General features: G+C 39.0%; 3 protein-coding genes across 3 annotated transcripts; all 3 read right to left on the reverse strand.

Annotated features, from left to right (window-relative positions):
- Positions 1 to 15,256: 15,256 nt before the first annotated feature.
- Positions 15,257 to 23,535, reverse strand: LOC131256110 (putative serine/threonine-protein kinase). The gene is made up of 2 exons (XM_058257158.1): positions 23,423 to 23,535; positions 15,257 to 16,636 (listed from the first exon to the last, which is right to left on the reverse strand). Exons 1-2 carry the CDS (start codon positions 23,523 to 23,525, stop codon positions 15,489 to 15,491), a joined length of 1,251 nt encoding a protein of 416 aa, XP_058113141.1. The 5' UTR covers positions 23,526 to 23,535; the 3' UTR covers positions 15,257 to 15,488.
- An 11,575-nt stretch (positions 23,536 to 35,110) lies between these two features.
- LOC131256317 (rust resistance kinase Lr10-like) lies at positions 35,111 to 43,002 on the reverse strand. The gene is made up of 4 exons (XM_058257275.1): positions 42,900 to 43,002; positions 39,829 to 40,940; positions 38,975 to 39,043; positions 35,111 to 35,164 (listed from the first exon to the last, which is right to left on the reverse strand). Exons 1-4 carry the CDS (start codon positions 43,000 to 43,002, stop codon positions 35,111 to 35,113), a joined length of 1,338 nt encoding a protein of 445 aa, XP_058113258.1.
- Positions 43,003 to 48,405: 5,403 nt separating this feature from the next.
- On the reverse strand, positions 48,406 to 54,632 carry LOC131256727 (ACT domain-containing protein ACR11-like). The gene is made up of 10 exons (XM_058257743.1): positions 54,386 to 54,632; positions 53,005 to 53,059; positions 52,809 to 52,928; positions 52,221 to 52,315; positions 51,378 to 51,462; positions 51,214 to 51,273; positions 50,444 to 50,499; positions 49,756 to 49,861; positions 48,935 to 49,003; positions 48,406 to 48,662 (listed from the first exon to the last, which is right to left on the reverse strand). Exons 1-10 carry the CDS (start codon positions 54,511 to 54,513, stop codon positions 48,600 to 48,602), a joined length of 837 nt encoding a protein of 278 aa, XP_058113726.1. The 5' UTR covers positions 54,514 to 54,632; the 3' UTR covers positions 48,406 to 48,599.
- Positions 54,633 to 72,089: the final 17,457 nt, after the last annotated feature.

Consider the following 72,089-nt stretch of genomic DNA (forward strand, 5'->3'; position numbering starts at 1 on the left):
TGGCACTACGTGAAAAAAGAAAAAAAAGATGAATTTTGAGACAGTTGTGGACCGTCTGCAAAATTTCTTGGTTTAAAGACGGCCGTAAATCGTCTCTAAAATTTCAGACGACTCTTAACCGTCCTTAATATGAAACAAAATTATCTTATAAATGTTGAACGTCCATAAATCATTTAAGATAGTCAGAATCCATCATTAACTGTGGAGAAAAGACGGCTATCGACCGTCTGGAATAAAAGATGGTCTTTAACTATCTTATATGCAGTCATCTGAGACGGTCAAAGACCGTCCCCATTAGAGACGGTCATTAACTGTCTTATAGTAGTCATCTGAGACTGTTAAAGATCGTCTGCATTAGAGATGGTCCTTAGCTGTCTTATAGGTAGTCATCCGAGACAGTCAAAGACCGTCTGCATTAGAGACGGTCATTGGTTGTCTTTTATTGGTAATCTGAGACTATCAAAGACCGTCTGCATTAAAGACGGTCCTTAGCTGTCTTATAGCGGCCATTTAAGACTGTCAAAGATCGTCTGCATTAGAGACGGTCCTTAGCTGTCTTATAGTGGTCATATGAGACTGTCAAAGACCGTCTGCATTAGAAATAGTCCTAAACCGTCTTACCCTTCCATTACCATCACACAGTGGAGCATGCTTTAATGTGGGGTTACTATGGAGGCCACCTTCATATATGTATTATGCATCCAGGTCAAAAATTAAGAAGTTCAAAAAAATTATGAATTTCGAAAAAAAAAATAGTTGAGAAGCTTAGAAAAATAATTAACAATGTTTAAGAAAAATTTAGATTTTGAAAAAAAAAAAAAAACTGTGATTTTATAAAAATCCAGATTTTGAAATAAAAAATTAACAACTTTGAATAATGTTGATAATTTTGAAAAAAAAAATCGATTAAAAAAAATGATATTTTGAAAAAGAAAATTTAGAACATTAAATAAAATTGTGAAAAAATTGACGAATTTGAAAAAATATATATATTTTAAAAAAGAAAACTAAATTTTGTATTTTGACAAGAAAAATTAAAAAGTTAGATAACAAAAGTGAGATTTTGATGATGTGTTGTATATACTTGCCGCCCATATGTTTCTCCAACCCATTTTTGGTACAGGTATAAAAAATTGTGTAGATTTAAATCTTAAGTGGATCACACCACTGGAAAGAATGATAATATAGTACCTTGCCATTAAAAATTATAAAGAGCCCATCGTAAGGTTTTAGTAATGTTTATTTGCAATCCAACTTATTGATAGTGTAAAGAAGATCTAGATGAAGGTAAACTACAAAGATCAAATTGATCCAAAACTTTTGTGGCCTTCAAAAGGTTTTTAATGGTTATTCATCATTATTTTGATTGGAATGGCCCACCTGAGATTATTGAGTTCTTATGATTTGAAATCATATCTTAAAATATGATGGAAAAATATATGGACGGTGTCGATATACATAAAATATATCAAGGTGGGCCCTACACGGTTAGAGTAACACCCATGACAGAGTTACCTAAATAGTGAAATGGTACTACTATAAGGTCACCTCATGAGAACTTCCCATGAGGTTAATCTGTGTGGGCCCTACCATGATGTGTGTAAAACATTAACACCATGCATTTGATGTGTCCCCTTTAAGTCCAAAAATCAATCATATACGAAACTCAGGTGGGCCATAGCATCTAAAACTATGTGAAAACATACCTAAAACATATAAAAGCATTTGGTGGGGCCCACATGAGTTTTGAATGTGTATGAAACTTGGTTTGACTCCTCATCCAAGTGGGACACATATAATGAATGGGTTGGATCTATGAACCACATCTAGGTGGGCCCAATAAATGATTATGAATGTTTTAATGGGAGGGTAACCCTCTCAACTATAGTATGTGGTGTGGCTCACCCAAGTCATGGATTGACTTTATTTTTAAGTTCATGGCCCACCATGGAATGTTGCATCTGACTAACGGGGCAGATCCAAAGTTCAAGTGGACCCACCATAAAAAAGAGTGGGATAGTGACACCCACTATTGAAACCTTCTTAGGGCCCGCCGCGATATTTATTTGAGATCCAACCTGCTTATAAGTTCATACAGACATGGAATAAGGGAAAACATATATATTAGCTTGGTTGAAAACTTCTATGGCCCAAAGTAAGGTTTCAATGGTAGGCATTCAATCCCCATTGTTTTTGTGATGGGGTTCACTCGAACTTTGAATCTACCTCATACTTTGGCTCAATCACAAGAAGTTTTTAATGTTGGATATTCAATCAACACCATTTCATGTGGTGTGGTCCAAATACTTGGATGAATAGGAAAAACAAATTTCATATTGATCTAAAACTTTTGTGACCCCAGCCCAAAAGGGTTTCAACGCACATTGCATCCTACCCTGCCATATCCAGTTAGCAATGACACAATGAATGTATTTCGTTTATCCACACTGTCAATCTATTTTTCTAGATCATTTTAGTGGTCGAGCCCAAAATTAAAGCATATCCAAAGCTCAAGTGGACCATACCACAGGAAACAGTGGGAATAATGATTTCCACCGTTGAAATCTTCCTATGGCCGACAGTGATTTTTATTTGTCATCCAACCTATTCAATAGATCACAAATACATGGATGAAGGGAAAACTAAAATATCAACTTGATCCAAAACTTCACTGGCCTCCCAAAATTTTTCAATGGTAGACGTTCAATTTATACTGTTTCCTATGATGTGGTCCACTTTAGATTTTTATAGGCTTCATTTTTTACTTATGTAATAAAATTATATGTTAAAATGGATGGATGAAGTGGATAAAATGAATAAATCATGGTGGGCCCCACAGGATTTACTTAGTATGCTTAGGGTATAAGAGGCCCTATAGGGCCTAAAAAAATGTATTCTATCTAAGTTGTCTATATATTTTGAAATATTATTATAGAGCATGAAACCAAAAATCATCTAGATCGAAGGCTAAAGTGGACCATACAGTAGGAAACATAGAGATTAAATCACATGTGTTTCTAATGGTGTGGTTTACTCAGGCCTTTAATCCACTTTATGTTTGAGATTATGAACTAAAATAATTTATTAAAATTAATGGACGGAATGAATAAAGCAAATACATCATAGTGGGCCCCACGGAGCCCCTAAGAGGACCGTCCATGGTCCCGCCCAAAATTGGGCGCGCGCTCAAAACAGAGCCGCACCCAATCTCCCCCCATTTCTCTCACTCTCTGTCACCCCTGCCCTCTACCCTCTCTCGCCGCATGCCCTCTCTCTCTCTCTCTCTCTCTCTCTCTCTCTCTCTCTCTCTCTCGCAGTCCCGGTCCTAGACACCTCTAGCTCGGAGGCCGTGCGTCGCCCTCCTTCCGACGGTCTGACCTCTCTCTCTCTCTCTCTCTCTCTCTCTCTCTCTCTCTCTCTTCCCCTCGAATCTCGACCCTTGATCTCTACAGATCCATGTCCTCAGATCTCTAGATCAACTCGATGGATTCATCGATTTTTTGCTTGATTCTGCTCGGTTGTGGGTTTAAGGCTTTATTGGAGCAAGTTTAGGGTCTTTGAGGTATTTTGGATGTGTCAGTGCACGATCGCCCAACCTCCATCAACAACCGCTAGCATCATAGAAGGGTTCTGTTCGTGTGGTAACAGTACAGGGGCTAGGCTGACTCTGAACCTTGCTAATGCGGACTGGAATGGGCTTGCATGTGTATCATTCAATGATGCTCCATCATCTATTTTATAGACTATATGTTGCTCTTCCGTGTTGTGTTTGATGCCTGTTATTTTCAGCTTCTGACCATGAATAATATTTGGCCTTTTGGATTTTAATGTGTTCAGCTTTTATTTCTCTTATTATGTACTTGATGTATGTTTGATTATGATGCCATGTGTGTTATGCACTTATGTTCATGATCCCATGTCTTATACGTGTATTTATTTGCAGGATTATGTAGCAACTAGATGGTATCATGCTCCTGGAATCTGTGGCTCTTTCTTTTCCAAAGTTGTTTTGTATTTGCTAATCTTAAATATGGATTTATATAATTGGGCATTTGATGGTTTTTTTTTATTATTCTACTTTCATTTTTTATTTTAGATTTTTTTTTTCTTTTTTTCTTTTTTTTTTTTTGCATTTATGCATTAGTTTAATCATGTTAGTGCTCTCAATGGGTAATCCAGATCAGGTTTGGTCATGCTAATAATGGTTTTTAGAGATTCATAATCATAGCTTTTTTCTTTGTTGCATTATCACTAGTTTGTTGTTGGCAATTATTAACATTTTGATGCATTCTAATTTTGCTTATTATCTCTGTATTTTCTAGCCACTTCCATTTATAATGGGCACGGTGCTTCTAGTATTGTATATTTCTTATGAATCTGTGTGCTTTTTGCATTTTAATAAGGGCCCAATGAGAAGGTTAGGATCATTCTTTGGTGTAGATTTTGGGGTTATCTCCAATAGTAAATTTCTTTATTATTCTAAATATTTATGATTGATGTGTCATGTGGATCCATCGGGTTGATCTTGAATTTACCTTGCCATTTTTAAGTCTTTAATGTCATCATCCCATCACTTAATGAGAAGATTTTGTGCAAAGTAAAAATTTCGCTAAACTCTTCATATTGCTTGAGCATATCTTTGAAATTTGTTCCTTGCCTTCAGCTGACCCTTGCTTGAATCAAAGATTCGGGTCTATTGTAATATGTGTCATAGTGTTTTTTGAAATCATGGCATATCACAGGTCATGGGAAAGGATATATGTTGTTGAATGTTGACTAATCACATTTCCTGCATCCTTGAATTTTTTTCATTATATGTCTTCTGATGTTTATAATAGCCTTACAAATTAATTATAAGTTTAGCACTATATGTGTTATGATCCTTAACTCTTACTGCAGGTTTGTCAGCAATATGAGTTCTACACAAAGCTAAAGAACTGTGAAGCTTCATTGTATACAACACTTTCGGTGTGCCTACTGTCTTTCCGAAAACTTTCTTTCCCTTTCAAAGCTAATTTATAATTTAATTAAGCGGTGGTCCCTGGAAGGCGGGAACCGTTGTTATGACCATAATAAAGTTATCCATTTCCTATTAATAACAATATGGGTGGCCTGGCCATTTGGACAGGCCCGTGTTTATGTATTAAACATTAATGGAGCAGACCCGAATATGCATTGGAGCTATCCGGATGTTGAGCAGGGGTCCCTGAAAGGTGGGAACCGCTATTATGACCATGATGAAGCTATCTATTTCCTATGAATAACATTGGAGTGGCCTGACCATTAGGATAGGCCGTGTTTATGTATAACCTAACCTAAACCTAAACCCAAACCTAAACCTATTCTCAAATCCCTAAACCTATAAACTTTAACCTATAACCTATAACCCAAACCCAAACCTAAACCTATAACCTAAACCTAAACCTAAACCTTAACCTATAACCTAAACCTATAACTTATAACCTAAAACTTAAACCTAAACCTATAACCTAAACTTAATTCACTTAACTTAAACCTACACTTTAACCCAAACATATAACCCGAACCCGAACCTGAACCCGAATTCCTAAACCTACACCTAAACCTATTCTCAAATCCCTAAACCTAAACCTTTAGCCTATAACCTAAACCCAAACCTAAACCTATAACCTAAACCTAAATGTATTCTTAAATCCCTAAACCTAAACCTAAAACCTAAACTTAAACCTAAACCTAAAACCTAAATGTATTTTCAAATCCCTAAACCTAAACCTAAACCCAAACTTATAACCTACAACATTAACATAAACTTATAACCTATAACATTAACCTAAACCTATACTAAACCTATTCTCAAATTCCTAAACCTTAACCTTAACCTATAACGTATAACCTATAACCTAAACCCATAACCTATAACCTAAACTCAATTCCCTAAACCTTAACCTATAACCTAACCTAAACCTAAACCTATAACCTAAAACCTAAATGTATTCTCAAATCCCTAAACCTAAACCTAAACCTAAACCTATAACTTATAACATTAACATAAACTTATAACCTACAACATTAACCTAAACCTATACTTATAACCTAAACCTATTCTCAAATTCCAAAACCTATAACCTAAACCTAAACCTTAACCTAAACTTAAACCTATAACCTAAACTTAAACCTTAACCTATAACCTAAACTTAACCTATAACTTAAACCTATAACCTATAACCTAAACTCAATTTCCTACATCTTAACGTATAACCTAACCTAAACCTAAACCTATAACCTACACTTATAACCTAAACCTAAACCTATAACCTGAATGTATTCTCAAATCCCTAAACCTAAACCTATAACCTAAACCTATAACCTACAACATTAACATAAACTTATAACCTACAACATTAACCTAAACGTATTCTCAAATCCCAAAACCTATAACCTAAACCTATAACATAAACCTAAACCTTAACCTATAACATAAACCTTAACATATAACGTATAACCTATAACCTAAACTCAATTCCCTAAACCTTAACTTATAACTTAACCTAAACCTAAACTTATAACCTACGCTTATAACCTAAACCTAAACCTATAACCTAAACTTAAACCTAAAATCTATATGTATTCTCAAATCCCTAAACCTAAACCTACACCTAATCCTAATCTTAACTTCCTAACCTAAACTTAAACCTAAACTTAAACCTAAACTTGAAAACCCAAACCTAAACCCGATCCCGAACCCGAACCCAATTTCCTAAACCTGAACCTTAACCTATTTTAAATTCCCTAAAGCTATAACCTATAACCTAAACCTAAACCTTAACCTAAACCTAAACCAAAATCTATGACCTAAACCTTAACCTATAACCTATAACCTAAACTTATAATCTATAACCTAACCTTAACTTAAACCTAAAACTTAAACCTAAACCTAAACCTATAACCTAAACCAATAATTTAAAACCTAAACCTAAACCTATGACCTAAATGTATTCTCAAATCCCTAAACCTAAACCCCCACCTAATCCTAATCTCAACTCCCTAACCTAAACCTAAACCTAAACTTGAAAACCCAAACCTAAACCTGATCCCGAACCCGAACCCGATTGATGTAATAATGTAGCCTAATCACATGGCAACAAACAAGAAAATCTTGCTTTGTTGGCTAGCATACTCGAACTTAAGCATTACAATGCATCTATTTCCATCTCCACTATCTCTTATAGTATAAATTATTTGAGATTTGGATTTATCTCATTTTTAGAGTCATTTCCTAACACAATATGATAATATTAATAGACAAGGTGGATTTGTCACCAACATTATTCCAAGACCCATATAACTTTTCCTTATAGGAAGTTGGGTAGGGCACATGCAGCTTGAATCCATCAAAGGAGATAAGGATCATCTGTCATATGTTCTCTCTCTTTTCATTTGTTTTTTTTTCCATAAGATTGTTTATTTTGTGGTGTCTACTCACGTATAACATTTTATCATGTTAATATAATTATAAGTGGCCTAATCTCACATTTCTAAAAACAACTAATAATAATTTTTACCTGATAAGTGACCTTTTGTTTTATGCTACTAGATTTTATAATGTCATTATACTAGAAGTTTGTAGACCGTGAAAGTCATCTCATTAAATGAATATTGTTGTTTCTATATTTTTTTAAACTCTCTTTTAATTTATTACTTAGTTTCAATAAGATTGTACATAATCTGTTGCAAAGGAAAAGAAAAGGACTTAGTTTTTGAGTTCTTTTAAGCTTCCTTATCATCCATGCATGGCACTGCAAACCTTTACTAAACTCTAACTCTAATCGGAACTTTATGTGCAATCTGATCAAGTGCATAAACATCTAATACTATCCTATTCCTTTGCAGGATAACATTGCCATATTTATGGGCCCTTGTGCTGCGATTCTTGTTCTCATCATCATTGGACTCTCATGCATGGGAATAAAGGATGTATCCCTTTAACACATGCCCCTTTTTACAAAGCTTTAATTTTTTTTTTTGTTTCTATTAACTTGAATTGAAACACTTTTTTACATTATTTACTTGCATTAGTTTTATTTTAGTGATAAATTTTATTTTAAAAAAGTGTGCCTACTTTTTTAGAAAAAAAAAAAAAAGCAAATGAAGTTTCTGCAATTCTTTATTATTCTGAATTATAATGTTTTGTTGGTTGAATATTTTTTTATTAGATGAAAGACAAAAAAAAATAAAATTTGTTGCTGATTTTTTTTCTTTTTTTTTTTTAATGCAAGAAATTTTCCGACGGCTTTAGGCCATTTATATTTTTCTAAAATATTCAAATCTGAGACGGTCCATAACCGTCCTTTTAAGGTCTAAATATTTAATGAAGGTCCATGACTGTCCTTTTTTAAAGTGCAACCGTGTAACATCAGAGACTGCTCATAACAGTCCTTTTATTGTCCATCTTTAAGGACGGTCCATGATCGTCCTTTGTAATAAATAGTCCGGAACCATCGTTTTAACGTCTATCTTTATTGATGGTCCATGACCGTCCTTCTTTACAAACGGTCCATAATCATCCTTTAAATGTCAATCAGCAATGACGATTCATGACCGTCCTTTAAGTAATACGACGCAGCAAAATAGGACGGCCCATGCGACGGTCCAAAACTGTCCTTTATTGTGATTTGAGACGGTTTTCAACCATCCTTTTTTCATTATTTTCGCGTAGTGTGGATGTGAAGACTGCATTCCTGCACGAGGAATTGGAAGAGCAGATCTATATGAAGCAACTAGAGGGCTACGAAGTTAAAGGGGCAGAGAAAAATGTTTGCAGGTTAATGAAGTCGTACGGCCTAAAACAGTCGCCTAGGCAGTGGTATAAAAAATTTTATTCTTTCATGGTGAGTTAAAAATTTACTCGGAGTGAATACGATCACTGTGTCTATTAAAAGACACTGAGTGATGGAAAATTCATCATCCTAGTACTGTATGTTGATGATATGTTGATCGTCTGTCATGATATGTCTGAAATCAACATACTAAAGACTCAGTTATCAGGGACATTCGAGATAAAAGATCTGGAGGCTGCAAAGAGGGTTCTTGGCATAGATATTCATAGAGACAGGAAGATAAGTAGGCTTTGGTTATCACAGGTAGAATACCTTGAAAAGGTATTGATTAAGTATGGGATGGATCAGGCAAAGCTGGTGAGCATTCTCCACGCGGCTCACTTCAAGCTTTCCTTAGAATAATGTTTTAAATCTAATGAGGAAAAGTAGGTTATGTCTCATGTGCCCTATTCGAATGCAGTTGACAGTTTAATGTATGTCATGATCTGTACGAGACCGGATATTTCACAGGCAGTCAGTGTTGTGCGCAGATACATGTCAAACCCCGGTAAGCAACATTGAGAAGCGGTGAAATGACTACTTCGATACATTCGAGGTATGAAAGTGTAACATCCCGTACCGCAGGACCGAACGTTGGAAACATTCGTGGCAGAGATGCCATGAGCTAATTAATCTAGGATTAGCCCATTTGCCTGTACCGGACAGGCCATGGCAAGACCAAGCGCAGGCCGCCAAGCCGGATGACCATTTACAATGAGCTACAGTCCTGAGGTCCATCGCGGACTGCGGACCCGACAAAAGCTCAGAAGTGGGATCTGGCACTGACTTAATGCACTGCAACTATGCCAGGACCAATCTGGTGCTGGCAAATGGAACCAAGATTTCAGGTTATCCGACCATTGGATCTTTTCCATATTTACCGTGGAGGCCTAATGGATTTTCCTGCGCCTGTCCACCAACTCAGGGACCCGATCGTGGGCCGGTCACTGTTGATCACAAATCGGACCCGTGCGGTCAAACCCCTGGTCCGATCGTCCCCAAATTTTGCGTGGCCCTTCATCGGGCCATGGATCACCCATCCTAAAGACTTCATAGCCTGAGGACCACCAGAATTACTCAAATCTCTAAAATGGACCCCACGGGGCCGTTTAAAGATCAAAGCCTTTGACTCAAACTCCACTTTCGTCTATCCGTTCATTCCTAAATTTTACACGGTTCCTAGGCGGGCCATGAGGCACCTACCCACCAAATTTGGTGGCCAAGGGAGCATTAGGACCACGCCAACTCCGAAAATGTTCCTTGTAGGATATTTTAGGAATATGAGGGAACTTAAGGCCAAAGGGGCCTAGTCTAGGAAATAAACTCAATCCCTCATAACTCCCTCTCCCATTTGCTACAACCACCAAGAGAGAAAGAGAGTAAAGGGGAGTAAAGAGGAAGAGAGAAAGAGAGGGAGGAGATCCAAGGTGGACCCTATATCGAGGTGGGCCCCAAGAAAGCCAAACCTCTCATCTCCTTGCCACTCTTGCAAGGAGAAGACTCTTTTCCTTAACCTCATCGACTCTCCGTGGGTTGCCTAGGTGAGTGTTCCTCCATCCTTCTTGAAATTTGAAGTAGTATTGTGGATTTGGGTTGGAAATCTAACATGCAATACCTTGCTTTAGGGATTCCGGCCGTTCATCCCGAAAGCCCTCTTTCCTAGGGCATTTCCCGAGCCTCCAACGAGCCATAGGTGCGTACTATTACTCCTAGGTGGCCTAGCACCAATTTTCATATGAGTTTAATGATTATGATTGTTGGTTGATGCATTTAGAGAGTGTAGAGAAAACCTAGGGATGCATGCCTACTTTAATCGTATGAAATCGTGTGTTTGTTTGGTTTTCTCACAAGATGTTATTTGTGTTTCTCATAGGACTTGTTGGAATTTAATGACTGCTTGTTGATGACTTGGTTGATCGCTCATAAGATCGATGCCCTATTGCATGCATGTCCTATTTACCACATGTGAAATTTTTCCATGAGTTGTAGGAAGTGCGCAACTTCCCCACCAACACACCCAACACACTTGCACCATTGTTTATGAATTGTTAGCTTATTTATTGTTATATCTGGATTATATGATTGATGTATGAGAACATGATGATCTTGCCTGTCGAAATCCCTGTCAGTCGATATGTTGTGGACCGTCACTCAAACTCTGCGGTTGGCCAAGGAAACAAAGAAGGCTAAGGTGGTCTCGTCGGTAGGACCGCCTTGAGGCTATACTCTCGGATTTGGGCGAGCGTGTGTGGGCGGCTGTAGTTAGACTACGTGGGTTGCTTGCACCCGATGTCGTTCCGCCACACGTTTGCCTGGACTCATGCGGTCTAGCCTACTGTCTGGCCAACCATGATTGTTAACCCTGTTTGCTCACATTTGTATGGAACCTGGGACTCCTCACAACCACTGTAGCCCAACGACAAACCACTTGAATTCGGCCCACAGCCTCGTGAGCCGGGCATAGTAGAATGGGACACTGTGTTCAAGCTGTCGGCCTACGCTGGGGTACCGCGCCTCCCCGTAGTGACCGCGAGCGATCCCTTTTCTCATGGCACTCCTCATGTGCTTAAAGTCGGGGATGAGGAACCCGACGGGATCACGGACCGCGGGGCCTCGGCCTCACGCATTGGGGGGTCTTGGCCTCGCAATCAGTTTAGGGCATTAATTAGATGGGGTATTCCAGATTCCCAAATCTGCTGGATGAATGAACCTAACTAACAACTCGGCTAACACGACCACATCGCATCGCATTAGTTAGGTTGGCGACTCGGCAGTCGAGGTCGCACTGAGGGAGTGTTGGCATTGGCGATCGTTAGATGGCGTCGCACGAGGGAGTGTTGGGCGAGGGCATTCATCATGTCATCCTGCATACATGCGCATTACAAGACTAGACAGATGCTAATGATTGATCGCTTTTCATTAAATTCTTATTACAATTGATGCTTGTTATAACTTATGGCTAATAGCACCCACTGAGTTGATCACTCACTCCCACTCTGGGACGGTGTTTTAAAACACCAACCAGACCCTTTGATAGATGCAGGTGACTCAGGACTAGAGGAGCCTAGCGAGGCGAGCGTGGACAAGGAGCTAGAGCTGTCATACTTCCAGCTAATGGAGGGTTCGCCGCCGGCATGAGAGGCAGGAGAGGATGGCTGGGCGCTGGGGCTCAGTCCCATTACTTTGGGATGGTTTATTCTTTTGCTATTTTGTTTGGGCAATGCCTTGCTCGACCCAATTATTTTTGGACTTGTACATTTATGAATTGCCCTCTTTCATTTCAGTAGACTGGTGTTTTCATGTTCCACGTTCAGAGAATTGCAGACTACGCGACTTGAAGGATTTAAATGCTTGTTAACAAATCTGTATTAGTGACTCTCGGGAACTCGGGAGTCGAGCGATTGCGCGACCCCCCATTTCCAGGCTGTTACAGAAAGACTACATCTTAACTTTTGAAAAAACAGGAACAAAGTTGGTAGGGTATGTGAATTTCGACTACGCAGGCAGTATAGATTTCAAGAAGTCTACTTTAGAATACTTGTTTGTTCTAGCGGGTGGAGCAATCAATTGGATGTCGAAGCTTCAGTCCGTGGTGGCTCTTTCCACGACAGAAGCGGAATATATGACAGTAATGAAAGCGTTTAAAGTTGGCGTTTGGCTCAGAGGCATAATAAATCAGTTGGGACTTCAGCAGGAGGCCGTGCCGGTTAACTGTGATAGCGAGAGCGCTATCAATTTGGCTAAAAAATCTGTTTATCACTCACGTACTAAACACATTGATGTTCGTCACCACTTTATCCGACATGTGCTTAAGGAAGGAGGCGTCACACTAGAAAAGATTCACACCAACATGAATCCAGTAGACATGCTCACCAAGATCGTTCCTACAAAGAAGTTCAAGTTCTGTGCAACTTCTCTGGGCTTGGTAATGGCATAAAAGTAGGACAAAGTGTGCGCGAGAAGCGTTGATTAAAGATATGATGCAATGAAGAGATAAGAGAAGAGGTCAAGGAGCTACACAATTGAAGATTGAAGACTTGGTAAAGATTGTTATCAGAAGTCTTAAATCTGTTTTTTTTTGGGTTGCTCGACTGGTCGTGGTTCAGCCTCGACCGGTCGAGGGAGCTGCTCAACTAGTTGAAGCACTACTCGACTCAAAGTCCAACGGTCGAGGTTATGCAGTTTCGTTTCCGGATTTGATGCAGACTGCGGAAATTTGAGTTAGTTTTCGCAAGGGTGCGAAAGGAAAGTTGCCTAAACTATAAATAAGTGTCTCTAGGGCTTTTCTAGGGTATGGAAAATAATTCTAAAGCTTTCTATAGGGTTTTTAGGGTTATCAAAGGGTGTAGCAAGGGTGAGATTTAAAGTTGTTCGAATCGGGTAAGTCCTCTCTCTTGTAATTTCTATTTCATAGTGGATTTCTGTTGCTTTGTGCTGTGGTTTTTTCTCGTAAGGGTTTTTCACGTTAAAACTTTGTGTTTTTCTGAGATTGCTTTTACTATTGAATTGCTATTATAGATCTAGATCTGTGTGAATCCGCAACACAACTCCCCAACACGTGTCCCACGTGGATGAGGGGTCAGACCAAGTTTCAGCGTCAACCAAAACTCAAGTGGGCCCCACCAAGTGATTTTATACATTTTCGGCATGGCCCACCTGAGTTCCGTATACGGCTGATTTTTGGGATATCCCATAAACTAAAGGGGACCCATCAAATGGATGGTGTTAATGTTTGACATACATCATAGTGGGGCCCACACAACTCAATCTCATAGGAAGTTCCCTTGAGGTATATATATATATATATGCTCACCTAAGAACTTCTTATGTGAGCACACGTGTCATAGGCACATGATTTGAACAGTCCATACGATGTGGTATCCCTTAAAACCTCAAGCCTAATTTCCAGCCTGATACACAACTCTAGCCGGCCATAGAAAAGAGAAATGCAAATCAAGGGAGGAAATTATTTCCTTTTGCTATGGCCCACTAGAGTTATGTATCGGGCGGAAAGTTCCTTGTTAGGTTTCAAGGGATGCCGCATCATGCAGACCGTTCAGATTTTGTACCCATGACATGTGTCTAAAGGTGCGCACGGGTGCTCATGTAAAAAGGAGCAAAGGTGAATATTCTTCTACACACATATGTACATATGTATGTGTGTGTACACACACACATATATAAGAATGCTCACCCGTGCACCTTTTACGTGAGCACGACCTTCAGCACCTCTGTACATGTGTGCTAGGTACAAAATCTTAATGGTTCACGTGACGCGGCAACCCTTGAAACCTCGTGAGCCCAATGTGTGTGTGCGTGTGTGTACGTATTAAGTTATTTATTCACTTTAGTTTTTTTACTTTAGTAAGTAGAAATCAAAACAAGCTACTTAAGGCATAACACGAGGTCATTGGTTTGAGTACCCACTGTGGTGTGAGTGTCTGAGTGTGTTGGGGGGGTGTGAGTGCATGTATTAAAAATAAATAAGGAAAAGAAGAAGCTTATCTTAAGTAACATAAGATCCAAACGCCCCCTTGAATTAGTTAATATCTCTTGATTCCGACTGCACGCAATCTCAGGATATTCTATTCACAATGTTCGACCCATCAAGGTGGGGCCCACATTCGGGTAACCTGGATGACGATTATCTCCACTAGATTGTTGGGACAATTTACCTGTTGTAGAGGCTTGATGCTCACTTTACCCCAATTGCTAACATGGAACGTAGATTTAAGTTGTGTTTGGATGCACTATTGAATTGAATTGCAATAATTTATTTGTCAATGTGAAATAAATAAATTGTAGCTACCTTTGGTAGTATTGACACCAAGAATGTAGCCTTCAAAATGCAATCACATTCCTTTCAAGTCGAACTTCACATAGCGTGTTTGGATGAGCTATTCGCTAATTAAATTACAATTATCAATCTAATAAAGTGGAAATAATCAAATTGTAATTTCTTTTTGCATGGGGCCTTGAGTAAGTTCAGCTTCAAATTGCATTTACGTTACTTTCACGTTGGAGTTAAAGGGGAAATTGAGGCAGTTCAACTCAAGAATTAAGCTACATGTCATTTGGATGTCTAAAAAATAGCCCTTGTGGAAATTGAATCCATGACTAATAAATTCTTGTGTGGGCTCCTGAAATACTAGGAATTGGTTTCCTGATGTGATCCGTTTCCACTTTTGAAATTCCTTAGAATGAGCTAGCTTGCAAGTTCTTAGGTACTGAATTCCCCACCAATGGTCATATGGAATCAGGATCCTCTCTTGAGACAACCTGGAAAATTTTGTTTGTTGTAATTTAATGCATGGCAGTGCTGACAATATTAGTGATGACCTGGACCAATCACAATGTAGTAAAATAAGATTTCTCAGCTTGTGATAAGCAGAGGATCCTGATTCATTTTGAAATTCCCCGTCTCATGAATATTTATACTATAATTGTTGGCGATCCTTCCCAATACCCAAATACAGCTTTTGGATTCCAAGGAATTTATCCACTACCCAAAAATAAGAAACAGAATTTCTTTCTCATGGATTTTACATACCAATAAAAACGAAAGAAAAATCTTTAGACCCATCTAAATTTCTGGCATCCAAAACACCCCTTAAGTATTTTCTCTGATAATCATCAAGGAGTCAGATATTCCTCCGTCGAGGTCTCAGAGTCCCAAGTTGAGGCCGGAGAGAACCAAAGAGTAGTGTTTGAACTAACCAATGGAGTTGGGATCCTAGCATTTCGAGAATCATCAGACGGCATTTGAGGGAAAGGATTTGGTGGATCATTCAACATCACATCTCCTTCCAAAATCTTCACAACAGTACTCATTGGAGGCCGGAGCTCCGGCTGATGTTGAACACACCACAAAGCAACCACAGCCATTCTCTTTGCCGTCTCTTTATCTTTCCCACTCATCCCCAAATAGCTCACCATCTCCTCCATTGCTCCTTCCTCGAACTTAATCCACACATGCCTCGGCAGCCACTGCAAGATCCCAGAGTTCCTAGAATCGAAATTCTGCCCCCTCCCAAGAATCTGAAACAACAACATCCCGAAACTATAAACATCGCATTTCGGAGTGACCGGAAAACGCAACGACATTTCTGGTGCAGCATAAGCAGGAGTTCCCTTGAACCCTGAAATGGGAACATGGGTCGAGTCCCGGTTATAAAGGTTGGCCAGCCCAAAATCTGACACCTTAGGTGAGAAATCCACATTGAGCAATACATTCTCCGGCTTTATATCATAGTGAATTATTCTATCTGGGCAATCATCGTGCAAATAGGCAATGCCCTTAGCGGTTCCAATAGCAATGCTATAGAGCTTCTCCAATTCAATCTTATTCTTCTTCTCTCTTTCGAATAAGAACCCGTCGAGCGATCCGTTCTCCATGAACTCATAAACTAACGCTTTCAATCGCTTGTTGAAGCAAAACCCATAAAGCTTTACTAGATTGGGATGGTGTGTTCTTCTGATCAAACGCACTTCTGCTTCGAACTGGCGTCTGATTAGCTTATTCGACCAATCGCCATGAAGGACCTTAACAGCGACTGGCATGCCGTCTTCTAACGTTCCTTTGTACACCATGCCGGATCCACCTTTGCCCAGCTCGTGCTTGAAATTGTCGGTGATGTTCTTGAGGCGGCGTGATGAGTACATGACCAGCTTCTCTTTGATGATGTTAACGTTCGTGGCATCATTTGGAGGGGCAGATGAGTCGCGTTTGATGTCTTCATTTTCTAGGATGGAGAGATACAATATCCAGGTGACGACAATCACTGCATGCAGCGATGATCAAAAGCAATTGACCACATGATAATATACTGATTATTGGAATGATGATTAATGGGCATGATCGTTTCTACACAGCTCATCAATTTGGTCCGTCCAATCTGTAGGCCACTTGTTGTGTAGGTTGGTGGACAAGCCTATGCTTAAATGATATATGAAATATCAGTTTATGAACCATCTCTACCATTCAATTTGTGCACATCATCATCAATCTTGGTGTTTACCTGATAGACTCATACTCTGAAAGTGTGATGAATGATACACAGGACTTATAAATCACTTAGATAGTCTAAGCGGCATACAAGCAATTCAAATTAAACTGCCCAGGGCCACAGTTTAGATGCATCTTGAGACCGAAAAAAAAAACACACACACTTATTTGGTTATCTATACTCAGCAACAGTAGGTTTTACAACTTGGTTTAATGTATGCCACATATATATAGGAGAATATATTTTGGTTGGTGATATATTTGCTAATTTCGGGACTCTAACACTTATTCTTCCGCTCTGATACCATGTCAAACAACCACTTGTGCTAAAAGCTTGAGCCATCAGAGGATGATATATCAATGTATAGCAAGGGACTTTAACACTCCAACAGTTAGCAAAAAGTGTATAGCACCTAATTAAACTTGTGTTAAATTGCATGGGGAAATTTACTAGATTTTTCTCATAATTATTTTTATTCATTTTCATTTCTAATTTAGGACATTAAATTATTTAATATTGCTGAAAATATACTTATTGCTGATTTTAATAAGTTTTCATCAAATATAAATCTTTATAAGAAATTTTAAACATTATTTTAAAAGTAACAAAAAGTATGTAGCATTTAATTAAACTTGTAGTAAATTGCAAGCTTTGTATATATATTTTTAAATTTAGGTTTGATAATTATAATATGATGATTCATATCAAATGTGCGTTCATTATTTATTGAGAATTGAGATTGATATGTGGTGCAGTGTCCTGGATTATCCCTAAAGCTACATGCATGTGCTTTGCCTTGAGAATCTCCCTAAAAGTACATGCAATTACAATGTCTTGTAGATGTCGATAAAAGTATAAGCAAGTAGGTTGATTGTGTCCCTTGGGTGAAAATCCATGAAGCTAGCAAGTTAAGATGTTCGGTCCCTTGGGTAAAAGATGCTAAAACTCACTAGATCTTTTGATGTCTCATTTCTATATGGTTTATGAGTGCAAGTATGCATGCAGACATACACTAAAGGTACAACTTGAGTAGTAGTCTGACCAACTAATGTACGAATGGGTTCATCATTACAAAGTACTAGTGTATGGACATTAATGCAACATGGACATCTACTGTATATGGTGTTGTATTCATGAAAAACATCATATTTATAGCATTTTTATGATTCTGGCATTTTAATTCATATTTCTTTATTCTCTTTACTCTAATTCAAGTATTCTTTTGTTTATGTATTTTAATATAATCTGAAAATTCTAAATTTGAGTAAGGAAGTGATCCCACTGAACATATGTAAGCTCACCCCATCTTGAATAATGTTTTAGGTGCAGAGTTTGAGTATTATGAAAATATGGGTCTCTATTATTAGATTATTATTATTTTTTTCAATCATTATTATTTAGTTGAAAATTTTAAGTTCATAGTATAATTGAATAATTATTTAAGGAGTGGTGATTTGAGTAGTATATAGTGTAGTTCGAGTTTTTATTTGGAACGTTATATTTAATTTAATTATAATTTCATGGTGATTTCTCCTTTAGTTTTGTGTGAATGTTTATTTCAGTTGAATAAACGTATGTGATGTAATAAAAAGTGAAAAAAATTGATCATGTTTTCAAAATTCAAATCTTAAGTAACTCTTAAGTAACCCTACTGAGGTACCCAGATTTTGAGGCATGATGACCAGAGATTTCCTTCGGCCTTCCACAAGCCATATCTTAGCTTGAACCTAGGTTTTCCCTTACAGACCGGGCTAGACTTGGATAGACCTCGGCTGCCATAAACCTAGCCTAATTAACAGTCGTAGTTACTGGGCTAATTGGTTAGAACTGACTTAAACCTAGATGCTTCTCCAGTAGGCTAGAACTGGCCTTGGCTAGTATCTAGCTCACTAATCAATCATAGCCTCACTCATGTATGGTGGGGGTGGCAATGAGCCGAAGTAGCCCGTGGGTTAACAGTCTAGCAGGCTTTTGATGTAGGTTTAGGCCAAGTTAAATGGATAGTAGGTTGCCTTGGGTTAGAAAATGTTGGATAAGAGGTATTATAGTACACAACATAGGATGGAAGAATTAGATAACAAGACATTCAGATCTAGTGGATTCAAGGCTCAACTTGAATAGTTGATTTCTCATGACAATTTGATGCCCTTTTTGGAGATACCAGCAAGTGCAAAAGAAGGAAAATGGAAAATCATCTTCAGGATACAATGAACTCACGAATCTGAATTTCAACACGAAAATTTACACCTTTAAGTATTGAATAAATTTCTGGTTTTGACACTAATATGCCTTTAAAACATTCTGAAGAAAAACACAGCAAGAGGGAAAATTTAAGAGCATTGGAAATACAATTGCTTGATTTAAGAAAATAAATTATCTTATTTTCTGGACTAAGATATCCGATGATGCAGGGAGGGATGTGATGAGGTCAATCACTGTTTTCTTCAATGATATCTACTCTAAATCAATGGAGCACTTTGGACTCATCACAAAGAGCTTCATCGAATCCATGAGGGATAAAAGTAGAAATAAATTCAAAATAAATTGATTGATGATAAATAAAAAAAAATAAAAATAAAACTAGAATCCTTTAAATAATAAGCTCAAACCTAGGACGGATTTTTAGACTCAAACCCTTAAAAATTTAACTTACTATAAATAATAAATTTACTATTTATATATTGTCATGATTCCTACTAGACTAGTAAGTGTCTAATTTGGCCTAACCATGTTATTCTCCTAATTTTTATAAGCCTTTTCATGTTGGTCACGACTCCTACAACTCAAAGGATCAAAAGTTATGATCAAAATAAAACTTATTATTTATAGCAAAAATGAAAATTAAATGGACTTTTGACTGTCGATCTAATGGAATCTCGCAAATTTGGCATGGGAAACCCGGCATAGCCGGATTGGTTGGCTAAAATAGCTTCTCCTACACCAAAATCATATATGATATATCTAAAAACTTATTCCGGTTTGTGAGATACAACTGTTTTAAGGTTCTAATAGTCTGGATCAATTTCGCCTCCAATCGGGCCTTCTCTAGTCCATCTTTACCATGAAAGTGTCCATGACCCGCTATACATCAGTCCCCTCCACTTCAAAAGAACTCATCCTCGAGTTCTCGTCCCGCTTAGGTTCATGATACTCAATCAAGTCCGCAACGTTGAAAGTATGTGAGATATTCATGTCGTCCGGAAGATCAACAACGTAAGCATTATTGTTGATCTTTCGGAGGATCAGTACCGGTCCAATATTCTTATTCTTCAACTTGTTGTAGATCTCGGTAGGAAATCTCTCCTTGCGTAGATGGACCATGACATGGTCGCCCACCTCAAATACTTTTTGTTACCAATGCTCGTCGGTTTGCTTCTTCTACTTATCGTTTGAGGCATGCAACTTAACTTGCACGTCTGCATGAATGCCCACGATTCGATCTGTCATATACTCTACTGCAACTCTCATGCCCGGGAGCTTGGGTAAAGAGACCAAATCAAGTGTGGTGAGACACTCAACCATAAATAATCTAGAACGGGGGCTTCCCTATTGAGCGGTTCACCATGTTGTTAAATACAAACTCTATTTAAGACAATGACAAATCACACTGCTTTGATTTGTCACCTAAAATACACCAGAGGAGGTTTCCAATCGTGCGATTCACAACTTCAGTCTACCCATCTGTCTGTGGGTGGTAAGTACTACTGAACTAAAGTTACCTATTGAACCATTTCCACAGAGTCTGCAAGAAGTGGCTAATGAACTTCGTGTCATAGTTAGAAGTAATGGTCTTAAGAACCATGTGTCACTGCATGACCTCTCTAAAGAATAGATTATCCATGTGTGCTGCATCGAGAGTCTTCTTATATGGGATAAAGTGCACCAACTTTGAGAAACAATCTACCACCACGAACATTAAATCCATGTCATGTTGTGTTTGTGGGAGACCAAGCACGAAGTCCATTTATTGGTATGAGATGATTTGTTCTATTAATTTTCCCTTCCATTTATAGGGTTCTCTGTTATGCAAATACTCTACATCCGTTTGTCTTTTTTACTTCAGTCATTATGACAATTGAATCATTGTCACGTCAGTCTTCCAGATCCCTTTGTCTCTTTGTATTCTCTTCTAAATGTTCTTTCCACCTCCTGAACTTCTCCGTCGTGCCTTGATAAGTCCTTTTGTCTCTTTGTATTCTCTTCTAAACGTTCTTTCCGCTCGACCGCTTTCCACCTCACGAACTTCTCGGTCGTACCTAAATGTTCTTTCTGCTCGATTGCTTTCTGTATCTTGAACTTCTCGATCGTGCCTGGTCATGCCTTGTCATTAGATGACATGTACTATCCAGCTCAGCACCAGTTTCACTTCTGTAAAAAGTGCTCCAAATATCTCTGGAGATCTTTCCGCATGTTACATTTCCCTTGTGGAATAACATGTATCGGTGTCATTCCCCGATTAGCTATTCTAGGAATAACCATAAATAGGGCACAATAGTAACGATGCATATATGCAAAGTGCAAAGTACACCTAATAAAGCACCTAAGCAGCTCTCATCCTTGTAGAGATTCGAACCTTGGTTCCATTAGCAAAAACCTCTCTTATTACTATCTGGTTATACAAAGTATTTATGAAAAAATTTCATAATAAATATATTTATTTACTTATTAAAAATAAACTTTATTCTTAAAATTTATCTTTTATTATAAAAACACAATAAAAAATGTGGTCCTTTTTAAGTAAACATGTTAGCATCGTATTGAACTACCCAACCCGATTCACCCACATAGTTATTAATGAGTTGGGCTAGATGATCCAACCCAAAGCCGAAAACAAATCAAAAAACAATAATCAGATAGATGCATATAATGTATATATATTTATATGCATCCATAATTGGAATATGCTGATAAAAAAGAATGTTTTTCATTTAGTTATTTCATACCTACTATAACTTCGATTCATATAAGTCAAACCTCACGTTCCATTTTTAAAATCCACTGGTCGTGTAGGGTTGGGTATAGCCCAGCCTAATTATAATTAAATGGGTCGGGTTTGGGTTTGATGAATTTGAAGTAAGTCGGATAGGGCCACAGGTTAATGGGTCAAGGGTCGGTCGCGCTGAAATTCTTAGCTGGTCTAATAAACGGGTCAGGCATGGGTTGACTTAGACTCACCTGAACTCGACAAACTGCCACCCTTAATTTAGGATAAGGGGCTATGGGGTTCCAGTCATTGCCCGAGTGGTAGACTCCGAGGAGTTTCAACATGAGGTCTTGGGTTCGAAACCCATAGGTGGTGAAATTCCACTATCGCGTGTAGGGGTGGGCATCGAGCCGAGTCGAGTCGAGGTGGGCTAGGCTCGGCTTGTCCATGCTGTACTCGAGTTCGAGCTCGAGCTCAAGCTCAGCCTCGAGCTCAACATTGAAGCTTGGTTTGTTTGCCAAAACTGTCAAGTCGAGTCAAGTTTACCTCGAGTCGAGCTCGAGCTTTTTTATATGTTAACTTATTAAATTTTTGGTGAAAAAATACAAATTAAATATCTCATATCATATGCCACCATTACTAAGACATAAACATCTAGATTTTGATGGAGATGATTCTTAGTGTGTATGGTGCCCCATGAAGAATCTCACGTGTTGAACGGTTCGGATTCTACATGCACATCATGAATGGGATCCACAGCTCAAACGCATGCATGTGATCTTCTCACCCTTTCTAAACTATCTGCAGCTAGTAATGGTAGGATTCTTCCAAGGAGATTCTTATATTGTGGTCCATCCACCACCAGACCAGATAAAAATAATCTGGACCATCAAACCATGGGCCTCACTTTTAAAAACCAACTATCCAATCGTATAATTCCTCAAGTCTAACTTTCAATTTCCATCTCCTTGTTAGAGGGACTTGGTGTTGTAACAAGAGCAGCCGTTCATCCTCCTAATCCATCTCTAATTGCTCAACCGTGTCCAAATCCGAATCATGGTTGCATTAGATGATTTGGAAAAAAGGCAAAAAAGAGGATGATTTGGAAACTATGAGATGGAAAAACCAAACAAAACAAAAAACAAAAAAAACAAAGAGTAATTTCTTAAAATAAAGGCATGGATGTGACAGGAGACAAGTAAGTGCGAACCGAGTCAGGATTGAGCGTGCAGCCGTGCGGTCTTCTTCGCTCAACGAGATCGAGCGGGCAGGCAGTGTGCTAGTCGTGCACCGGTGGTGGTGGTCCGGTGGATTTCTGCTAGTCGGGCGCCCAGAGGGTGTGTGTGTTTAAAAATTAAAAGTTAAAAATTAAAAATTAAAAGAGAGAGAGAGAGAGAGAGAGAGAGAGAGAGAGAGAGAGAGAGAGAGATCAGGGGCTATGAAGAACAGGGTTGGCCTGGGTGGAATCCTTAGCCAGTCTAATAAACGGGTCGGGCATGGGCTGACCTAGACTCGGCCTCAACACGACATAGTGGCAACCCAGACCATGAAAACCCTACGATCCGAAACATTATATGATTCACACGTGTCTCCTTGTATGCACGCGTGAGTGTGTGTGAGAGAGATAGAGAGAGTACCAATTGTGGTGAACGTTATGGTTACATATAGGTTCTGTACAGTGTCGGAGATTGAATCCTGTGGCTGCGGCGGGCAGGGATGAGCGAGAGATGTTTTGTACATTGAAGCCTGTAGCTGCCGGCAGAGAGAGAGAGAGAGAGAGAGAGGGAGAGAGAGGTGAGTTTGCGCTGTTGTCGTTCTTACAGACAATTAGTAGGGTGAACCGGTATTCTCTATAATATAATACCTGTTGTAGGCAGTAGGTACAACACCTGAGGTCTGTGGGGGCCATTATATATGTTGTTTGTGTGTACATCTAATCTATCCATCAGGTGAGACCCTCGACGCTAGGTTTTACCTTGGTGGGTCACCTGATGGACAGAAATCAGCTCGATCCGCTCTCAGATGCGCCACACCATAGGGAACAATGGGGAGTGGATGCCAACCATAGGTTTCGTTTTTCTATTCCATCCAACCCCTTTATCAGGTGCGACTCACCAGGATAAAGGAACACTCCAAATATGAGCATGACCCAAAACTTCTGCCAGCTAGACGACGGGGAAAAATGAACAATTCACACCTGAGATTTGGGTGTGGTCCACCTGAGTAATGGATCGGGACGGATTTTGAGTGCTATAGTGAACACTATGGATTTCATATGATGGACGGAATAGATGTCACACGCGGGTGTTGTACACAGCTGCGTATAACAGATGTCGTAGAAGATTACGCTCCGTGTAGGGTGGGGCAACATTTTACAGGTCACCAACCCAATTAAGCTTGCTAAGATGCCGAGCCCGCGTCACAGTACCATGCATGGGCTCGTTCTCACCGTTGGATGGCACTCATGTAGACATCCGGACCATTCATCAGGTTGTGTACACTGTAAAGATGTCTGGACTGAAAAATGGAAACGGATTGGCTACTCCCCATGCCACCAGCCAATGGCTAGTGTTCGGTGCTCTTTGGGCCCCACCATGATGTATTTGTTTCATCCATGCCGTCCATATATTTTTATAGATCATCTTATGATATTACAAAAAGAATGAGGTATATCCCAATCTCAAATGGACCACATTACAGGAAACAGTGTTGAATGGACTTCGACCATTAAAAACTTTTTAGGGGCCATAAAAGTATTGGATCAAGCTGATATTTGTTTTGTCCCCTCATCTGGGTCTTCATGACCTAATCAAAAGATTAGATGTCAGATAAACAGTACAGTGGGCCTTAGGAAGATTTAAATGATGGACATCCAATCACTATTGTTTTCTGTGATGTGGTCCACATAAGATTTATATTTCTCTTATTTTTAGGACACAGCCCTAAAATGATATTTAAAAATGGATGAACGGAATGGATGAAACCCATACATCATGGTGGGTCCCACAGAGCACCGACCAGCAGCCATGGGGCTGGTGTCAGGGGAAGTAGCCAATCCGTTTCCCTGAAAAATATAATATCGGTCCACTGATCGAGCATATCGAGCTTGTAAGAGAAAAAAGAACGGTTGGAAAAACAAGTCTAACACTCGGAGTTGAACGTACACGCGGGCTCATCACTTGATGGGTGTACTACTATTTTATGTTGTCAGCATGTTCAAAGCTTCCATTGCCTAATGAATGGCCCAGATCCATCGCATGTGTGACATTTGATGGTGAGGACGAGCCCCCACACGGTAGTGTTGCGGACCTGGGGCGTTTTCATCCCATCCAATCCGACCGTCAGCATCAAACCATTATAAAATTTGGACAGCCAAAAACTAATTGGATCCAACCATGATGGGCCACCACGTGAATCTGGAGGTTTTTGAGCGGTTGTCCACTGTTTTTTTATGATGTGGCTTATCTAGTGATTTTATAGGTCTCATTTTCATGGCATCTCATCATCATCGTCGTGATCACGTGATGCACGGATTGGATAGAATATGCACACAACTCGGGTGGCTCCACCATAGACAACCATGGACAATCTTCCAAAAATTTTCAAATTCAAGTGGTGCTCAGATGATAGTTAGAACTGCCTGATTTTTAGGACGTCCAAATTTCTCGGTAGTAGCACCTAATAGACAGGTTGGATTCCATACACTCACCCAGGTGGGCCTCATAAGAGGCACTTGTAGAATTACCTCATTATACAGCAACTTGTAGAGAAACATGCTTCTTTGGAGTCACCGCAGACTTTCTGCCTGTTTCATTTGCTGTGATTTTGATGACGTAAATTTTATGACGTTGGAATGGACATCATATAATAAGTAGTGACAGCTACAACTTCTTAGAATGTCATGACTATCCAAAATGAGGCTGAGTTGTTTACCCCCACCATGATGTACATGTAGAGCCGGCATCCGTCCGGATCGGATTGGATTGGGATCCACTTTATCCAATCTGTAATCTCAATGGTTTAACCTGAACTAGATCCGATTCGGGACCGAATCCAGATTACCTGACTCGGACCGATCCGACGCATGGTTGGCCTGACTTGAACCGAGTCCAACACGGTCAAGGAAACCGAGTCGGATCGGGTCGAGTACAATTCGAATCGTATGAATTTAATCCAACTATTTCATGTGGTGTGGTCCACTTCAGCCTTCAATATACCGCCTTTTTATGTTCAAGGCCTAAAATGATATGTCAAAATAGATGAACGGCTTAGATAAAACATATACTTCAAGGTGGGCCCTACATGGCTATGAAAGAACTGTCTGTATGCAATATCCGCGTTTTTACCGGGCTGTTGAACGTGCTTTTCACACAAGTGCAGCTGTGCACAATGTGACTTCTGGATTGACATTAGCGAGTTCTGTGGGTCTGATCATGGGGTATGTGTTATATCCAAACCGTCCATCTATTTGGCGAGCTCGTCTTAAGGCTTGAGACGAAAAATAAGACAGATCTAATATCAAGTGGACCACACGAATTGTTTAACGGTGAAAATCATTCTCTACTGCTATTTGGGGTGTGGTCCAGATGATCTTTGGATATTATTCATTTTTTTAGATAATGCTTTATAAAGATCTCTAAAAATATATGAACGGTGTAGATATAATAAATATTGAAATACATCATTGTGGGGCCCATATATAACTTTGATCTCCTTTGAACCGTTCAGTTTGTTTGTACAACTCGAAGCTCGAGGAGCGTCAGTGCTCGTCTTCGAGCGACACATACCTACGGCTACAGGTTACAGCAGTCGATGTGTGGTACACCCTACATGGCTAAAAGAACTATTTTCTATCAGCTCTGAACTGTTATGATAGTTCAGCACCAACTAAAAAACAGTGGTGACTTTTCAATTTACTATGTCAAGGCAGCGTGGACCGTCCAAATCACCGACAGAACTTAGACCACACATTAATTTTCTATTAACCATATGGTCCATATACGATAGCTAGCAATTGCATGGATAGGATTAATCAATCGGTGTGATGAATTTCACATGCGAGAAGGATGAATGCCCACCATTTCCAAAATAGTGGTGAACTATTACTAGTGTAGCCCTTAACCAGACATGATGACTCGGTCCGATGCCCAGCTCTCTTATACAAACAGTAAACTTTGTTGGGGCCCACCGTGAATGCATCTGGTTTATCCACGTTGTCCATTCATTTTTCCAGATCATTTTAGTGGTTGAACCCAAATTTAATGCATATTCAAAGCTCAAGTGGACCATACCACAGGAAAAAATAGAAGTATTGATTTTGGATCGGATCACTCTGGATCGGTACGGATCAGATCCATTCGGTTCGGATCGGTCCAAATTTACCACAGTCCAAACTCGATCCGAAAACCTATCGGATCTGAATGGCCCTACTCGATCTGCACCGATCCAGGCAGTCGGTTCGGTTCTGATCGGGTCGGATCCACCAGATCGAGTCAGACATGCCCAGCTCTATGTACGTGTATGTGTTTTATCCACGCTTTCCATTCATTTTGGTGAATCATTTTTGAGCATTAACTCCAAAATGAGGCAAATCCAAACCTAAAGTGGACCACAGGATCGGAAGCATTTAAAATTTTCACGGCCATCATTGAAAGCTATGTAGGGCCCACCATGATGTTTATTTGAGATCCAATTTGTTCGTAAGTATTAAATAGGAGCTTTTAATTGATCAATCGAACAAATTGATCGATTGATTAAGAAAACCCCATATTAAACATCTCTAATTAATAGTTTTGGACAAGTTAGGTCAATTGAACTTGGTGGCTTGATCAATCGAGATAATTCATAAAAATCAAGTTAGCTCTTTAGATGATTTTGGGCATATTTGATGGCTTAAATATGTGGTTGTCGATTGATTGATGGTCGCTTGATCGGTATCGATCAACCAAGTACATCAATCGACAACACAAGCGGTTTTACGTAATTGTGTGATTTGTTTTCTAATTCGGGTGTAACACTATATAAGTGTTAATTTGTTAACAATGAGATTAGGATATTAAAACTTATTCTAAAGAAAAAGTTAGGATTTTGAAGGGAGATTTGTCCAATGAGACAAGGGTTTTTGCATGTAAGTTGTTTTCATTTTTTATAATTCATTTGCATAGTGGATTTATTTGTCACTTTGTGCCGTAGTTTTTTCCACAAGAGTTTTTCATATAAAATTATGTGTTTCATGTGGTTGCTGGTATTCTTTCATTTCCTATTACTTTGTTTAATCTTATTTGATGTTGCTTCTATGTCAGCTGAGTTGTACAAGGGTTTGCTTGATTTTCCAACAATAAGGTCACACACATATGAATTGATTTTCCAACAATAAGGTCACACACATATGAATGGTAAGAAAACACAAATATCAGTTTGATCCAAAATTTATGTAGCTCTCATGAAATTTTCAATGGTTATTGATCCAAAGCTACTATCTTGTATGGTGTGCTCCACTTGAGCTTTCTCTCTGCCTCATTTTTTAAGCTAATACTCTAAAATTATCTGGAAAAAAAATAAAAAATGAATGAACCGCATGTAGATTACACATACATCATGGTGGGGCTCACGGAGTTTTGGCTTGAAAACACATTATGGTATTGAGTTTCATGATTTTCAAGGTCAAATTACACCATCCGCATGAGTGAATTAAACAAAATAATTGTGTTTCTTCTACTTCACATCAATTACGGCAAACCAAACATGTCCTATTATTTTGTTTCACATGCGTATAAAAGGCTATTTATATGCGCGCGTGTCCAACGAAGTTTCTTCGTCACCTATTCATTCACCTGCTTCTCCGCTATTTGCCTGTGGGGCTTAAAATACACATGCATTAAGTGATCCCCACCATTGTTAGTGATCTCCAACAACCGTTATGAGATTTTGTAAAAATTAGATATATCCAACCATCATTAGTGCCGCCGGACCATAAAAAAATAATTAAAAAATAAAAATAAAAACTTCCAAATCCATATTCACGTGTGGCTCACATGATGATTGTAGAGACTTTTGGGTTTCCAAATTTCACGGTGAGGAAAGGGTGAGGAAAGCCTACTAGGCAGGTTAGATACCGTATACACACACCAAGTGGGCCCCACATGCAACCCTGCTAACTTGTACAAGTTAGTTCCTTGGTTCAGTGATCCAGACCGCCATGTCATGGATTTGAATGTGGTAGGATAGCCCCCCCAAAAAATCTTCATAATAGGAAAATGCTAACCCTTCGATTGTTGTTTTGCAAAAGGATAAGGGTAGAAGTAAAGCAACGGTCCACATTTATCAGGATAAGGGCTTAAGATTGGACGGATAGGATCTTCCAATTTTGGAGATTTTTGGGACATGGTCCATCTTGGGTGGAGCCCTTCATATTAATGGTAGGGATCATCCAACTTGTTCAGAAGGTCACACAAATATCCATGAAGGGAAAACACAAATATCCGATTGATACAACCTCTATGGCCCTCAAGAAGTTTTGAACGGTGGGTGTTCAATTCCCATCTTTTCTTGTAATGTGGTCCACTTGAGCTTTGGATATTCAATTCCCATCGTTTCATGTAACGTGGTCTATAGGTTATTCTACAAGTAATTCACTTGCGTACGAAAGGCTATTTATATGCGTGTCAAACCTACTTTCTCATTCACCTATTCGTTCACCTGCTTCAACGCTATTTGCCTGTGGGGCTTAAAATACACATGCATTAGGTGATCCCCACCATTGTTATTGATTCCAACAATCCCGACCGAGCCAAACTGGCCAAACAAACTTGAGGACTGACCCGAGTTGAGTTCAAGCTGAGGTTAGTTATCGGCCAAGCCAAGCTGTGCCAAGCTCGACTCGGTTCAACTCATGTGCAACTTTTGGGACGCATTTATGTAAGTTACGCTAAACCTATACTTGGGTTAGTTTTATCTTTTCATAAAGAGGTCACAGAAATCATTCTGAGGCCCACGTAGCTCCGCCAGTAGCCACCATGAAACTGGCAGAGTAAGTGGACAATCCCGTGCTGGCTCCTGGGACGTAGCCAAGTCGTGTGTCACCCCTGTAACACCTTAGGGCGTGTTTGGTCCGTGGAATTGAAGGGTTTTGAATTGTATTAGATGAGATTAACATCATTATTGCACAATAATTGCATGTTCAAAAATAATACCATGGTATTGTAGTCATCCAATCCCATATTTGGGATGAAATTTTTGCTATGGAAAAACATGGGATTAAGCAAAATCATGTATGGTAGACCAAAGAATTATAATCAACGGACCGAATTCACAATGGATGCCGTTCACTTGTACACATATATAACCAGAATGTCACACGCAAATGGTGTATATGGATGGACGGCATGGATAAACACATACATCAATGTGGGGCCCACATGTGCAATGGATTTCAAAATCCATGGAAATCCTACGTAGGACCAAATGCAATTCCATGGGACTAAATGCAATTCGATCCCACCTAATCCCAACTTTTCCCGTCCTCTCCAAATGTTGGATGGAATTGGTGGGGACCAAATGCAATTCTATCCCTATTAATTTCATCTAATACTCCAGGCCAAACGCCCCCTTAGTGTGTATTATCTTTATGGCAGGGCTAAACTTGATGATGTGGTGTATATCCATGCGGTTCATCAGTTTCTTCAGACTATTTTAGGATAGGATCCCAAAAATTACACAGATTCAAATATCAGGTGGGCTACACTATAGGAAACAATATTAATTGAGTGTCTAGACATTAAAAAATGATAAAGGGCACATCATAAGGTTTTCATTATGTTTATCTGTAGACCAAACTCTTGATAATGTCAAGAAGATCCGTATAAAGGGAATATACAAAGGTAATCTTGTTTATAGCCCATATTAAATTTTTAATGATCATCCATCACTGTTTCTAGTTTAATGGCATTTGGGATCGCGCCTGAAATTTGATGTTAAAGCAGATAGACACCGTGGATATAAAAAAATAAAAATACATCAAGGTAGGCCCCACACCGTTAGGGCCTATTTGATTTTGCATGACACTGGTAAATTCCTGTTAAATAAGTAATTATTACTTTTTCACTTGTTTGAAGATGAGTAAATAATTGCACCTAGAAAACTGGTCCAAAAATGTTTGGCTTAAATCCGTAAGCCCCACCATGATGTATATGATATATCTGTGCCGCTCATCTGTTTTATTAAAATATTTTACAGCATGAGCCAAAAAATAAGAAAGATCTGATGCTTAATTGGTCCACATGAAAGGAAACAATGGACTTATTTTTTCCACCGTTGAAAGTTGATTCTTTTATTAGGCCCACACTGAGGTTTATTTACCATCTAACCCGTTCATAGGGTCACATAGACATGGATAAGTAAAAAAAACATACATATAAGCTTGGTCTAAGACTTTTAAGGGCCCTAAGAAGTTTTTAATGGTAAGCATTTGATTCTCACAATTTCGTGTGGTATGGTTCACTTGAGCTTTGGATTTGCCTTTTTTGGGCTCATGCCTTAAATTCAGCTGGCATAATAAATGGACGGTATAGATATGCCACACACATTACAGTGGGTCCCATATTTATTTTACAAATTTTTTGATTTAAGTATTTAAAAAGTAACTCCTCAAGTTAGCATCGGAAAAGATGCAGTGATTACTTTGGTAAATAATGATTACTCATTTACAAGGTAATCACGGTTGAGCCGGAAAATCAAACAGGCATTTAAGGTAACAGGAAATGGATGGGCTACTCAGTGCTTTGTGGGCCCCACCATGATTTATGTGTTTCATCCATTCCATTCATCCATTTTAGCCTATTGTTTTAGGGCTTGATCCCAAAGATGAGAGGGATATAAATATACAGTGGTCCACCAATGCGAAAACAATAGTGACTGGATATCCACCATTAAAATCCTCATAAAGCCCATTGTACTGTTTATTTTACATCCAATATGTTGATTAGGTGATACAGAAGCGGATGAAGGAAAAAAAATAATAATAATAAACAATCAAATAAGGATAGCTTGATCCAAAACTTTTATGCCCCCTAAAAGTTTTTAATGGTGGATATTCATTCAACACTATTTCCCTCAATGTGGTCCACTTGAGATTAGAATATACCTCATTTTTTGTCTTATATCAAAGTATGATCTAGAAAAAAAAATTGGATAGCACGGATGAAACACATACATCATGGTAGGGCCCACATACCTCCGGGGGAGTTGGTAACAACCACTAAACTGTTATCCGGATAACAGATGATCCGCTCCCGTCAACATCAATCAATGGATGCGGATGTGCATCAATCAATGTCCCACTTGAGTTTGAATTGATTCATCATTCATCCATGTCTAAAATGATATGGAAAAACGGATGAGCTTGTCGTTTTTTTCACAAACATCATGGTGGGTCTCACCTAGCTTCATCAATTCTTCAGCTGGGAAGCGGATTGGCTGGGGTACCACACACCAGCTATATAGCTGCTGTAGGCACGTGTGAAGACGAGCACTGACGCTCCTCGAGCTCCAAGTTGTACGAACGGTTCAAAGGGAATCAAAGTTACATGGCCCCACAGTGATGTACTGATTATATCTACACTGTGCATCTATTTTTAGAGATTATTTTAGAGCATTATCCAAAAAATGAATCATATCCAAAGATCCTCTAGACGACACCACAAATAGCAGCATAGATAATGATTTTCAGTGTTAAACAATTTGTAAGGCCTACCATAACGTTTATTTTCCATCCAATCTATTCATAAGTTCAAAAAGACCCGAATCAAGAGGAAAAACAAATTTAATATTGATCAAAAACTTCTGTGACCCCAAAATAGGTTTCAACGGTAAACGTTCAATCCTCCACTGTTTTTTGCAGTGTGGTCCACTTGATCAGTATTACTTTTAGTATCAAGACATAAGACAAGCTCGCCAAATGGATGAATGGTTTGGATGTAGCACATACCTTATGGTCAGAACCACGTGACTTGCTGACGTGAATACAGCAGCTACATAGCTGGTGTGAGATACACCAGCAATCCGCTTCCGAAATTCCCATATAAGGGTGCGTGTAGGAGTTGACCAGTAGAACCCAGTCGAGAGTTTTTATTTTTTATTTTTTAAGAACGAAAACGCCCAGCTAAAGACTAAAGAAGGGTGGGTAAGATTTTGGCTCTGGGATGGCCCACCTGAATTCTGGATTGGAGTTATTTCTGTCCACTAGAGAAAAGCTTGAGGGACAAACGTGGTGAACGTATCGGATGTGAAGAACAACCCAAGATGTGACACATAATAATTTGTAGAATAAGCTTATCCTACTAGCGTTTGTATTAGATCCGGCCTTATCTGGAATCCGGATCCTCTGCTTGCCACCAGTAGGAGAATCCTGCTTGGCCTAAACTAATCGGGCCATATCATCACACATTGCATGTAATACAGCAGTGCTGACAATGTCAAAGATATGTGGACCAATCATAATGCAGACCAATGACAATGCAGGAAAAAAAAAACTTTTACCACTCGTGGCAAGCAAAGGATCTGAATTCGTGTATCTTATGATACCTCACCTCACATTATTTATAACTAAGGTAGGTTGAACAACACATCTCACTCACTTATTTCTTATTTAACTCAAGTTAAATTAGTATTTTTATCTTAACTCATGGTTAGTTTTCTAACTTAAAAGATTTTTTTAACCCAAGTTAGTTGCTGAATTTTTAATAAAGAAAAAAGAGAGAGGAAATAAAGAAAAAGATAAGGGAAAAGATTTTAAAATAATAATAATAAAGAACAGAGAAAGAGTAGAGGAAAAAAAGAAAAAAGAAGAACAAGTAAAAGAAGAGATGGAGAAAAAGGAGAAGAGAGAAGAAAAGAAGAAAAAGAGAAAAGGCGGGCCACATGATAAAGAACAGTTGGGATGACGCGGTCGACCATTTAAAACCTTCCAGGTGTGTGGGACCCACTTTCTCATTTATATTAAATCCAATATGTTCAAAAGATGTGAAACATATGCATGAATGGAATTCTAAAACTCAGGTGGGCCACGCCAATTGATTTTAGGGCCTGTTTGGCTAGCTGCATTTGGTAGGATTAAGGTGGATGGAATTGTAAAATTGTAACACCCCATCCAAAAAGGGAACAATGTCTTGTGGTGCTCATGTGCGAACTGACTAAGGACCGAATGAATCGATCGCATGTGTGGGTATAATATGGATTAATTAATTCCAAATTAAGTCATTGACACGAATAAATCAAATTGTGTCCGGGCCGAACACGGGCTATAGAGCCAGATGGCCCCACCATACTTGGCTATCGTCCATAAAGGTCGTATATCGCCCAAGGAATGACCAAAAATTCTGAAACTTAGCCAAACCCTTGGTCTCGCTGGGCTTGCTGTCCTATGAGGATGTCAGGCCCCGAGGATGCCCAGAAATGGATGAACCATGCTGTCCTACTGGCACTTGCCAAGTGAGACTCGCTCTAACTTAGCCTAAAACCGATGGTTTAGAGTAATCATGACTAAATCTTCACTTTCACCGATTATAGATAAGCCACACTATGAATGTATAGTTAATTCAAACCCTAATCATTGCCCACGAGAAATCTCACTACCTAATTCATTCCAGAAATGTCCCGATTTTCTGAACAAGCTCTAAACCGCTCGTTAGTGAGCCAGTAGTTCCAAAACTATAAAATAATGCCCGTCTTACTGGGCTCGATGTCCATTGCGGGGGTTGGACCTGAGCAATGTCCAGAACCGCTCAACTTGAGCCGAAGGACGAGTACATGAGAAGTGCAAATACCCTAAAGAAATAAGCTGAAACTTAAGTGAATTGGGTCGTCCACTCTTATACGAAATTGTGGCTTTCGGACCGTCAATTCACAACCAAAATTGGAGTACCGATTAATGATATTTTTCTGCTCATATCCGTATAGTCGCGGTCCCGATCGACCATCGGTGACTGTTAAACAGACTTTTAATCATATCCGTTGATTGACACATCCAAATGGAGGGCCGATTATATCCATATTAGATCATCATTAGGGCTAACTATCCTATGGTGTATATCGACTTGTACACCCCATAATGGGCCCTAAAGGTTAGAAAAACTCTCCCATAGGGCTAGTATAGTAAAAATCCAACCATTATGGTCATTTACACCAAATCTGGCACTATATAAGGGCTTCATTTGGGCACCCCCTCTTCCCATACGAATTTGCATTTTCAAGGGAGAGAGTGAAGAGAGAAGGGAGAGAAAGAAGAGAAAGAGAAGGGTGAGAGGTTGAGCCGTAGTTGAAGGTGGGGCCTAAAGGAGGTAGAGTCTTGCAACTCCTTCCCTCTTCCTTAAGAAATCCCCCACCTACAACCACAAGAACAACTCTCCGCCAATTGAATAGGTAATCACTCTTCTTCCTTAAAACCCATTATGTTCAGATAGGCCTTGCATGTATTCTAACATGCAAGTACAGTTGACTCAGGATCTCTACAAATTGACCCGCGAGTTTGGCAAGTCTAGGTCGACTCTGCAAGCTCTTGACGATCTGTAGGTGCAGACCATTATCCTTAGGTAGCCAAGTACCAATTTTAGGATAAATTTAATGATTTTGGATGCTAGATTGATGTGCATGCATGATTTAGAGTAAAACCTATATAGAAATCTATTTGATAAGTATACCCATTATACATGAAATCGTAAATTGATGTTTGATTGCTTTTCAAATTGTTTGGGCATGAGATTTGTGATGAATGTACATTATTGCATCTAACTTTTACATATTTTTCCTTGTTGTATGCATGATTGAATTTTCCTACACTATGTATGATGTGTGATCTTTTGATTTTTTTTATAGTCCGACACCACACGCACACATGTCTGATTTATGTTGTTAGGAGTAGTGGCATTCATTTTAATATCTTGAAATCTCATGCTTTGATGAATTGTACGTTTTATTCTATCTGTACTTGAAGATGAACTCTTAGCTGCATAGAATACTATTAAACATAGCCCATTCCCTGGGTTGATCAGGAATCTAAGATTAGTAAGGGTGGTCCCGTTGGTTGGGCCGTCCTGTGACTAGATCGACTAATTTGGACAGATGCGAATGGGCAGCAGTAGTAAGACTACATGGGTTGCATGCACCCGATGTCATACGTTTCGAGCTCGCCTAAATTTGGACGATCTAGTCCATCGAATGACCGACCGCGTTTGTTAACCATATTTGCTCACACCTGTTGGAACCTGGAACACCCCTCACCCACTAACGCCCATTAATAACGGTTAGTAAACTGATCCACAGGCTCATGAGCTGGGCATGGTGGAATGGGACACTATATCCGTGCTGTCGGCCTACGCGGGGGTGGCGAGCCTCCCTGTAATGATCCGCGGGCGATCTCGCTTCCCAGCACTCCTCACGTGCTTGCAAATCGGGAGTGAGGAACCCGATGGGATCAAGGATCTTGGGGCCCTGGCCTCGCGCGTTGAGGGGTCATGGCCTCACAAACGAATGAGGGCATTGATATCGTCGGGTGTACTAGTTTCCCAACCTATTGGATGAACGGACTTAACTAAAAACTCAGCTAACACATTCATAATCGCATTGCATTAGTTAGGTTGGCGACTTGGCAGTTGAGGTCGCAATGAGGGAGTGTTGGTCACGCGTGATCGTAAGATGAAGTTGCTCGAAGGAATGTTATTGCGAGGACATGCATCATACCATAATTTATGCATATGTATTAATAAGTTTAGTTAGAGCTGTATGAATGTATGCTTTTCATTAAATTTATCATAAAATTAATATTTAAGGTAACTTATGGCTAATGACTCCCACTGAGTTGATCACTCACTCCCACTCTGGAACGGTGTTTTAAAACATCAACTAGACTCTTCAATAGTTGCAGGTGATGCTGAGTTCGATGAGCCGTGTGGCGCAAGCATAGATGAGGAGGATAAGTTATCCTACTTCCAGCTGATGGGCGGTTCACCATAGATTTAGCGGACGGATTTTGGATCGCTGAGTAGTGGACTCAGCGTACTATTCTTATGGACTCATATTTTTTGTATTTTACTGAACGACGCCTTGTGCGACCCGTCGATATATTTTGTAGACTTGTATACGTTAGCCGTTTTCATTTCAGTAGACTTGTTGTGATTATGATTCATGTTCCAAATAATTCCATACTACTCATTAAACTGGTTTAAGCACAAAACAATAAAAATGGTTATAAGTGATACTCGGGAACTTGGGAGTCGAGTGTATGCACGACCCCCAATTTTCAGGGCGTTAAAAAAAGTTACAATAAAGGCATGTGTAAGGTATTGTCCTTGGACGGGGTGTATCCCATGTTTTCTAATACTATGTTTAGAATATATGCATTAAAAAATAAATCCCAAGATTTACTTGCAAATTACATTTGGATTGAATCCATCACAAGACTCATTTTCCATGGGATTAGTAATCCCATCTCACACTTTCCAACACAATGCTCATTTTCCAAAGCCTACAAAGTTAATTTTAATCTCATCTCATATTCCTTCCAAAAATGTCATTCCCAATTTCAAAGTGGGATTAGTAATGCAATCCCATTTAATACAACTTAATACCACTGTCCAAACAGGCCCTTGGAGGTTTTAGGCTTGATTTTACATGGTGTTGCCCACCTCAGTTTTGAAACTTCCTGATTTCTGGAGGCCAAGGAGAACCTGAGGGACCACAAATGATGGATGGATAAGATGTCATGTGCACATCATGGTAGCCTCATACATTATGTTGTAGGCGAAGCGTAATTGGCAAAGATTTGTAGTAACTATCAAAATAAAGAGCGTCATCCTTTTTCGTTTAGTGGGCCATCATAGACAGAAGGTCCGGATTGTATCTAGCCGTTGGATCTTGGTCAATGAAAATACTAGGGAAGGAAATTACAAGTCCAATTATTCAGATATTTTCAAGCACGCTTAAATTATAGATTAATATCTCTTGGTTCACACCACACAATTTCACGAGTGGAATCCACTCGTAACGTTCGATCCAAAGGCATTTTTTATGTTCGGCCTATCAACGATGAAGGTGGGGCCCACATCGGGGTAACCTAGATTAATCTACTCAGTTTATTGGATGGCTCTTTTCCCCAATAATGCCCCTATCTGATTATCCAAGCCATCCAACGTAACAATTATATTTAATTGGACTGTTAGGATTGTCTGATGGGAGTTTTTTTCTTTTTTTTTTCCACACATCCTCAATCAACGATGGGGCCATCATATGAAAAGTATGATTTTCAGGCATCCATTCATTTCGATGGTAAATTTACTGAAAATTTCTACAAGTATACTACATTCTGATGGCCAAAAGTGGCCCACTAACAAGATGCAAGAGAAGTAGCTGAAACTGATTATGTTTGCGTCTTTTTCTACTTTTTTATTGATTAGGATGGTGTTACATTTTTCTAGTACACTTACCCGGTCGACCGGAATTTTTATCGAGCCGTTTGGTGATTGCGACATCCACCGGTATTTCGGCAGGAAAAGCCTGCTTGGGGAATGCATTTGGGCATATGGGCCACATGGTGTCTTTTAAATGGTTTAAAAACTTGCCCCATCAGTAGTGGCCGGCCGCCTCAATATGTACCACAGGCGGTTAGAAAGAACCTGCAATGTCAATGCAATCGAAGGCCTACATTAGCGGCTCTGTGACCTAATATAACAATGATAAGGATGTGTGCATACACATATATATACATCATTATCATCATCAAATTAGCAGTTCTCCCAGCCATTTCAAGATTGGAAATCATGAATGGAAGGGTGCAAAAATGCAAGAGCATGACCTTATAGAAATGTGTGTATATGTAGGGCACAGATGCATGCATGTATGATACATATGCCAGTAAAATTTATTTAGATAGTGAGCTGGACAAACTCAATGATCATTCTTAATCTAAGAATGATCATGAAGTGATATGACTAGTGGGGCCCACTAGCCCCACGAGCACATGATCATATTGCTGGCTAGGCATGATCATGGGATGACATGCTTAGTGGGCCCCACTAGCCCCAGGAGCCCATGGTCATTCTGAGCTTGAGAATGACCATGGGCTCCTGAGACTCACTAAGCATATCTTTATCTCTACAGTATGTGACGATAATCTACACTAGATTGTTGAGACAATTTACCTGCTGTAGAGGCTTGATGATTGCTTTACCCCAATTGCTAACATGTAGCATGGATTTTTTTAGGAGAACCTGCACATAGAATCCAACTTCTGTTTGGATGCACTATTGAATTAAATTGCAATAATTTATTTGTAAAAGTTGAAATAACTACCTTATGTAATACTCGCACCAAGAAAGTAGCCCTTTCAAGTTCAAAGTAACATGTTTGGATGTGCAATTCACTAAATCGCAATTATTAATCTATTTAAGTTGAAATGAACAAATTATAATTACTTTCACTGGCATTGGAAACAAGGAAGTTCAACTCCAAATTGTAGCTACATTACTTTTAGGTTGGGAGTTAAAGGAATATTGAGGCAGTTTGGCTCGAGAATCAGACTAGAGATCTTTTGGATGTCTAGAAAATAACTCATGTGGAAATCGCATCCATAACTACGTACATATTATTTCTTGTGTTTGGGCTCCTAAAAATACTTGGAATTGGTTTCCTGATGAACTAGTTTGAAATTTCCAAGGTAGTGAATTCCCCTCCAATGGTCATATTTTCAAATTCCCTCCCACATATATAGCATAATTCTTGTCAATCCTTTCTAATACCCAAATACAGCTTTTGGGTTCTATGGAATTTTCTCACTAACAAACATCAGAAACTGAATATCTTTCTCATGTATTTTAATTCCCAGGAAAAAAAAAAAAAGGAAAAATCTTAATTTAGAACTTTTTAAATTTCTCGCATCCAAACGACCGCTTGAGCATTTTCAATGATAATAATCAGGGAATCAGATATTCATCAGTCGATGTCGAGAGAACCAAGTTGAGATCGCAGAGAACCAAATAGTAGTATTCGAACTAACCAATGGAGTTGAGATCCTAGAGTTCCGAGAATTATCTGACGCCATTTGAGGGAAAGGATTTGGTGGGGCATGCAAGTTCACTTCCCCTTCCAAAATCTTCACAACAGTACTCATCGAAGGCCGGAGCTCCGGTCGATGTTGGACACACCACAAAGCTACCATAGCCATTCTCTTCACAGTCTCTTTATCTTTTCCATTGATCGCCAAACGAACCACCATCTCCTCCATTGCTCCTTCCTCAAACTTATTCCAGACGTACCTCGGCAGCCATTCCAAGCTCCCAGAGTTTCTAGAATCCAAATTCCGCCGCCTCCCAAGAATCTCAAACAACAACATTCCAAAGCTATAAACATCACATTTTGGAGTGACCGGAAACGGCAACCACATTTCTGGAGCAGCATAACCTGGAGTTCCCTTGAACCCCGACATGGGCACATGCGTCGCATCTCGGCTGTAAAGCTTGGCTAGCCCAAAATCTGACACCTTAGGTGACAACTCCACATTGAGCAATACATTCCCCGGCTTTATATCGTAGTGAATTATTCTATCTCGGCAATCGTCATGCAAGTAAGCAATGCCCTTTGCGGTTCCAATTGCAATGCTATAGAGCTTCTCCCATTCGATCTTATTCTTCTTCTCTCTGTCAAACAAGAACCCGTCTAGCGAGCCATTCTCCATGAACTCATAGACTAGTGCTTTCAATCGCTTGTCGAAGCAAAACCCATAAAGCTTTACTAGATTGGGATGGTGTGTTCTCCTGATCAAACGCACTTCTGCCTCGAACTGGCGTTTGATTAGCTTATTCGAGCAATCACCGTAAAGGACTTTAACGGCAACCGGCACGCCATCTTCTAACATTCCTTTGTACACTACCCCAAATCCACCTTGACCCAGCTTGTGCTTGAAATTGTCAGTGATGATCTTGAGCTGTCGCGACGAGTACATGACCAGCTTCTCTTTGATGATGTCGATGATCGTGGCATCGTCTGGAGGAGCCGATGAGTCCCGTTTGATGTCTTCATTTTCTCGGATGCAGAGATACAATACCACACCGACGATGATGACTGAGGCGATGATTAAAAGCAATTGATAACATGAGAATCTACTGCTAACTAGAATGATGATTAATGGGCATGATCATGTATTAGAAGTTAGAACCATACCAAAGCTCAGTTTGTAGACTGTTTCTACACAAAGCCCATTAATTTTTAATGGCCTATCAAATCAGTAAGCCATTTGTTGGGTAGGTTGGTGGACAATTTTGTGCTTAAATCATACATGCAATCTCAGTTTATGAACCATCTCTACCGTCCAATTTGGGCAGATTATATCAATCTTGATGTCCACCAAATGAGACTGCTGGTAGTTTGAGTGTGATGGATGATACACTAAACTTATGAATCACTTAGATATTGTCTACTTAGCATACAAGTATTTCAAATTAAAATGCACAAGGGTCACAATTTAGATGTATCATGAAACAAAAAACACACTAATTTAGTTATCTAACCATAGATAGGTAGACATTTATTGGATGGTTAAAGAGATGAAACATCCAATGGTCTCATTTCAACAAACAAGTGTACACAAATCTAATAACAAAGAAAATACAAGAAGATTTGGAGATTTCTCTAATGATTTTATGTATATTACTTTAATCCCAACAAAAAATTTATAGTGGTTAATCATCCTAAGAAAAAGAATTACACTATATATGCATAGAAAGTTACTAGTGATATGTATATAAAAATGAAGTAAATAGTAAAACTATACATGAAAGGGAAAGATAATCAAGATAATTAATAAATTCTTTATCATAATTATCAAATTCGGTGGTTGGGATCGCTCATTTGGATTAATGTATGCCACGTGTGCAACTTCTGAGTGCATGCAAGTGTCAAACTGTGCTAGAGCATCAAATTAACTCTCTTGAAAAAAATTCATAGATCGGATTGGGTGGCTGTAGGGTTGTAGTTAGGTTATGAGTCATGGCGTATTGATTGGACCACGGGTCTCCAATGAGTCTAGTGCGACTCGACTGAGTTAACTTGGACTAGGTCAGACTTGATCCGGTTTGGTACCATGAGCCAGTCACCCCCGACTTAGGTGAGTGGCAACTCGACTGGGGACAAAGTCAGTCGAGTCGATGAATCTTAAACCATGGATTGGACGCGAGAGATGATTTATATACTACGTTTCATTATGTGATTTTTGTTTCTCTTTCTTGCTACTAATGTTTAGACACCAAGATCAGTGTATGAGAATGACCCATGCCAGAATTTCTTTCAGGCTTGGGTTTGATGAATTTTAAGTGGGTCGGGTTGGATCAAGTCAATGTAAGACTCTTATCAGGTAGGCCACACATGATCATCGGTTTATATTTGACCGTTGAAGTATTCAGATTGAGCGATTCAGTGAGCCTCACTACCGTTGTGATCATTGTAAATAAGTTTGGGACGAGATCCTTGAATTTTAGTTCCTATGTATGGTTATTAAGATAGATATGGAAACTTACGATGTGGAGACCCGAGAGGGGAGAAGTATAACGGGTGAGCTTCTAACCCGCTTTCCTATGGATAAATGTCTTAGATGGCCTCACCAAAACAAGAGAAAAAACCCTAATCCAATTGAGAGGCTTTCATGAGGGTGAGAGGTGCGGAAGATGAAAATTCTAGTCAGCTATATCAAGAAATTAGGAATGTCTTTCCAATCAGGATGCTTTTAAGATTAAATTGTTGAATCTTCGTTATTAATGTACAGATGATCCGTCAATTCCATAATATTCAGGGGTCACGGGTCGGTCAGGCAGGCATTCTTGGCCAGTCTAATAAATGGGTCGGGCATGGGCTGACCAAGACACGACCTGAACTCAACATAAATATTGCCACCCCTGATTTAGCGTCAGGGGCAACTACTGTGCGTCTGTGCCACATCCGATAAATGGTAGGGCCCACCATATGAACAACCTGAGCCGTCAAACCCTACGGTCGGAAACCATGTATGTTTTCCACGTGTATCTTTGTGCACGCGCGTGTGTGAGAGAAAGATAGAGAGAGAGGGAGGGAGAATACCAATTGCGACGAACGTTAAGGTTACATATAGGATCTGTACAGTGTCGGTCATTGAATCCAGTGGCTGCGGGTAGAGAGAAGGAGAGAGAGATGCCGTGGACATTGAAGCCTGTGGCTGCCGGCAGACAGAGAGAGAGAGAGAGAGAGAGAGAGAGAGAGAGAGAGAGATGTGAGCTGGCGCTGTTATCGTTCTTACGGACAATTTGTAGGTTGAACTGGTATACTCTATAACACCTGTTGTAAGCACCAGGTACAACACCCGATGTCTGTGGGCCCATCGTATTGTTTGTGTGACATCTAATCTGTCCTTCAGGTGGTTCACTCGAAGTTAGTCCTTATCGACAGAAATCAGCCCGATCCTCTAGTTATGTGGGCCACACCATAAGGAATAATGGAGAGTGGATTCCAACCATAGGTTTCATTTTCCTATTCCATCCAACCCGTTTATCATGTATGACTCACCAGGATAAAGGGACACTCCAAATCTGAGCATGACCCAAAACTTCGGTCAGCTACTCGACGGGAAAAAAATGTAAAATCCACACCTGAGTTTTGGGTGTGGCCGACCTGAGTCATGGATCGGGATGGTTTTCAAAAGTTATAGTGAAAACAAGGGATTTCATATGATGGACGGAATAGATTTCACACAGAGAGCTCGGGTATTGTACACCGTTGCGTACAACAGATGTTGCGGAAGATTTCGGTCAACATTTTACAGGTCAGCAGCCCGAGCTTCGTAAAATGCAGGACCCGCTTGACACTACCATGCAGGGGCTCGTTATCACCGTTGGATGGAAATCATGTAGACATCTGGACCATTCATCAGGTTTTATACACTATAAATATATCCTGGGCTGAAAAAATAATAATATTGGTCTGCTAATTAGGCACATCACGCTTGTAAGAGAAAAATGAACGGTCGGAAAAAATATCCAGCTCTCAGAGTTAAACGTACGTGTGGGCTCACTTGATCAGTGTACTATCTTATTTTTGGCTTATGGCATGTTCAAAGTTTCCACTGCTTAAGGAATGGCCCAGATCCATCGCACGTTTGACATTTGATGGTGAGGAGGAGGTCCCACACGGTATTGTGATGCGGACCCGGGGTTTTGTCAAAACCCCGTAATGTTTATATTACACGCGACCATTTCTTTACGTAGTCCGAAGCATTTCATCTACGAGTCCTAGGTAAAGCTTATGTACAAGTTATTCGCGTGGGGCCCATCATCTTTTTCTTTTATCTCATCCAATTCGACCATCAGCATCATTTCACGATAAAATTTGGACGCTCCAAAAATCATGTCGATCCAACCATAATGTGGGCCATGTCGTGAATCTTGATGTTCTTGGATGTCTGTCCATTGTTTTTAATGATGTGGCTCATATAATGATTTTATAGCCTAATTTTCGTAACACCATATCATCATAGACGTGATCACGTGATTCACAGATTGGATGGAATTCTCATAACTCGGGTGTGGCTCTATCATAGACAACCATGGACAACCGTCCAAACATTTCCAAATTCAAGTGGTGCCCACATAATGGTTTAGATCTGCCTGATTTTTAGGTCGTCCAACATTTATGATAGGGGCACCTGATAGAGAGGTTTGTAATCCATACACCCATCCTGGTGGGCCCCACAATAGGCACATGTAGAATAATCTCATTGTACAGTGACTTGCAGATGAACCTGCCTCTTTGGGGTCACCGTCGCTCCGTTGCATATTCGAATATAGAGATTCTAAAATCCATTGACGCCGGTTTCTCTAGAAGTCTACAAGTTAATTCGCTTATGTGTGGGGCCTACAATACACATGCATTGAGTGATCCCCACCGTCGTTATGAGATTCCACGAAATCAGTCATATTCAACCATCATTAGCTTGGCCACGTACCATAGAAAAACAATGGATGATCACCCAAAAACCTCGAAATTCATTTGGTGGCCCACGTGATGGTTGGATCAAATTGATTTTTGACCTTTTCAAATTTTACGGTGAGGAGAGGCTGCTGGACAGGTTGGATGCCATACACACACCAGGGTGAGCCCATATGTAATCCTCTACAAGTTAGTACATTGGTTCAGTGATCCAGAGCGCTATGTATGGATTTGACCGTGGATGTAAGAAAAAACTTCTTGATAGGAATATCTTAACCATTCAATTATTGTTTTGTGAAAGGATAACGGTAGAAATAAAGTAACGGTCCACAGATAACAGACTAAGGGCTGAAGATTGGAAGGATTGGATCTTCCAATCTAGGAGATTTTCAGGGTATGGTCCATCTGGGGTGGAGCCCTTCATATTAATGGTCCGGATCACTGAACCAATGGGCCCCACTTGTATAAAAAAACAGACAGTCAAACGTGCCAAACAGCTCTTTCACAATGTATAGCAAGCCCAGCTAGGGCTACTCGCGAATAAGTCTTGCTCTAGCCGTGCGTGTTGTTCCTAGTCCAGACCCAGCAGGGTCCAGCCAACATCCATGGCCCACTTGTGAAGTTGAATGTAGATCAGCGATGATCTTTTCTAAATTTCCTTTCTTACATACAAGGAAGGCCCACCTTGATAACTGGACTGTTGAACCACGGCCCACATGATGAGCAATCACTAAGAAAATTTGCAAAATCTAGATGCGGATTGCGTACTTGTGTAAACTCTGTGAGGGCCACCGTGATGTATGTGTCTTATCTACACCGTCCATCCATCTAATCAGCTCAAGCCCAAAATTGGAGCACATCCAAAGCTCAAGTGAGCCATACCATAGGAAACAGTGGGAATTGAACCCCTACGTTGAAAACTTCTTGGAGCCCACAGAAGTTTTGGATCAAGATGATATTAATTTGTGTTTATCCTTCATTCATTTCTTTGGGATCTTATAAAGAGATTGGATGACAAATAAACATCACTAGCCATCCCAACTCAGGGAATTGATACCAAGACCTCAGTGTTGAAACGAGGTATCTTTCACTCAATCTACCACTTGAGCTATGGATCTGAGTGTTACATGGTCTATATTTCATTGGGCCGCATTAGTCCATTTGTTCCATTGATCTTTTTGAAGACCCCACCAAACACATCGATTCTTTTCTGTAAGAGATTTATAAAATTGAATTTCAAACGTTTGCATGGTGCATAGGCAGCGTTTGGGTGCACAAGTGAATAGAATTGCAATATTCATAACGTCATGGTAATGATTCTTTCAAGTCAAACCTGAAAAGAAATGTGATTGCAATTTGGAGCCTAGATGGTCAGTGTGAATGCTAGCGAAGGCAATTACAATTTGGATTTATTTCATACTTTCGTTCTGCTCAAATAACTTTAATACTCTGACATAGTGTGATAGATGATATGCAGGCACTTTGAATTACTTACAAATTGCATACATGACATAAAAGTAGCTAAAATAAAGCTTTTCAAATTATGGGTACCAGTTTAGATGTATCATGAACCAAAAATTGCTCTTGTTTGGTCATTTGATAAGATTAATGGACACTTATTAGATGATTAAAAATGAAAAATATTTACTTGTCCCATTTCAACAAACTAATATTGATTTTTACAACCATGCTGAAATTAGATTAATACTAAAGATAAACTTTAATACTTTGATAAAGTGTGACGGATGATATACAGACACTTGGATATTACTTACAAATTACATACATGACATAAAAGTAACTAAAATAAAGCTTTTCAAATTATAGGTATCAACTTAGATGTATCATGAACCAAAAGTTGCTCTTGTTTGGTCATCTAATCGAATTAATGGTCACTTATTAGAGGTTAAAATGAAAAATATTCATTCGTCCTAATTTAATAAACAAGCATTTTAGGTTATGTAGAGCCTAGATGAGATGTATTGTTCATTTGGGATAATATATATTATATCAAAAGAGAGAGCTGTTATTGTATTTAAAGTTGCTTCTTTATCTTTTAGTCTTTGAGCATACTAAATTGATTTGAATGTATGAATGTACTGAAAAGAAACCATATAAATCCACGTATTGAATGTGATTTACATACTTTCTCTTTTTTCTTTTGATCCATATTGATGTGTGTGGTTAAGAAGGGATTTCTTCTCTCAACAGTATCCACGAATCAAAGGCTAGGATTATTCAACCAATCTAATTTTAGGACTTAATTTATTAACAGTGGGCTCCACAATTTAGTCAGTTTAATTTGAGTTAATTAATGTATGCCCAACTGCTTCCGTGTGAAACATCATAGGTGCTAGAGTATCAAATAACTACTCTTAATACTAACATCATCCTAATCGGAAAATTTTATCATTCAAAATGAAATAATACTAGTGACTAAAGGAAAATTATGCAGACAGTCTTCACACACCTGGCGACATGTGTGCAAGATCCAAACCGTCCATCAAAACCACCATGGCATGAAACCTGTTGGGCTTTATAAATCAATCCCACTAAGATTCACCCCTTACAGGGTACTATAATCTGATGTTGCTGGATCCATCAACCGCTTAATTCAATCGCCCGTTCGCCAATAACGCCCTCTCAGATTATCCTAGCCATCCAACAAAGACAATTACAACCAATGGTCCACACTTAATATGACCCACCAGATTTGTCAAGATCATCTGATGTGGGAGCATTTCATGCATCTCCAATCCACCATGGGGCCCACCATATGAACGATCCAGGTTACCACACGTATAGCTCGTTTAGGCTGAGAAAATGCTCGATCGAACATTCTAACATGAACATATATATTGGGTAATGATATATACAGATCTAAATGCTGACACAAAATACTAAAAATTCTCCCAAACATGTGATACATAAATTGATGTAGAGCGGATAGTGGACACCTTCATGGCCAAGATGGACCAAAGAAGGCCCAATCGGAGGCAGAAGTGATCAGGACCGTCATAACCCAAATGCAGGCGTATGCCGCGTTATCTCAGAAACTGAAATGAGTTATTCGACGTACAGTATATGATTTTGGAGTATGAGAAGCTACTTTAGCCAACCAACCCCGCTATGCCGGGTTGCTCACGCCGAATTTGTGAGATTCCATTGAATCGACGGTCGAAAGTCCATTTTAATTTCATTTTTACTATTAATAGTAAGTATTAGTTGGATCATAACTCTTGATCCTCTGAACTTTAGGAGTCGTGCCCAACATGAAAAGGGCTTAGAAAATTTAGGAGAATAATGTGATTGGGCCAAATTGGACACTTGCTATTTTTTGCCAAAAACCATGAAGTCTAGTAGAAATCATGACCATATATAAATAATAAGTTTACTATTTATAATAACTCACTATTTAAAGTATTGTAATTTCGTTTTTATCATCAATTAACTTATTTTTAAATTTATTTCTATTTTTCCTCGTGGATTCGAGGAATCTCTCTAAGGAGTCCAAAGAAACTCCGTGGATTCGAAGTAATTATCCCGAAGAAGACAGTGATCGACCTCATCACATCCATCCCTGCGTCATAAATGATTATAGGAAAACAGTCTTGCAATCGGAACGTGAGAATGGTAACATAAGTAGGTTGTGTTTACATTGATTAAAATGGTATTACATTTTCTTCCTTTAAACTTATTGGACCTAAGAGAATTTCAGAGAGCGGTTTGGTCATAAAATTGGCTGCTCTTTTTATATGAAAAGCCTACTTGGGTGCATGCATTTTGGGCAAATAGGCAACATGATGTCTTTAAAATGGCTTAAAAACTCGACTCCTCAGTGCTGGGCCGCCTCAAGAAGTACCGCAAGCTGTTAGATAGAACCTGCAATGTCGAATGAATCAAAGGCCTGTGTTAGTTTCCAACAGAACAGTATAATACAGATATGTGAATGTACATTCATATGCACATACATAGATATATACATGCGTACATACGTACATACATTATGTACCTAAAGCTTGCATAAATGTGAGTGCAAGGAAACATGTGTATTTGTATCTGTACGGGTTCATGTGTATGTATATACTAGCATACATACATACATACATCGGCATATGTGTACTAGAGTCCACCTAGAATGTGGTACATTTTACCATTTGCAGAGGCTTGATGATTGCTTTGTCCCGGTAGCTGACGTGGAACTTTGCCTTTGCCAAGAGCCCCTGCAAACCCAAAAATTCAAATGTCTGTGAGGATGGAGATTTAGAATTTTGGTACTGTTTGGCTGCCACCACAAAATCATTCAAGTTTAAATCTGCCACCCTAACAGGAGAAAAGGTTGAATGCTGTTTTCCTAAAAAAAAGAAAATTGAAAGGCGTTGTTTTCCTACCATCTTATCGATAGAAATGATATGACTCTTCGTTGGTCTAGTGTCAATCTACAACTAACTGACAACTCATCTCCTAAAATTCTAGGGTTTTTACATATATGATTTTGAAAATTTGATTTTAAATTTATTTTTTTGATTTGGAAGGTTATCCCATTAATGGAGGAAAACCTATCAATTGTACACTCTATATATACTTCAAATGAATTCTCTCTCATTTCACCTTGAGATAAAAGATTCCCAAACATTTTTACCTACACACATGTGCACCGGAGACATCTGTGTGGAATCCAAGCCATCCACATGTCACACCTTGATAAGTATGGTGCCCCAAATATCATTTCCATCTAGAATTTACGTGGGCACACAAGCATTATGAGAAGTATCCCTAAAATGACCAAACTGTAGCCACCTCTGATAGTACTCAAACCGAAATATCCCTAAAATGCAGTTACATTCCTTTCAAACCAAACTTGAAAGTAATACGATTGCAATTTGGACATGCCTAGTTAAGTGAACAAACTATTCAATTCAACTCAATAGTGCATCCAAATGCAATCGTAAACAGATAGGGATGTGATTACAACCTCCGTGTCGAACTCTCCTGATTCGACTGCAATGCTTATGTCTGTGATGGCCGTAACAAGGTCCACCAATAGTCCAGGGCGGTCCACAGTCTCCACGTATAGTAGGCTGCAGGGGAGAATAACATGTTTATGTCAGCTGCCACACATCCAAGCATGTGAAACCGGATTATTCACGCACAGGAATTCTTCTCACTTCAATAAGTGAGAAAATGTTCAAAATACAAAAAATAACAAACCCATTGCTGTAGCATAGGATTAGACCGTATCTATCTATAGAAAATCCAATTCTGTATCACTTTACACTGTTTGGATGCACTATTGGATTGAATTGCAACTTATTCGTGTTAATAAAATGGAAGTGACCAAATTGTATTTACCTTCTTTCCTATTGATATTGAGGGAGTTGGGCTCCAAAATGCAGTAATATTACTTTCAAGTTGGAGTTGAAAGGAATGTAACGGCAACCGCCATTACAATTTTCCTCTTGTTACAACTAATTTTTTGCAATTCAATTCAGTTGTGTGCATCCAAACACAGGACACGGTCTAGAACTTACTCGCTGCCCTATACAGGCCCTTAGGGCCACTTTTTAGTAAAATTCATGTGTTTGAAGTGAAGGGCCTTGAATGGAATGAATTAATAAGGTCATGAACTAATCATTGGATACAATTGCAGTGCACACACATACCTTCGATCAGGGCCGTCATCATAGACACGTACATGAGTTGCAATGTCCACATCAACCTGAGCTCGGAGAAGTGAAGAGAATAGAAAACATAGGTAGATCATACAAGGCCAGATACATATAATGGAAAGAAAGGGGAAAAAAAAAAATCTAAGTGAACCTTTGCATTGATACAAGAAAGTTTATGGTGTGTTTGGTTGTGTCAAATATCATGAAATTCAATGATATTTTTCATCAATTTAGATTGATTGGTCATGAAATTCAGTGCCAACCAAACACACCATTAAACAGAATCAAGGAAAGAACTGCATATACAAACAAGAGATGAAGTTTTTATAGGTTATAGACTTTAAAAACTGGTCAAAGAAATTATAACTTCGAATAGCTATTCGAATTGCGAGCACCCATCTGCAAACACCAAAGGACAAGAACCCCAGATCTGCATCCATGTGAGACCCAGACCGTTCATCAGGTCAACCCCAATGGTAGGCCATAAATGTGAGTTGAAAGAGTAGAGTTGATTTGCATTTTTAAGCTTTCCATTTATTATTTTCATACAACTCTGGCCCATATAAACAGAAGATAGGCCTGATTTTGACCAGGAAACATTAGCCATGGGTCCGTCTGAAGAACTACCAGGATTCTCACATACGCGCTGCATGTTTGCACATGTGGGCTGCTTTTGTTTGGATTTGCCAATGGGCATTTGCCCCCATAACTCTGCACAAGGGCAATGCCGGGACCATTTCCACCTCCAGCACTGAACAACATACCTTTTGCTTTGGTGGATCAATCCCAAAAGCCTCTCCCATCGCTAATTGAGCGCTTGATTCCTGGTCCACAAATGTTAGCCATCCAATAAAAATGATACTTTAGAAAGTGATGCATAGAAGTCTACATATAGATTTTGTAAGTCAAGGCTACTACAAAGAATTACCGGATGATATTCAAGCATATTATTGATGATTGTCAGGCGTATTGCCTCTAGTAGCTCCGGATTATCAACTTTCCGGCCAGTATCCCTGAAGAAAAACAAAATCACTGAAGTCATGGGCCACATCCATAAAACACCAATTAGCTGTAACACTCTAAATGTGTTGTAAGCAACAACAACTACAACATAGGAATAGTAGGATTCTGAACCCTAGGGATCATACAGCTTGTCAATTTGCAGGATTTCATGCATGTTAGGCCCATGGTTCAGTCATCAGATCATTGATCTCAAGCCCCAATATCGATGGTGAATGCCCCAAAAGCCTCCCTGACAGAAGTTCCTAAACCTTTGATCAATGGTCTCAAAATGTATGGTTCAAAATAGTACATGGATCCAAGACTAGGGACTTCCAAACTGGGAGATTTTTTGGAGCAATCATCAACAGAAGGCAGTCTGATCAATGGTCTGGTGAACCGAACGGTGAGCATCATGTCTACTGACCATGGAATTTTTGCACATCGGCAAACATATGTTTCATGAGGCTCAGGACCCAGCAATTTGTCGCCAGAATAAACTTCATAATCAATTACAGCAACGATGCAAATGAAGCAGAACTGCCCATATTTGAATGACTGAATGAATCATTACAGCAATCAAATCATCACGAAAGCATGTGATAAGGCATGGAATTCAGTCACATCGACATCTATACTCTACCAAGTTATCAAATGTTTCAATAGATCAATGCCCATAGGCTATACATACTTCCAAATTCCAATGCCATTGTGAAACAAAAGGATTCATAAAATATAAGTCTTGTATTTTCTAATATGATGCACAACATACGCTCTAGTGATGGCGAATGTGTTGTGCTTGCCGGAAGAGTCCAAGAAGACTTTTGCCTTGACGACATTGAGTCCTAGGTTCTTAAGGGCATTCATCTACAGCAGATAAGAATTTTGTTAGCCGAAGATATACGAAACTGTCCCAAAAAAAAAAAAAAAAAACATTCTGAGTCTTCCTTCAAACCAGCATTCTGTACAGATGAAGCCCACGTATTGGCCCACCTTCAGATATGCTTCCATTCATTGGTAGAATTTTTCTGTTGCATATGGCCCATGGGCTATTTCATTTTCAGAGAAAAAGATCATAGTTCTTGCAAATTGCACTCTTGGACCCCCTATTTCAGTAGTCAATGAGTACAATGCTCAAGGACTATAATCCAGGCCACCAATTACCGGGCTACTAGAATTTTCTGATTGCAGGTAGAGTTTTCAATGAAGCGCCCCACCGGGCCCACTAGACAAGCGGTATTAGTAACTGAGAGGTGGGTCCTACCTGTAAAGACTGCTAGATTAAACAGAAGCATTAGCGTTGTTTAATCCCTCTAGAGAACAAAACCATGTTTGTATTGGGAAGAATGCGGTATCATACAGTATCGAGAAGGGCCCCAAGGCGGTCGCCGAATGTTATCTCGACAATGGTCGCGTTTGGATCTGAATCCTGATCTATGATAACTTTAGGAGTAGGAACTGTATCACTAGAACTTCCTCCCTGCTAACATAAGAGCTTAAGCATGTATGCAATTGCAATGCTTATAGATCACAACAAATTCATGGTTGTATTCTACCTCCACAGCAGTCGGGGATGCAGCTTGTGGCGTGTTTGGAGGTGTGCTTGACAATCTAACAAAAGCCAACTACAGAATCAACGTCGAGTAGATACTCAACCATGTTAGGAATCAAAACTAGAAAGAAGAAACATGCATTCACTATATGTTCAGTGAATGTGAAAAACAAAAGGAGACAAACAGAATATCGGACATGTAACGGGCCATCGATTTCAAGACATCTAGTGAGACCAACACATCCATACAAACATGTAGCATAAAACATACAAAGTAGAAGAAACTCAGAAGAAGAATTATAGTCTCCTTCGTTCATCAATCGTCCTGATCCAAAAATCAATACAAATTGGGCCCATGGTTTGGAGATCCAGACAGTTGATCTGACCAGGCCCCATAACATTAACAGTATGGATCAACAAACCAATAGACCCTACGGATATGGACTAGGTGCCCAAAACGGGAAAAACAGAATTGCCTAAAAATGGAAAGGGAATATTCATACATTTTCAGTGGAAAAAAAAAAATACTCAATTAAAAAAAAAAAAAAATTTAAAAAGTAGATAAAACTGAGTAAAATACAATGTGTAATACTTAGACTGAATTCAATGCCTAAAAAAATAAAACCAAGTAAAAATCAGAGGAATCGCCTGGGCCCCAACAATTAGTGATTCAGATCATCGGTCTGATGGACATCACACTGATGAAGGATGTCCAAAGATACAGAAGAGTGGAAGACCCTAGCGTCCGATCTTTGGCCTTTTCCAGATCACGGCCGTATTTTTTCTTAACCAATGGCCAGCGACGGAAAGGTTACCGTCTCCAGATCATGTCACATGACCACAATTCAGTGGCCAGATAGTTAGTCTGATGGGTCCCACACTGATGGATGATGCCCAAATATACAGAAGTGTGGAAGAGCCTAGCCATAAGATCTACCTAGCCATATGATCTTTGGCCTTTTCTCCAGACCACAGCCACCAATCGAAAGTTAGGATATTTGTGGCATCCCCCATCCAACGTGTGGTTCATCAGATCAACCGTCTGGATCACCAAACCATGGGCCCCACTGTCGAGACTAAGTTCTCATACCCTGATGACTGGATTACCCAAATCAATATAGAAAGCAGAGTCCCCAAAGCTTCCATTGATTACCAAAATAACCGAAATTCTACTAACATCAACAGAATTTCAAATAAAAATTCATAAACAAAATTTAAATTTAAAAAAATAAAAAATAAAAAAATAATAATAATCAAACCAATGGAAACAGAAACAGAAATGCAAACCACACAATCTACAAGCATTACTGACACCATTTCAGACAAATTCAAGAAAAACATGTAAAAAAAACAGAACACAATACAAGAAAAAACCATCAATCTACCTTCCCTTATACAGAATTCGACACTGCTGAATAAGATCGGAGCGGACACAAAACCCATTTGAGAGCCGTGGATTGTCGACGGGCTTCAGACCAAAGCAAGCTCCAAAACTCCCAGCTGCCATAGCCATTGCAAGCTTTTTCTCTTTCTCTCTCTTTCTCTCTCTCTCTTAAAGCGAGCCTCCGAAGATAATGGGTGAAATTATCTGAAATTCCACATCTCTCGATATTTCCGGATAATGGAAAAAAGCGGAGGACGGATGGAAGGCCACTGTCCAGCTCCCTTTTCCACACATGAATTTCATTTGGCAGTTGTTTGGCAGTTGAATGGCGCTTTGTATGAGCAACTGCGCTAGCGTACCTCGCGCTTGCCACCTAACGGGGGTCACTTTCAAACCGATAGCCACGTGGGTGGATTTTCATGGGATCCAAACCGTTCATCAAATACTATTCTTTATTAAAACCGTTTATTTAAAAATTCATAATAATCCAACACTTTTGTAGAATACAACATAGGAAACAGTTGGGATGGAACATCCAACATTTTTTTAGGGCCCACCGTAGTTTTTAGATACCATCCAATCCATTCATATGATGTAACTCCTCATGTTTACATAATTTTTCAAAATTAATATCATTTAAAAACTCGTCTGGGTCATATCAAGTAAATTTATAAGTTTCAGGTATACATTTTTGGAGTAGCCCACATAAGCTTTTAATCGACCTGAATTTTTGGATCAATGACAAAAAATGGGTGATGTAACTGATGGATGGTACGGATTTCATGAGAATTGATACGTCTATCCCAACAATGGAGAATCAAACCCCAGTAGGTATCTAGCCAAAAGTAGCATGCGTTTTCCATTTATGATCTCCAAAACTTTGATACTCAGGTAAAGTGTGATGGATGATACGCAGGAAGTTAGGGACTGTATATCTGATAAAAATATCTAATTACACCGTCTAAATTACGATTCCCTGGTTTAGATGTATGATGAAAAAAATATTACTTTTATTCGATTATTTAAATGCCAGATTGTTGGACATTTACTGACCGTTAAAAATGAAGAATATCCAATGGCTCTATTTCAACAAATAAGTGTCCACGAATCAGAGGTTATGATTGTTCAAACAATCTGATTTTAGGATTTTATCTTAGATACAGTTGGATACGTGATTTATCTGGTTTAATAAAATTTAATTTATCTCAGGCATAAAATTTTTGAGTGCCTGCGTATTAACCGTTATACGCTGGCTGAGTATCATACATCACAGTGGGGTCCACAGAACTTGGTGACGTCACTTCAGTAGCGAGTCACGCTACTCAACCTGTTTATGAGAAGAAAACTTTGATACTCTGGAGGATCGATATGTTCATACTCATGCACATGAAAGATGTTCATTAAGTATATAAAAACTCTAATAAATTGGTCCAAATCGTGGGAGACGCTATAGATGGGTCAGAAGTTGAAAAGAATTTACTGAATATGGGACAAACTCTTTGTTATTGGGGGACGTATAATGGACGGATAGAATGTAAAGAATTGAACTGTCCATATTTAGTAAGTAAATGTAGCAGAGGTTAGCCCAATTGATCTTATTAATGGGATACGGCCCATATAGTATCTTTACTTGCATCTAGGAATCTGTTACGTGTACAGATGCTTTGTGCATGAGTATGACTTGTCATATCCTGCCGGAGTATCAAAATAACTCCTCTGTCCTTTAGTTTCCAGTAGTTGGCAATCGATAGAAGTTAGGACTGTCGGAAGTAATGCGTTTTATCCTTAACGTGGAGCGGGAAGAACCGAGATATGATAAATCCATCACTCTAGAGACTATACCTGGAAGTTTTTTGTGTCTATCTGAACCGTCCATATAGCATATCTCATTATAGATAGGCTATTTATTGAAAATTCAACTATTTTCATGCAATATACTTTCGATTTCTGGATCTTAAAATTGACCGTTAAAAATTTTTGTTTTCTACAGTAACTTAACGGGGAGATCTATATTTATTTCGAACCATTTTTTATCCATAGTAGGCCCCACAAGATGGACCGTTCCGATCGAGACATCATCCTGTCGTGTGCAGTATGGAGAGATGGATGTACCATATACTGGTTCCTCCCGCTCTAGCGCATCTTCTCCCTGGTGTTTTTGTCCCTACTTCATGAACGGTTTGGATCTTATCGATTTGTGACATGTCTGATGCTGATCAATAAAAAGAATTTCTCAATCAAAGCGGGCCATGGATCGGACAATCATACCCGTCCATCGCTTTCCTAAAACATGCAGACAGCTTGCTTCAGTCAGGCTAATTGTTGGACGGTTAACATTGTTGCAGTTGCATTGGGGAACTCAAAGTGTCCTAAGTCCTAACAGATGGACCCGAATCCACTACACACCTGAGCGTGCAACACCCTAGATCATTGGACCCACTATGAATTACATGACATCCACTCGGTCCATCTGTTGTGTTGTCTCATGTTAATGCCTGATCCAGAAGATCAATCCGATCCAAAACTCAGGTGGGCCACACATCATGGAACAGTGGGGATGGAGACTCACATCATGTTGCTTACATTCCATCTAACCCGTTCATCAGGCGAGCCACACCATGATGAAGAGACATCCTTAAAACCATCTTCATCTAGAACTCACGTGAGCCATAAATTTAAAGGTTTTATTACTGATTTTAAACGGTTACCTTGGTGTGGCTCACCTTGCAGTTAAAATCAAATGCGTCGCAACTGATGGACGGTATGGATTTCACACAAACATCTCAATAGGCTCACAGAGAACGGCCGTTGCATGAATGAGAGTGTAATAATTTAATAATTCAACACGTGGAAGTTCCAGCCAATGAAGATATACCAATTATAGAACACGCCAGTGCTTTTGGGTAATCTAGACCGTTCATCGTTGTATCCTACCTTGGATGGACCTTCCCCACAAGACTCCAAAATAAGAAGATGTTAGCGTCCCCATATATGGAGCGTAGGTATATACATAGTCGCGTATTTATGGTAAAGATTATAAGCCGCCCAATCAAGAAGATATTTACGGACCGTAGGTATATTGAGTGCGACGCAACAATTGCTAGTTCGGACCCCACTTGCTAGAATGAAGCATTCTCCTGAAAAAACGTTACCTCAAAGATTAAGTGCGAACAGCCCTGGCGTGCCTCGTGCTACGTTTTGGCTAATCGAGAGCCACGTGGGTGGAACTTTCATGAGATCCAATCCGTCCATCAGATCTTATGCCTCATATTAACCATTAAAACCGAAAATATTGATAACAAAAAAAATCAGGTAATCCACACGATTGGAAACATCTGGAATTGACGCCCACCGTATTAGTTATATGTACGACCCACCTTGATGTTTAGGTTACATCCAATCCGTTCATCTGATATTCCTCATAAGGATGAAATAAAAAACCCAAAATCAAAGTATTCTAAAACTAAGGTGGGCCATACCAAGTGAGTTTATATGTTTTAGGTATAATTTTGATAGTGGTTCACCTAAAGGTTGAATCAGCCGGATTTTTGGGATCAAGACCAAAAAAGAGTTTTGTATCTGATGGACGGCATGGATTTAACGAATAGAAAGTCATTTCCTGTATGTTAGAGAATCTTTACGTATCCGCGCAGGTGAGAACCGTTGCAAAAGACGACAAAGTGGATAGGCCGTTCAACGAAGCCACTCATGCAGCTTTATCCGATACGAGCTCATCACAGCTCATCACAGCCCAACTTGCAGGGATTCGGATTCTAAAGTGGATAAGGTGCGTCTCCGGCCTCACCCACCACAGTGCGGCCCTGACCGATTGGCTCACCCTCATGCATGTATTGTATATCTGCTCTGTCCATCCGTTTTTACAACTTATTTTAGAGCATGAGCCCAAAACTGAATCAGATCTAAGTCTCTTATGCACCACACCATATGAAAAAGTGGCGATTTAATGCCCACCATTAAAAAATTTTAAGGGTGCACTTCAATGCCAACAGTAATGCTTATTTACCATACAACCTGTTGGTAAAGTCACACAGAAGGGGATGAAATAAAAAATATATATATCAGATTGATCTAAAACTTTGGTAGCCCAGAACAAGCCTTTAATTATCAGTGACCAGTGGCTCATGAAGCATGGTCTACCTGAGATTTTGATCTGTTTCAATGTTAGGATCATACCTTAAAATGAGATGGTAAAACGGTGGACGGTGTGGATATACAATACATATATCACGGTAGGCGTACGATCAGGGCCGCACCATGTTGGGTTAGGCCTGTGCCGCACCTAATCCATTGCGTCGGTGGTGACCTGTCCAGTACGGTCGCAGATTGGGTACTACCCGCGATCGTCTGCAGGGGAGAAGCGGATGTACCACACATCAGCTATCTAGCTAGTGTATTGACGTCAGCAAGCTCTGTGGGCGCCATCATGAGGTATGTGTTATATCCAAACCGTCCATCCATTTGGTGAGATCGTCATAAGTCTTGAACTGAAAAAATAAGATATATCTAAAGATCAAGTGGACCACACTGAAAAAGAAGTGGGGGATTGAACGTCTACCATTGAAACCCTTTTGGGGGTCACAGAAGTTTTTGATCAATATGATATTTGTTTTTCCTCTTCATCCAGGTCTTTTTGACCTTATGAACAGATTGGATGGAAAATTAACGTTAGGGTGGGCCCTATGAATGTTTTAACGGTGAAAATCATTCTCCCTGCTGCCATCTGTGGTGTGGTCCAGTTGAGTTTTGGATATGATTCATCACCGTATGATGCTCTAAAATGATCTCAAAAACTGTATGAACGGTTTGGATATAAAAATACATCATTTTAGGGCAAATGCAACTTTGATATCCTTTGAACCGTTCGTACAACGGGGAGATCGAGGAACGTCGGCGCTCGTTTTCGCACGACAGGTAACCACACCAGCGATCTGGTGTGTGGTACACCAGCCAATCCGCTTCCGTCTGCAAGGGCTCTCATCTAAATGTATGATTCTTATCGGCACGGGCTAGAATGTTATAGCTATGATAAGCACAACTATTTGTATACTACTAGGATACTAACAAGTGGAGCCATGAGGAAAAAGTTGTAATGAAATTCAAACTCTTTACACCCTAGCCAATCTATAAAAGAAGGCTAAGGCCGTGTTTGTTAAGGCTGAATTTTTGCACTTAACATGGAATGGGGAAAAATTTCTGTGTTTAGTGGTGTTTGTTAATGCGTTGTTAACACAGAAGACGGAAAGCGCTAAGTGGTTTTTCACTGAATTCTTTCCATGATAGGAGTCTGGCTTAATGGTGAACGCAGAATACGCTCCGTGATTTTTCATTAAACAAAAAATTTTTGCTTCCAAAGTACCCCTTTTCAAGTTACTATGGAAAGTTTTTCTTTTTAATTGTCTGCGCAATACAAAATCAACCTTTAACCTGTGAAACTTCTTTATGCCCCACCATGATTTATGTGTTTGATCCACACCGTCTATCAACTTTTTTCAAATAATTTAAAATGTGGTCCAATAAAAGAAGCAGGTCCAATGATTAATTGGACCATTGGACCATAAGGTGGGGATTGAACGTTCACCATTAAAAACTTCTTGAGAGCTGGAGAAGTTTCAGATGAAGCTGATATTTGTGTTTTCACTTCATCCACGTCTTCATGACCTAATGAATAGGTTGGATGGTAAAAAAACATCACAGTGGCCCATGTAACTTTGATCTCTTTGAATCGTTCGTACAACGGACGCGGATTGCGTACTACCCCCGCCTGTCCCTAACTCTGAACGGGCAGTTCTGTGGGTGGGCCCATTGTGATGTACCTGTACATCCAAACCCTTTATCCCTTTTCTCATATTATTTTAAGGCATCAGAACAAAAATGAGTCAGATCTAATGATCAAATGGACCACATCACGGTTGACTCTTGCATTTAATGCAACTGGTGTATTTTAATGCAACCAAGATTATTATTTGGTGTGGTCCACTTGAGCATTGGATCTACCTCATTTTTGTGGTCATGCCTTAAAATAATCTGAGAAAAGGGATTGTCGGTTTGGATGTACATATACATCACGGTGGGCCCGCCCACAGAACTGTCCGTTCGGAGCCAGGGACGGGCGAGGGTAGTACGCAATCCGCGTCCTCATTAAACACGACGGGAACGGACTGGCTACTCCCACTGCCATCAGCGAGTGGCTGATGGTCAGTGCTCTGTGGGCCCTACCATGATGTATTTGTTTCATCCATGCTATCCATCTATTTTTCCAGATCATTTCATGGTATGGGACAAAAAATTAGGTATATCAAAATCTCAAGTGGACCACATTACAGGAAACAGTGTTGAATAGTGTCGATTATTAAAAACCTTTTGGGGACCATAAAAGTTTTGGATCAAGCTGATTTTTTGTTTTTTCCCTTCATCTGGGCCTGTATGACCTAATAAAAAGATTGGATGTCAAATAAAAAGTACATTTTGCCTTAGGAGGATTTTAATGATGTATATCCAATCATTATTGTTTTCCTATGGTGTGGTCCACCTGAGATTTATATCCCTCTAATTTTTGGGGTGAAGCACTATAATGATCTGTAAAAATGGATGAACGGAAAGGATGAAACACATATATCATGGAGGGACTAACAGAGCAGCGACCATGGTGGCTGGTGGAGTAGCCGATCCGTTTCCGTCTTGGACTGGACGCGGATTTCTTGCGAAAGCCTTTTGCAGCAAGGAAATAGGATTGTGTACTGAGTAAACTCAGTTGGGCCTACTATGAATGTATGTGGATTATCCACGCCGTCCATCCGTTTTTACATATCATTTTAGTGGTTGATTCTAAAATACAAGCATGCTCAAAGGTCAACTGGACCACACCAAAGGAAACAGTGGGAATAATGACTTCCACCGTTGAAACCTCGCTAGGGCCGACGGTGATGTTTATTTGTTATCCAACCTGTTCATAAGATCACACAAACATGGATGAAGGGAAAACTCAAATATAAGCTTGATCCAAAAATCCTGTGGGCCTAAGAAATTTTCAATGGTAGAATTTTAATTCGCACTGTTTCCCGTGGTGAGGTCCACTTGAGATTTGGATATATTTCATTTTTGGGCTCAAGCCATAAAATTATTTTTTAAAATGGATGGACGGAGTAGATAAAATATGTAGATCACGGTGGACCCCACGGAGTTTACTCAGTACGCTTATCATACTGAGTTACTCGCAATTCGCTTCCCGCGGCAAGTTCCCACACTGGGAACACAGGTGGGGCCCACTAGGATGTTTGTGAGAAATCCTAACCGTCCATCCGTTTTGTGAGTTCATTTTAGGACATGAGGCCAAAGATGAACCGTATCCAATGCTCAAGTAAGCTGAAAACATGATAATTAAACATCCACAGTTGAAATATTCGTGGGGCCACAGAAGTTTTGAATCATGATAATATTTGTGTTTTCAGTTCATCCCAGTAGGAGTGACGTTATTAACGGAATGGATGACATGTAAATATCACTATCAAACCAAAGAGGTTTCAACGGTAGGAATTTCCCTAAATACCTTTTCCTTTAGTACGACCCACTTGACTCTTAATAATTAAACGTCCACAGTTGAAATATTCATGGGGCCACAGAGGTTTTTAATCATATGCATGCGAAGTTACGGAATGTAATCGAAAGGTCTTTTGGTGTGTTGAAGGTGCGTTTTGCAATTTTGAAAACCATATTCCTTCCCGACACAAAGAGACATAGTTATTGCATGCATGACACTACACAACTACATCAGAAAAGAATATATCTCCGATCCACTCTTCTAACAATACAATAATGAAAATGTTCTTTCGGAAATGAATGTTGAATCAGAGAATGATATGCCTGAAGTGGAATGAGTATTTGGAAACTTTAAACAAACTATTATGTCTAATATGCGAGAAGTAATTTCAGCCACACTTATACATGCAAATTATTAATTTTTTATCTGTTTTTATGAATAATGATATTTTAATTTTCTATTAAGTAATTTATAGTTTATTTGAATTAAATAGAATAATTTTATTTTCATTTAATAAAAAATAATTTCTTTATAATGTAAAACATTTCCAAAAAGGAAATAGAGGCAAATATGTCAAATTAACATATTTCAGACATTTCACATGTGTTTTTTAACAAACAAATTGTTTCAAATTCAATACTTAATTTTCAGACTTCAGCCATAATTACCAAACAGGTTTTTTGACTTCAGATTTCAGATTCAGGCTTCAGTTTTCAGATTCAGCTTCAGATTTCAGATTCAGGCTTTAGACTTCAGATTTAACAAACGGGGCCTAAGTCTCCGATCGTATACTACAAGATAGAAGGTAAAGTCTCATTGATTCTTCTATTATAAGGGTGTGAAAGAGAGGAAAACCTAAGCATTACATTCTGGTATTCTACTGCTTCATCTATGGCATCTCAGATAGGTACGCCCTATTTCTCCTCTTGATCATCATGTTCTATACACAGCTAGGTCCGTTAGCCAATTCCGCATATCAGATAAGTCTCACAGTTGGTATCAGAGACACTGTGCAAAGGCATGGATGATCAGATTCATCTATTACATATTCAGATTCGAATTAGGTTTTTGAATTCGAAACCCATATAGGTAATCAGGATTTATTTTTTCTCAATTAGAAGCCTGTATTAATGTTTAGAGATTTTTAATCCTAAATCCAAAATTGGGGATTTCAGTTTTATAACCCCAAAATCCAGTTAAGATTAGGGATTTCGAATCCCTCTATTAAGTAGTCAATTAGAGATTTCGAAAACCTGAATCCCTATTTGGGATTTTCAGATTCTATTTCCCATTGGAGATTTTGGATTTCGAATCTCAGATCGGCAATTAGGAGAATTCTAGATTAGCCCCAAATCCAGACAACCAATTAGAAATTTTGAATCCCATCCAGATTTGAATTAGGGATTTCAAATCTCAAATTCAAATATTGGACATTCAGATTTCGAAACCCTAAATCTAGATAATTAGGGATTTCGAAACCCAATCCTATGCATTGAGGATTTCAGGTCCTTCATCCCCAAATACGGTCAGATTGGGTATTTGCAATTGGAATCCCAAAATCCATATAGGATTTGAATCTCATAAATCCAAAATCCAATTCGGATTTTATGCCATCATAATATAGAGTTCGCACCCTTACCTGAGTCGTCAGAGGCGATGCTTTCCACCATCATCAGCATCATGTAGCGATTGTTTATCGCATTCTCGGTTAAACAGCGGCTGCAGATTTCACATTAGGGAGACTATCTTCTTCATTTATGATCTTTGGCTCCATCTACAATCGCTGGCAACCATGTATCCCAGCTGCATGATTCATCGTCGTGGCTGATTGCTGCCATCATGATCAGCGTTAAGCAAGGTGTCGGCGATTGAGACTGCGGCGGCTCGGGTTCCCTTTTTCTTTTCTTCGGCTACTACCAGCGTGAAGGGGTATAAGACCCTTATATTGAAACAGGTTAGTGGACCCGACTCAAGTGCTTGCGAGTCCGCTTTCTGGACCCACGAACGGGATCTAATGTCTTCCCTTTGTATTGGGCCTAACCATGCATGCGGGCCCATTGATATGATGTGGGCCGTCCAACCACCACGTTTCCCATACTGATTATGGGCCTCAACTGAGGGCTGTGGACCCAAATTCTAGAATATCTGGTTCACATTTATATGATATATCATGGCCCTGATTAAGACATATAAATTGTCTATTAGTAGCACACTTTCATGACCTATATCACAATTATGCCATTTTCTAGATCTTACTTTACTATGCTGAGTGATTATGCCAGGGACTAAACATGATGATATGATCATACAGAGTACTGATTCGGCCTATTATTACCCATCCTTGGGAGTTGATATGGACCGTTGGAATATATAGTGTGAAACTTAACCGTATGTTTCACTTTAACGTTCCTTTATTTTTCAAAAGGTCAGTACCAACTAACTTATGGGCCGTATCAGACTAATCTGGATATAATCCATTGAGGATAGGATTATAATTGCAATCCTTAGCCTGTATTCGTAGAATTGGATTCGGTTGTGTTAGCCACCATAGTGACCTCAATCGATGAAAATTTTACAGGTACAGACTTTTGTCATTGGGATCCGTTGCTTGGATTTGAGTCGTCTATTTAGCTTAAAATGAGTGTATAATATAGATCATTCACTTGATGGATAATAAAGAATGTGGACCTTTCATCATGTGAAGATTATAAATCGGATCTAATCTCTCCATATCATGGACACTAATGTAAGGATCTAACCATACATCTGAATTGTTTCATGCCAACTGTTTATCATGTGAATGTTAAAGACTAGAATTGTAATGCTCATTGATGATGACCAGATCATACAGAGTCTTGATTCAGTTTGTTTATGAGGCCATTACCTATCCTTTAGGAGTTAATATAGACCGTTGGAATGAGAAAAGTGAAACCTACGCGTATGTTTCTCTTTAAGGTTCCTCATTTTTTCAGCGATAAATACTAACTATCTTCGAGGCCAAATCAGACTAATTTATATTGTTAATCCGTTGAGGGCGGGATTATAATCGCAATCCTAAGTCAAAATTTGTGGGATTGAATCCGGTTGTGTTAGCCACCACAGTGACCTCAGTTGATGAAAATTTTCATGAATCAGGATTTGTGATATTGAGAATTCAGTTAAAGAATTACATTTAGTTGCGTTCACGTTTCATGCGAATGGTGACGAAAACATAGACGATCACCGTTTGGCAGGAGCATGAATAAGGTGGAGTAAATGATGTTGGTGATGTAAAGATGAAAGACTTATCCTACCCGTAGATATTGAGTATCTCAGATTTACATAATTGACATCACTTAGCTTCATGTTGAAGAGAGTTACTTACATGTTATGATTACCTCCCACAGGAGGAGTGATGATGATGTAACCGATTCTCGCCAGGATTGGATGAATGGGCCCATCTTCATCCTGGATAATTCAATTGAAGGCCCCTATCAATTAAATTGATAAAAATTTGCCTGATATTCAGTTTTATTCATGAAATGAATTATTTTATGCAATGAATTATTTTACGTAAACAATCTGCTAATGTCAGTATATTTTACAACCAGTTATACTTCCAACTTAAATTCATCTAGTTCACATCTTAACCGAGTCTATTATTTTCAACGGATAGATTCCATAGAGACAGTTCTGGGATGATTACATTTGGATATTACTCTAGAAAATTCTGAACCATTAAAATCCTTTAAAAAACCATTAGAATTTTGATCTTGTAACCTACATGTACCTGAACATAAATAAAACATGGTTCTAACGACGGATCCTCAGGACCTCACGGTCCTCTAGGTTCTCCAGTTGAAAACCGACCTGGGAATGGATCGAACCGCAAGTGGGCTAAAGGGGATAATTGCTTCTTTTACAAGAAGCCAAGCCATCAAAAGAAAGACTACGTAAAGTATAAGGAATGACTCATAAAGAAGGGTAATAATTCTGTTATAATTTGTTTAAATCTAATATAACTGATATGTCGGTGAATTCTTGGTGGATAGATTTAGAAACTACTATTCACATATGTACTTCTATACATGACTTACTATAGACCAGGCCACTAACTGATGCAGAACACTCAGTATACGTAGGCAATGGTGTTAAAGTCAATGTAGAGGCAAATATATTTTGTGTGCCTTCTGTAAGGCATAATCTAGTCTCTATTTCTTGTTTGGATAAATTGGGATATTCATTCTAATTTGAGAATAAATGATTTAGTATTTATCTTAATTCGATTAAAGTTGGCACCGACTTTATGGTGAATAACCTGTACCAGCTAGACTTAATTGCCTCACACGTCTATAATGTTAATGGTTTGTATAGAAATAAAACAGGATCTAAACATAAACTAGATAGTGAGAATTCCTCCATGTTGTGGCATAGGCAGTTGTATCATACATCTCGTGAGAGATTGGATAGGCTTGTGCAAAAAGGAATTCTTCATTCTCTAGACTTATCCGACTATAAAGTATGCATTGATTGCAAAAAAAAAAAAAAAGACCAGAACCAAAAAGAAAGATGCAACAAGGAGTGTAGGACTCTTAGAGGTGATACATACAGACATTTGTGGACCATTCCCTATGGCATCCTGTAGTGGACACAAATATTTTATGACCTTCATAGATGACTATTCTCGTTTCAGACACCTTTATCTTATCAGTGAAAAATAAGATGCCTTGGATGCTTTTAAAGTCTATAAGGCCGAAGTTGAAAATCAACTCAATAAGAAGATTAAAGTTGTTAGATCTGATCGTAGTGGGGAATACTATGGTAGATATGATGAATCAGGTCGCAATCCGGGGTAATTCACTAGATACCTAAAAGATTGTGGCATTGTCACCTAGTACACTATACTTGGTACTTCAGAGCAGAATGGTGTGGTTGAAAAGCGTAATCGCACCCTTATGGATATGGTGCGAAGCATAGTTAGCAATTCAACATTGCCAGAATCACTGTAGGGTGATGCGATCAAAACCACAGTTCATATCCTTAACAGGGTTGCAAGGCTGTAAGTAAAACCCTTTTTAATTGTGGAATGGGAGAAAGTCAAGTCTCCGATATCTGTATGTTTTGGGGATATCCTGTTGAGGCTAAAATTTATAACCCGCATGATAGAAAGCTCGATCCCAGAACCATAACTTGTTTCTTCATAGGATACCTAGAAAAGTCTAAAGGTTATCGATTTTACTGTCCTTCCCACTTTATCAGGATCATTGAGACTGGGAATGTCAGATTCATTAAAGACACTGAAAACAGTGGTAGCACAAACATTAGAAATTTTGTATTTGAGGAACAAAGGACTGTGACTCCAGTCATAGTCACTCAAGGTCACGTGGATATTCATGATGCAGTTGATCCTGCAATCACTGCAGAACACCACGTAGAGCCCCATGTGCAAGCCACTGATGAGAAAAATTAAAATCACATCCAATAAGCTAAACCATTGAGAAGATCTGAAAGAGAGAGAAGACCTGTAAATTGAGATGATTACATCGTATATTTACGAGAGCACAATTTTGATATAAGGGTGGAAAAGGATCCTGAATCATTTACACAAGTCAAATAAAGTGTTGATTCTTCTTGTTACTTTGATGTCATGAAAGATAAGTTAAAATCCATGAGGGACAATAAAGTATGAGATCTTGTTGAGTTACCAACTGAAATAAGGACGATTTGTTATAAATGAATATTTAAAACCAAGCAAAACTCCAATGGTAATGTTAAAAGATATAAAGTTAGACTTGTTGCCAAGGGTTTTAACCAACATGAGGGCATTGACTTTAAAGAGACTTTCTCACCAGTATCTAAGAAAGACTCATTCAGGATTATAATGGTTCTTGTAGCTTATATAGATTTAGAGTTACATTAGATGGATGTAAAGACTGCATTTCTCAATGGAGATCTGAATAAGAATGTATATATGTTACAACCCAAAGGTTTTGTAGCTAATAACTCAAAACATTTAGTTTGTAAACTAAAGAAATCCATATATGGGTTGAAACAGGCATCATGACAGTTGTACATAAAATTTCATGAAGTAATTACATCATATAGTTTTGTAGAAAATACTGCAGATGAATGTATTTACATTAAAATCAGTGGGATTAAGTTCGTTGTGATGATTTTGTATGTTGATGACATTCTGTTAATTAAGAGTGATATCAGGATGTGTGACACCAAGAAATTCTTATCTCAAATATTTGAAATGAAAGATCTTGGTGACGTCTCTTATGTCATTGGCATTGAATTTTGCTGTGACAGATCACTTGGACTATTCATCATGCCACAGAGGGTCGATATTACAAAGGTACTCGAAAGATATGGCATACAAAATTGTGCTTCCGGACAGTCACCCATTGTGAAGGGCGACAAATTTGGCCTATTTCAGTGTCCAAAGAATGATTTGAAAAAGAATCAAATAAAGAAATTTCTGTACACATCAATAGTAAGGAGCATCATGGATGTTCAAGTCTGTACGTAACCGGATATTACCTTTATTGCTGGAATGTTGGGGAGATACCTATCTAATCCAGGAATGCAACATTAAATAACTGCAAAGAAAGTGCTATGGTATCTATAAAGAACGAAGGACTTCAGACTCACATACAGAAGATCTGATTAGTTGGAATTAATCGGATATTTAGACGCAGACTTCGCGAGCTATGTTAACACTAAGAAGTCTACCTCAGGATGCATCTTCATGATGGTTAGAGGAGCTGTGCCTTGAAAACATGTGAATCAGTCTACCACAGCCTCGTCCACCATGGAAGCTAAATTTATTGCCTGTCACGAGGCATCTAATCAAGCATTATGGTTACAGAGTTTCTTCTCAGGTTTGCGGGTACTGGAGCATATCCCGAAACCCTTGAGAATATTTTGTGATAATTCAGCTATTATTTCTTTCTCTAGTAACAACAAGCATTCATCAAGGTCGAGGCATATCGACATCAAATATCTTGTTGTGAAGGAAAGAGTTCAGAATCATCAAGTGTCCGTGGAGTTCATCGGCACTAAGCAGATGATTGCAGATCCACTAACTAAAGTGCTCCCTATCACGTCATTTCAGGAGCATGTGATATCTATGAGAGTCATTGATCACATAGATGTTTTCAGTTAGTGGGAGTCGAGCGTACTTTGATTTTCACAGACATTTAGATATCTCATTTTATACAGTTTTTGATGATTTTGATATAAATTTTTATTTCTACTTCTCACTTAGTATACGCAATTTAATTTGAGTAAGTAGAACTTCAGTCATATCTCGTTGGAGACATTTGAAAGCTTCAGGACCTCTTAAGGATAGGCACGCATCATCACACTAAGTGTGTAATCTTTATACCACATTTCCTAGTTTCTGATCTATGTTATTAAGATTAATACTAGTTATGACCGCGCTTAGCCTCACTTCGCTTAAATTAAATATCGTGATGACTACCGCCATTACCAGAAAAATGGGCAAAGGCTACAGATTTAATCTGTAGCCATAAACCTATAGCTATGGATTTAATCCGTAGCACGACCGTCGTCGTAGGTGCCGAGCCAATAGGTCTAAAACCTATGGCTACGGATTTAGTCCGTAGCCATAGCTTAAAATAGCTACAGATCTAATCCGTAACAAATATTTCTGTAGCAAACGTACCTACAACTACGGATATTATTGGTAGCTAAAAGTAGTGCTGGATTCGTAATAATATGCCAAATTTTATAACAGTTACGATTGTCAGATTACCAGCTACGGTTAATATCCATAGCTATTTCCTACATTAAAAAAAATTTATAATCATTCATTCATATAATTCCCACCTGCAAAATCATTCATTCATTCATTCAATTACCACCTACATAATCATTCATTCATTCATTTACCTAGGTCACTACCAAATGCAAGAATCAATATCGATCTGCAGGTTATTTACTAATACCAGCAGTGTAGATGACTGGCCACATCATGAATGGACATGTCTGATGGTTGAACCAAGAGTACTTTCATACATGATCCTTGCGAATTGATGAAGCTCTTGAAGCATCCTTCACATACTCCTCCATGGCTGTGAGAAATGATGCCGAAGGCTGCATTATTAACAAGTAAATGGCCCAATGCCTTGAATTGATAAGAGATAACCCGATGACAAGTGTCGTTAAAGTCTTGGTAAGAAGTGTTTCAAAATAAAAAGAAAGAAATAACGGTATTCTAAGAGGCATCACTATAAAATTGAAACATACTCAATCTTGATGAACTTTTCTCTACGCCCAAGATCAAGGCTTTTACATATTTCATAAAACTCAGACAACCTTTTAGCCTGCAGCACAAAAGTAGCTTAAGACATGCCGAACAGGCAAAAAATTCCTCCCAACTTAAATCAACATGTAGTGAATGATCAAGGACGCAAGGATAGATTGATATGGAGAGTAATTAAGTACCTGTTGCCCTGCTTTCTAGTATATTTCAAGGGCTTTGATAGCGTGATACCGTTGCATCTCAAAGAACTGCTATAGAACTAGATAATCATGTGCCTTCAACAGCAGCAAAAATTTTAGCTCAAAGAGCAAGCAACAATAACCTTACCTTGTCAACCAAATTAATAGTACCATCACTTATAGCATTATAAATATTAATGTTTTCCCTAGCAACCTGTCCGAAAAGAGGATCACATAAACTAGGAATAAGTATGATAGCAGTTAGACACTTAAACTAAAATTATCATGCAAAATAGATCTTGAACTAAAATCATCATGCAGAATAGATCACCCATTGGCAAACCCACCATCGTAAGTGCTAATTGGATCACAAAATTATAGACAGCTGCTCCTTGTGGCTACATACAAGTAGCAACATAAACACTCACATAAAATGTATTAATTGATGCTAATCTCCTTTCAAGTTTAGGTACCCATATGAAAATAACAAGATGTACTATTTGTAAAGAAAAAACGAGCAGCATTTAAACATAGATGTAAAAGCACAAGCAACTCTGCCAAGTGACTCATGGTCTTTTTACCTGGCAAGCAAGCAGACGAAAAAGGAGCTGTTGCAAAGCTGGCAAGTGCTCAAGCAGCTCAGTAGTCTCCAGATCCCTGGTTCTCTGTAAAGACAAGCCACTTTTAGGAAAATGTGATCCTTACTGCCATACTTTGAGTTAGATCACTGAATTAGAGGTTCAACTAATCCACCACTAAAGAAATCCTTAAGAAAATAGGTTCATGCTTAAAAGTAGTGCTGGATCCGTAGCTCATTTTTGGGCTGTTCACTCTCACCAAATCAGTAAACCATCCTTTTATATATATATATATATATATATATAACTTCCCAGTATAAGCTACCTTATGCACCATAGCTTGGCAGTCTAGAGACTTGTTAGTTTGGCACGTGTACTCCTTTGTGTAGCTCGCAAACTTCTAGAATTTCATACACCATGATAAATAAATTAATAGAAAAATAAATAAAATAATATTTTCGAGATAGGTCAACCCACTACTTGTTACCGTAGGAGTCAATCCTTGAAACATACACATGCATTGCTTCAAAATATTCACCATTTGATAATTAGAATTTAGAAAAGAATCAGATAATCTTGGATCGTTAATTAAAAAATAATTTCACTTATATTTTATAATGTCCATGTGGATATCTTATTCTACCCACTAATAACAAAAAGAAAAGGAATTTAAGTAGGTTACTGAGCTTATGGGCCATGTTCAAGACCATTGATTCAGACTTGATAGAGAGTGGAACCAAACGTAGGTTGTGTGTGGACTGTACCGTGGCGTGTTTATTCCATCGCATCCTTATCAAGCAACCTTCACCAGGATGAACAGACATTACAAAAATTAGCCTGATTCAAAACTCAAGTAACCCACACCATGCGAAATTAAAAGAATGAACTAGTGATTTTACATTGTTGACGTGTGGCCCACCTGAGATTTTAAAGGATTGATTTTGGAATTTTATTATGAAAATGAGAAGGCTCACCTGATGGACGGAGTGGATGTCGTACCAAGAACAGGGTGGGCCACAGAACCCGGTTGTTTTACCCCCTTTCGTACAAGTTTGTGGAGGATTCTGGTCCTGTCTTACGGCCTATTTTAGATGGACGTGGATCGATTCCAGGTGTGGCCT

The sequence above is a fragment of the Magnolia sinica genome, chromosome 9 (assembly GCF_029962835.1).
Source record: "Magnolia sinica isolate HGM2019 chromosome 9, MsV1, whole genome shotgun sequence".
NCBI classification, from domain to species: Eukaryota; Viridiplantae; Streptophyta; class Magnoliopsida; order Magnoliales; family Magnoliaceae; genus Magnolia; species Magnolia sinica.

What these genes read in the sequence shown, in the direction of transcription:
- LOC131256317 (XM_058257275.1), bottom strand. Translation starts at nt 43,002, where the DNA reads ATGTCCACGGCATCTCTCTCTCCTTCTCTCTACCCGCAGCCACTGGAT. An exon ending in CTTAACGTTCGTCGCAATTG is followed by an intron (nt 40,941 to 42,899) that starts GTATTCTCCCTC and finishes TCATCATTCTAG; the next exon opens with TTAGCAGTAGATTCTCATGT. An exon ending in CTAGGATCTCAACTCCATTG is followed by an intron (nt 39,044 to 39,828) that starts GTTAGTTCGAAT and finishes TTCTATGTGCAG; the next exon opens with GTTCTCCTAAAAAAATCCAT.
- LOC131256110 (XM_058257158.1), bottom strand. Translation starts at nt 23,525, where the DNA reads ATGTACAAAACATCTCTCGCTCATCCCTGCCCGCCGCAGCCACAGGAT. An exon ending in CATAACGTTCACCACAATTG is followed by an intron (nt 16,637 to 23,422) that starts GTACTCTCTCTA and finishes CGCTGCATGCAG; the next exon opens with TGATTGTCGTCACCTGGATA.
- LOC131256727 (XM_058257743.1), bottom strand. Translation starts at nt 54,513, where the DNA reads ATGGCTATGGCAGCTGGGAGTTTTGGAGCTTGCTTTGGTCTGAAGCCC. An exon ending in CGAATTCTGTATAAGGGAAG is followed by an intron (nt 53,060 to 54,385) that starts GTAGATTGATGG and finishes GGCTTTTGTTAG; the next exon opens with ATTGTCAAGCACACCTCCAA. An exon ending in TCATCAAGCCTCTGCAAATG is followed by an intron (nt 48,663 to 48,934) that starts GTAAAATGTACC and finishes TCGACATTGCAG; the next exon opens with GTTCTATCTAACAGCTTGCG.